This window comes from Euphorbia lathyris, chromosome 3 (assembly GCF_963576675.1).
Source record: "Euphorbia lathyris chromosome 3, ddEupLath1.1, whole genome shotgun sequence".
Classification (NCBI taxonomy): domain Eukaryota; kingdom Viridiplantae; phylum Streptophyta; class Magnoliopsida; order Malpighiales; family Euphorbiaceae; genus Euphorbia; species Euphorbia lathyris.
Window position 1 is genome coordinate 22,509,912 of NC_088912.1, and position 71,641 is coordinate 22,581,552.

Below are 71,641 nucleotides of genomic sequence, written 5' to 3' on the forward strand. Positions count from 1 at the left end.
CTTATTATGTATTTTACACTTTTATTGGACAATTAAAAAACACAAAATCTTAAAGAACACAAAATGCTTCACTTTTTAACCAACTTATATCAATTGGTGTAGAACACGTAAATAATATCTAATTGGCTAATGTTAAATTTGCTCCTACAAGAGCCTTCTTTTTGTATGAAAGTCTTGTTTTAGGGTTTCGGGCTTTGTTTTTTTTATTCTCCATGGAAGATCAATTGAGCGAGGTGATTATTGTAGATGACGGCTTCTAGTTCCCGGATTTGGCAAGTGCTCACCCCAAGGAGAACTGCAATATTTGTTTGGTGGGATTACGTGCACATTCTAGTTTGAGAAACTATCAACTTTTTATTTCATTTGTAGCCTCATAGGATACATAGATCGTAATTTTTACTAGTTAGCTGAGGAAGGAATTATTCGAGGATGGGATGCTTCGTTAATGGCTCTTATTAAATGTTCGACCAATTTTGGGAGTAATTTTTACTAGTTAGCTGAGGAAGGAATTATTCGAGGATGGGATGCTTCGTTAATGGCTCTTATTAAATGTTCGACCAATTTTGGGCGATGAAATGTGGCTGAATGAATAGGTTGGTGGAGCTAGGGGTGCAAACGAGCCTTGGTAAAACTATTCGAGTTCGGCTCGGTGAAAGATCGATAGTTTTAGAGCTTTTAATTAAAGATTAAAAATAAGAAAATGAGGATGGAGCGATTCGAACCTGAGACTAAGGCATAGAAAGAAAGACACACGCACGCCATCTGCCGTCGGGCCACTTATTTAGTTTGTTTATTTTATAATTCCTTTATTTATATTATTAAGTGGCTCTGATACTAAAAAAAAAAATCCAATACTATATTTTTTAAATAAAAATACACTTGCTTTAGTTTGTTCATTATACAATTCTTTTATTTATATATTATTAAGTGTTTTTTATGCTAAAAAAAAATCTAATACTATAATTTTTAAATAAAAATACGTTTGCTTTAGTTTGTTCGTTATACAATTCTTATTTATATATTATTAAGTGCATCTAATGCTAAAAAAAATTCAATACTATATTTTTTAAATAAAAATATATTATATATTTTAATAAAATTTAATATTAATATTTTATTTATATAAGAAAATATATTTTTTAAAACATACGTTAGAACATATATTTTAACTTTTAAAACACGAACTATGAAGTTTAGAACATACGACATATTTTTTAGAACATACGTTATGTTTTTTAGAACATGAGTTATAAATTATATTATAGAACAAATACAAAAATGATCCAGATATCTACTGATTTTTTTAGAACATTATACTTAATTTTTAGAACACAAATTATAAACTTTAGAACATACGCTATGTTATTTAGAATAGGAGTTATAAATTATATTATAGAACAAAGGCAAAAAAGGTCCATATAATATTTTTTAAGTAAAAATATATTATATATTTTAATAAAATTTCATGTTAATATTTTATTTATATAAGAAAATATATTTTTTTAAACATACGTTAGAACGTATATTTTAACTTTTAAAACACGAACTATGAAGTTTAGAACATACGACATATTTTTTAGAATATACGTTATATTTTTTAGAACATGCGTCATGTTTTTTCGAACATTAGTTATAAATTATATTATAGAACAAATGCAAAAATGATCCAGATATCTACTGATTTTTTTAGAACATTATACTTAATTTTTAGAACACAAACTATAAACTTTAGAACATACATTATGTTATTTAGAATATGAGTTATAAATTATATTATAGAACAAATGTAAAAATGGTCCATATATTTACTGATGTTTTTAAAACATTATACTTAATTTTTAGAACACAAATTATAAAGGTTAGAACGTATGTAACAATATTTAGAACATCGTCCTTAACATTTAAAAACATAAATTACAAAAAATATAGAGGAATTAAATAAATAAAAAATTAGAGCATGTTTTTGGATTTTTTGTTCTATTAATAATTCATTATTATGCACATTTCTTTTTTCTATTAATAATTTATTATTATGTACATTTAATCGATATTAATAAGTGCATGTGTCAAATATTAAACAATAGAAGCTACATGGATAATGGTATATTAATCAGCGCGCTCCATAATAAATAAGGGAAACAATTAGTTCAGTGGTAAGTAGCATGGAGTATATGTGAATTGGCCAGGGTTCGAACCCTACCAGCAGCATTCTGTTTTTTTTAATTTTTATACTCAAAACGAACGACGTGGTTTTGAGTGGTTTTCACCTAAGGAATTGTCCTCACCTAAAAAAGGGTTCTCACAAGAGCTCTCTCCTATATATATATATATATATATATATCATTGGTTATTATTAGTTTTCATCACAATTCACAACTTAAATAAGATTTAACCCATACAAAAAAGAAAGAACACAAAAAAAAGCTTAGACATTTGAGTCTTTAGCGAGATAATTAGATTTTGATAAGGAATAAAATATATTACAAAGTTTAATATATATGTCATTGTTTGAAATTTTTCTAAGCTTGTGTTTTCCGATCATAAGTACCATATACTGTTCTGTGGTTCTCACCTAAGGAAGTGTCCTCACCTAAAAAAGGATTCTCATAAGAGCTCTCTCCTCTCTCTCTCTCTCTATCTATATATATATATATATATATATATATATCATTGGTTATTATTAGTTTTCATCACAATTCACAACTTAAATAAGATTTAACTCATACAAAAAAAGAAAGAACACAAAAAAAGCTTAGACATTTGAGTCTTTAGTGAGATAATTAGGTTTTGATGAGGAATAAAATATATTACAAAGTTTAATATATATGTCATTATTTGAAATTTTTCTCCAAGCTTGTGTTTTCCGCTCATAAGTACCATATACTGTTCTGGAATCTCGACAATAACATGATTGTTTTTCTTTATAAATATTTTAAACTCATATGAAGTATGTTATAAGACTTTTCTATTTTTTATGCTACTTATTCTAGGCATGTATGATGAATTTGGTTAAAGCTCGTTAGAAGCTCGATAAAAGCTCGACTCGGTCAAAGCTCAGCCAAATTCGGTCAAAGCTCGGCTCGGTCAAAGCTCGTCAAAGCTCGATTCGAGAGGGCTCATCTCGAGATATTAACGAGCCAATACCGAGCCTACCTAGAGTTCGGCTCGGTTCGGCTCGGTTGCACCCCTAGGTGGAGCGAGCATGTCATCAACTAAGGAAAACATTAGCGAGATTAAGTAAAAAGGAGGAGGGCGGTTGGATTGTAGAATGCAATGAATAGAAAATAACAAAGAAATAGTTAAATAGTAGAAAAAATTCACTATAAAAACAATTCCAGTTGGAGGTTAGGTTCAAGTCTTGAATTGAACCAATTGATCATCGATCATAGGAAATATGAATTTCAAACCTTCAAATAAATTAGTTATGGTTATTAAAAAGCATTAACAATCCATCTCTTCTTATTGATTGGACAATTAAGAAAAGTTCGTCAATTTTTCCTAATTAATCAAACAATTTTAAAGAAGCTTCAAAATTTAATTTGATTAAAATCATTAAAGTATGAAAGAGATGCTAATTCTACTCAATCATCGCTAAAGTAGAATTAGTTCAAGCATATCAATTCTATTCACAACATAGATTAAAAGCTTGCCCACAGTCAACTATGTTATTTGCTACTTGCATTAGATGAATTAAACGATTACATATTTAAAAATCTAATTAAAAAAACGATCACAAGTAAGTAAATTAAATAAGGATTCAATTAAATCATGTATACCAACAAGAGAAAAATAGAAATCAATTACTCGAAATAGATGAAAAATATTAAGTACGCAATGATCTCATAATTGATTGTTCAAGGCTTAAAAACCTTTAGCTAGAAAATAGGAATTAGTTCACCATAGAGGAAGAAGAAAAACGTAGAGATGAAGAAGAAATATTAAGATTTTTTATTCTCTGCTTTTCTCCCCTTGATAAAATGCAAGGGAAAGTACAAAAATAAATTCTGTGGTTCTGGTCATTTTCAAACATAAACTACGTGGTTTAAAAGTTTGTAAATTGGTACCTTGTGATTCATTCTGTTAGCAAAGACAATCCAAACTGGTTAACGGTATTAAAAAAGTCAAAAGTCAAATGTTAAAGAACTATTTTGATATTTATATTTATTTATTTTATAAATTAACCCGTTTATTATCTACTTATCACAAACAAACACCAAAACAAAAACAAAATATCAAATTCACCATCTCATTCTTCTCTCACATCTCTCTTTAATTTATTTTCATTCTCTTTCTAAACACATTCATTTTCCCTCTCTATTTTCTCTCTCTAAAAATACCTGTAAAAATAGAAATTGAGTTTAAAGCTTGCTAGTTATGTTTATGTTTCGAACTTTAGATGACTTTTTAGAAATTGAGGTTAATTTATAAAATACATAAATATAAAGATCAAAATAGCTCTTTACTATTTGAATTTTTGATTTTTTTTAAACACTGTTAGTGAGTTTGTACTGTCTTTGCTAACAGAATGAATCACAAGATACCAGTTTGTAAACTTTTAAACCACGTAATTTATGTTTAAAAATGACCCAAACCACAAGGTTTATTTTTGTACTTTTTCCTAAAATGTATTCTCTTAAATTCTAGACTAAAACTTAGCTAAGGAAAGAAAACTTAAAATAAAACAACTCTAATTTGGATTTTTAAAGGTAAATCCAAAATAATATCTTACTAAATACTTTTTTTTGAAGAAAAACGCATTCATTAAACCAAATCAGAAGAAATAATTTCCTGCCGCCAGAACGGAACAGAAAATGATACAAACTCGCTAGCGTTGGACAGGGCATGCCGTGCAACGGCATGGGCCTCCTGTTTGCTAGACGCGGCGAAAAAGACACAGTGTAATCGTGTCGGTTACTTAAGAGAAACTTACAATCCTGAATAATTGAACCAAAACCTGAGAAATCTAAAGCAACAGAAGCAATACTGTTAACCACTATCAAGGAATCACTTTCAAAGTAGACATTAATACAGTTCAAGTGAAGACACCATAAAATAGCTTCGCGTAGGGCCAATGCCTCACTTTCTCTGATACCTTCAATTAATGGGAGGAGGCGGCTACGACATGCCATGAATGAGCCATCGGAGGAGCGGAGTAAAGCCCCAACCCCACTACGAGACTCGGAACTGAAAAGGGCGGCATCACAATTGCATTTCACTGCACCTAATGGCGGTCGAGTCCACCTTCTTCCATACAACTGTGCAACCGGTGCGATTCTGGCGTTGTTCTGGGCAGTGGCGGAGAGAGGGCGGGTAGGAGCCGCGACAAGGGGCAGCAGCGATGGTGCCGAAGGAGCGGCATAAGGCAGCAGCATCGGCAACGTAAGAACGGCAGGAGGCAGCAGCGTCAACTGTAAAGCTGAGGTAGTAGGTGCGTCGTGACGGGAGTGGGCTATCGTCGGGTTGTCAAGGTGGGTTTGATTGTTACTGCGGATTGGCGCCTTAGCTTGGGATTGGCGCCTTAGCTTGGGATTGACGCCAAGCTGCAAGGTAGGTGATCGAGAGCGGGATCGCCATCTCCGGGAGCTGTATCTTACTTTCCCACACCATTTGATTCCTTTGATTCCAAATTACCCATAGGGTCATTACCACCTTCGTCAGGAAAACATCATCATTAGACGTCAGAACCTGCAAAATAGAACACGTTATATAATCCAGTTGGAAAACATCCGTATTGATCCCGGACAGGTTCCAACACTCCTGGGCATAGAGACATTCCATAAAGAGATGATAATCATGTTCGACATCGGTATGACAGAGTGGGCAATGGGTTGGTATAGTCAGTCCCCATCCAGCCAACCTATGCCGCGTGGCTAAACAGCCCGAAGCCAGCTTCCAAACAAACATCTTAACTTTCGGTGGAATATGCAATTTCCAGATTCTACTCCATCCCCCTTCAGGAACGGCTCCACTGTATCCACCACACTGCACTCTATAGCCTGATTTGCTCGAATACAAGCCATCCTTAGTGAAACTCCACATAAAACCATCCTCCACATCTCTAATGGGCAGAATCATTCTGTTGACCAAACCCGCATCAGCAGTAGTTAGCATGGCCTCGACCTTACCTCTGTCCCAGATCTTCCTCCCCTGGACAAAGAGGTCGGCAACCCTTTCCTCCCTCTGCTGCACCCCAGCATTCCCCTGCACCATAAACGAAGCTACAGTATTCAACCACGGGTCCTTCCACACAGATATGGATTTACCATCCCCAATCCTCCATCTTACACCACACTTCAACACTTCAATAGCTCTCCAAACATTCCCCCAAATAAAACTAGGATTATTGCCCAATTTAGAGGATAGGAAGGGATCTCTAGGAAAATATCTAGCTTTAAACAACTTCCCTACCAAAGAGTTTGGAGTAACCAATAACTTCCAAGCCTGTTTACCTAGCAGCGCAAGGTTGAATTTCTGGAGGCTTCTAAAGCCCATGCCTCCCTCACACTTACTTCTACAAAGGCGATCCCAACTTTGCCAATGGATCGATCTCCTGCCTTCCGGTTTCATACCCCACCAAAAAGAATTCATAATTTTCTCAAGATCCAGGCACAGGGACTTAGGCAGTTTAAAAATACTCATACAAAATGTAGGCAAAGCCTGTGCGACAGATTTAATCAGAATCTCCTTACCTGTAGCTGAAAGGAACCTGAAAGTCCAATTGCTCAACCTTTTCCGCAGCCTATCTTTGAGAAAACTAAAGATTGCCACTTTAGACTTCCCAATAAGCGAAGGCAGCCCCAAATATCGACCAGTATCCAATGGATTAGAGACCTGAAGAGACGTGCAGACATCCCTGCGCATCCCAGGGTCAACATTCGGACTGAAGAATATCCCAGATTTCTGCAAGTTAACGGCCTGACCCGAAGCTAACTCATATTCAGACAAAATTACTCCAATTTTTGTGCATTCATCCATATCTGCCCTGAAAAACAGAAAGCTATCATCTGCAAAAAACAAATGAGTGATGATGGGGGCACCCCTGGCAACTTGACAACCATGGATAGAGCCCTCAATCGCCGCTATATTGATTAGTTTAGATAAGACTTCAGCACACAGTATAAAAAGGTATGGGGATAGAGGGTCACCCTGCCTCAGACCCCTCTTAGGCTTAATTGGACCCACAAACTTTCCATTAAGTGAAACAGAATACTCCACAGAGGATATACACAGCATAATCCACTCAACCCATGTCACAGGGAACCCCAATTTCAGCATAACCAATTTCAGGAAGGTCCAATCGACTCTATCATAGGCCTTGCTAATATCAAGCTTCAGAGCAATCTCTCCCAATCTGCCCCTATTCTTCCTTTTCATAAAGTGTAATGACTCAAAGGCCACCATAATGCTGTCAAGGATAGACCTTCCAGGGACAAAAGCCGACTGATTTTCAGAAATCAGAGCCGGTAACACATTCTTAAGCCTATTGGCCAGAACTTTGGCAATCAATTTATAAAGGACATTGCAAAGGGAGATAGGGGCGAAAATCCTTCATTCCTTCAGGCTTATCAATTTTGGGGATCAAGACGATAATTGTATCATTCAGATGGGCCAGGAATTCCTTCCTTTCCAGATAACCCATACAAGCACGAACAACCTCCACACCAATAACATCCCAGAAGTGCTGGAAGAAACCCGGATTTAACCCATCAAGACCTGGGGATTTGTCCGGATGCATTTGGAACATGGCCACTTTAAACTCTTCGTGAGTGAATTGGGAACACAACTCACTTTGCATGTCAGTTGTGACTAGCGAGGCCAGTACATTAACAGATTCTTAACAAGGGCTTTCAGGGCTAGTAAATAGTTCAGAAAAGTACACACTAGCCAGGGATCCAAGGTCCTGCATACCCTGCACCCATAGGCCATTGTTATCCTTGAGGCGCCTAATAGTATTTCTCTGTTTTCTAGCTTTGACACAAGCATGGAAAAATTTAGTATTCTGGTCACCCTCTTTCAGCCAAAAGCTCTTAGCCCTTTGTTGCCAATGGATAGCTTCTGTTTCAAGAAGCGTGTTCAGCTCCTGCCGAGCCTGAAGGAAACTGTCAACATCGGCAGGTGCATTACTGTCAACAAGACGGTCCAGTCTCCTCTTACACCCCTCAATTTGCTTTCTGAACCGCATGCGATACTTGTTCCCCCATTGTTCCATACTACTAGCACAAGCCGATAGCTTGTCTTCCAAATTGCAACACCTACTACTCAGCCACCCTGTATGAATAAAATCTTTGCAATCCGGATCCTGGAGCCACGCTTGTTCGAATCTAAAGTGTCGCTGACCCCCATCCTTCACCGGATTTGCGAAGTTCGGGAAAATCGGTGCGTGATCCGAATAAGGTGAGACCAACGTCCGCAGCCTGTGATTGGGGAATCTATCTGCCCAGATAGAGTTGACCAACGCCCTGTCCAGTCTCTCTCTAACCCACAATCTCGTACCTCGGCTCCTTTCCCAAGTGAATTGACTACCCTGAGTCGGAATATCAAGGAGCATATTCTCCTCAACAGCTTCCTGAAACTTCCTCATCAGCCCCTGAGGTAAGGAAGCCCGCCCACTTTCTCTGAATCCGAAAGAATACAGTTAAAATCCCCAATGACCAGTAGGGGAAGGATCGAACTAGAGCACAACTGAGCTAATAAGCTTCAAGAGCCACCGTGATTAGCCCGGTTAGCATGACCATAGAAGCCCACCATCCTCCAATCACCTCTCTCAATATCATGCATTTGAACTTCAATGTGGTGATCCGAGAAAGAAACCACTGAAGCCATGTGCTGCTTCCTCCAAATGAGGGCAAGGCCCCCACTTCTACCCTTACAGTCAACAGAGAAAGAGCCTTCGAAACCAAACTTTCTTTTCAACCCATCAATAATAGAACTAGTCACCAGTGTTTCAATCAAAAATATCATATCCGGTTTGCTTGTTTTAACAAGCTCCCCGAAAGACCGAACTGCCCGAGAGTTCCCTAACCCCCGGCAGTTCCAGCTTAGGCAATTCATAATCCTCGGCGGACCTGCTCCCCAGGTCGCGCCGTTTCTGTGTCAAGAGAGGTGGAAGAATCTACAGGAGTCATAGAAACTGTCACCTTCAGATTGTTCAGACTTAACTCGGATCCATTACCTTGTAATTTGCTCACTATTGCTTACACTGAGGTCGAATCCGAGCCCGCACGTCTGCGTTTACGGTCATCTGCCAGTTCTAATCCTTCCTCATCACTGTCCACTGCCATGTTATCTACCACCCCCTCCTGAATATTCTGCAAACTCGCACCCCCACACCCCACTACCTTCTTGCCCTTCTGCTTCTCACTCAATTGACCCGCAGGAATATTATCCTTACCTGCCTCCTCCTCTGGATTTACTTTTCCTATTGACAAGTGTTTAGCTCCCGTGTTCGCATTATGACTCCTATTACCTGGTGTTGGCACTATAGCCTGGCTCCTCGGCTCCCTCAGCCACTTCACATTCAATACCTCCCCAACCCTACGAGTCGGGGCCTTCAACCAGTCTCCCCATTCCCGTGTAATCTCCTCAGGCTTCAGTGTGAAAATTTTCTCACAATATCTGTCAGTGTGTCCCAACAACCCACAGATGTAACAGAAATTACCCAATCTCTCATACTTGAAAGATATGTAAGCCCACTCCTCCTTGCCCTTCCTGATCTTCTTCATCCTCTTCAGAGGTTTTCTCACATCAATAGAAACTCTAAGGCGCATAAACTGCCTTCTCAACGCAGCATTGTTATTAAGATCATACTCCAGATACTTTCCAATGAAATCCCCAATCTGTTTACCTACCCTTTCAGACATAGATCCTATAGGCAGGTCATATATTTGGACCCAAAAGTTTGCAATATTCAATTTGACCAACTCAGGGGAAGGTTCGTCCTTCCAAACAGCAAGTACAAGTAAATGATTGTCAAAGGACCAAGGACCCCCAGTCACAACACGAGACATATCTACTGCATGATAGAATTCAAATACATATCTTACTAAATACTAAAATAAAATATATTACAAATGGTAATAATCTTATATAGAAAGTCTTCCAATCACAACTAAACTATTTAGATTTGCCTCTACGTGCATGAGTTAGGACATATCAGTTTTTCAGTACTAAATTTCCTTGACTTAAGGCACAAATATGTCTTAAGACTTGACAACTTTCTCTAATTTAACTTTAAGTTCCATAGAAGCAACATTTTAATCATCAAATTAAATTGAATCCCCAAAAACACCTATAATACAAAGTAAATATGCATCTAAATGATAAAACTAACACTAAATTATAAGGATTTAAGATAAAAAAAAATATGCATAAATAACGACTCATCAGTTATATATCTAGGGGAGTCTTTGAAATTCTCAATTATTTCTTAAAGATGGTTTTCAATGAAAAATTGAAGATGTTACCTCTAAATGTTTGAAAAGATAATTGGCTTAGAGATATGAATAATTTGAAGCTTCAAATTCCCATCATTGATAATATGGAGGATTTAAAGTTTTGCGAACTTTAACTTGGAGCATCTCACCATATGTCGTACGCTTAGAGAGAGAAGGTCCACATTCTCTCTAAGTCTCCCCCTCTTGCCGCCCACCCTCCCCCTCTCCCTTCTGCTTTCTTCTTTCTTCCTTGTTCTTTTTTCTTTTATCTTCCAGACGTGATTTTTGAAAGGCTTAGAACAAAGGAGCCAGATCTAGTTGGAGGAGGGCTCCCATCTATGGTTTTATTTCAGATTTTCTAGGTTTTTCAGTGTTTTCTTTTTGTTTTAGTTGAAATCCATACCTTTCACTGGATTTTCTCCGTCTGATTCGCACCTGTTAGCTATAACCAAGGTTGTAAAAAACGCTAGGCGCTAGTCGGGCGGACAGAGCTCTCAGGGATTAATCGGGGATTAGTCGGAATCAATCATATTTGCATTTTTGTATTTTTTTTATTTGTTAATCAACAAATTATTATATAAATTCAATTAAAATATGTATCTAAAAATAATAATCTAAATTATTTAATATAGAAAAACATGTATATTTGTAAGATTTATCTTTAAAAATATGCAAACATCAATATTTCAACAACAATATCATTGAAATAACTTAAAATTGAATTATAATAAACCAAAAAAAATAAATTCATAATGGCGGTACCTAGGCGGCGTCGATGTGGTCTAGGCGGAGGCAAGACAGCTAAAAATCACCTAGGAGTTAATAAAACGCCTAGAGGGACTAATTGAAAAAAATCGCGGCGGATTCTCAATTTCGAGCGCCTAGGCGGCCTTCGTTTCGAACAGTGGCTATAACTCTGTCGTTTATGCTTTTTTCGGGTTTAGCAAGAGCAGAAACACATTATTTTATACGTAGATCTACGGATCTACGGGTTGCACCAGTAAAAAGGACTCAGATCCTATTAGCCGGAAGGGACTAAGGCCCTGTTCTTTTTTACTTAATTTCAGCATACGTAAGTTCAGTTCAGTTCAGTTCAGTTCAGCAGCATTAAGTTCAGTTCAGTTCAGTTAAGTTAAGTTCAGTTAAGTTCAGTTAATTTAATTTCAGTAATTATCATTATTTATTATAATTATAATTATTTATATATAATTTATTATTATTTATATATAATTTATAATTTAGTATTATTTATATATAATTCATCATTATTTATAATTATAACTATTTATATATAATTTATTATTATTTATTATAATTTATAATTTAATATTATTTATATTCATCATTATTTGTTATAATTATAAGTATTTATATATAATTTAGTATTATTTATATATAGTTCATCATTATTTATAAATAATGTATTATTATTTATTATAATTGATATATAATTTATAATTTAATATTATTTATATATAATTCATCATTATTTATTATAATTATAATTACTTATATATAATTTATAATTTATTATATATATAATTTATTAGTTTTTATTATAATTATAATGTTTTATATATTTTTTTTGGTAGGAAAGGAAAGAAAAAACAAAACAAAGCCGCTTAACCTGGGATCAGTCTGGGAAAACTGACCCCCACCACTACATCATCCAAGACCAGAGAAGAAATGAACGACGGAGGAGAAGAGAATGTTGAGAGACCCAACATCCTTAAATGCCTTTCAACCGCAAGACGGTCCGCTACTCGATTTTGCTCCCTATAAATATGAGCAAAGCTAAGACAATCAAAGGAGGCTCCAATCCTTCTAATGCATTTGATTAAATTTTGGCTATTCAGGCAAATTGCATTGTTATCTGAAATCATATTGACCGCTTCAAGGTTATTAGACTCCACCAGAAGCTTCTGCACCCCCAGACTTTTTGCTAGCTTAAGGCCAAAAAAAATCCCCCAAAGCTCAGCAGAGAAAGATGAACCAATTCTCAAATTCTGAGAGAAACCAGAGACCCACCTGCCACCATCATCTGAGATGAACCAATAATGTTTTATATATAATATATCATTTATCATTTTATATATATATAATTTATCATTATTTATTATAATTATAATTATTTATATATAAAATATATCATTATATATATAATTTATTATAATTATAATTATTTGGTGCAATTAAGTTAAATTCAGTTCAGTTCAGTTAATTTAATTTCAGTTAAGTTAATTTAATTTAATTTCAGTCAAAAAGAACATGGCCTAAATGATGACGATTGGCTTGCAGTTGCCTTCATGCAGAGATTGATTTGTGAAAAGTATGAAATTTGTTGTTTTATTGTTTTAGTTGTACATTTTATGGTTATTTTGGCTCTTTATATTGCATTAGACATTAACCTGTACTTATTTAAGGTTTTCTTCCTTTTTTTTTCCTGATATATTTATACTCCTTTATCTAATGAAATGATTGAGCATTGTTATAAAATAAATAAAAAATGTTTTGCGAACTTTTTATTCCTACCATGTTGGATTCAGATGTGGAATTATTGAAGAAGTACCGTTTTGTGATTAGTGACGTTCAACAAATATTAAAGTTGGCACCTAGGTTGGGTGGTTGTTCGGATTTGATTATTTGGAATGGTAATACTGTTTAGGGTAAATTACACATATGGCCACTAAACTTTATCTATTTAACATTGTGACCATTGAATTTCAATTTTTAACGGTATAATTACTAATTAACTTCACACTTTTTAACACCGGTGGCCACTCAACACCTCAAAACGAACATTGAAGGTCTCAAAATAAAAAAAAATCGAAGAGTTAATGATATTCTAAGGAACTTTAATTCTTGAAATTTTCGTTTTGAGATCATTTATGTGTTGTTTGGTTAGGAGAGAGAATGAATTTTTAGAGAGAAAGCTCCAAAAAAGGTGATTTTGGAAAATAAAAAATGTAGTTTCATAGTAAATGTCGTTCTGAACAACTTTAATTTTTAAATATTTTCATTTTGAGGTCGTAAACGGTCATTTTGAAGAGTTAGTTAAAGTTAAGTGGCCATCGGTGTTAAAAAGTGTAAAATTTAATGGTCATACAGTTAAGAATTGAAATTTAGTGACTACAATGGGTAAAGTTCAGTGGCCATGGGTGTAATTTACCTTTCAGCGAAAAGCTTATAAGAGCATCTCCAATAGGGGTGCCCAAAAGAGTGCCAAGCTTATGTGGTATTTAGTTTGACAACTTTTAAATGGTGCCTACTATTGGAATGATGATGTGTGCCAAAAAAAGTTGCGAAAAGGTAGCCAATTTTTAGCAACCTTGAAGCAAGGTTGCCAAACATTTCTTAATATAAAAAAGTTGATTTACTTGAATACTATTGGTTCACCTTTTTTGATGAATTTCTCTCTCATTTCACTATTAATTGATAATATTTATAATTAAATAAATTATATATTAAGTAATGATTTATGAGGTCATTGTGGCAACTTTTAAAGTTGCTTTACTATTAGAACATTTTTAAATAAAAATTACCAAGAGTGATGTGGATTACCAAATTAATAAAACATTATATTTTAATATGATATGTCAATTTTTGGTACTCTTTAAAACAATCTCTGTTGGAGATGCTCTAATATGCTATCGAGGTTCTAGCTCCAAGGGATAGATTTAGAAAGCTAATATTCCCTATAAAGCTCACTACTGTATTTCACATGGAGCTGGTTTGAAATTGTTTGTCCATCCAACATAATCTTTTGAGAAAAGGAATGAATGTGTTTGATAATTGTGTTCTCTGTGACATGGATTAGGAAGATAATTGACATGTTTTGTTAGTTGTGGTTTCGTCCGAGGAGGTTTGACAGGAATTAGGGATATTGTTATTAATTATTATGTGAAAAATTAGGTGAATGTTAATTTATCCAGAAATTTAACGCTCTACGAGTTTTGAGGGGTCTAATTTTTTTTATTGTTATTATACAATATCTAATTTAATTATTTAATTATATTTACAATGCTAAAAATCAAGTTAAAAGTATTTTGGTGTTTTATTTTGTAGAAACATTATTATTATATGAAACTATTAATTTTTTTAATGAATATGGTCCAATTTTTTTTTTCCATTTAGCACAAGACCCTAAAAATGTTTAAGACGAGCCTGTTATGAATGTGTTGTGTGATTGAGTGAAATTTAGGAACCAAAAGGAGGTTCGCGAGGTCTTAATCACTGCAAGGTCCGATAATGTGTGGGTTAAGCCCCCTAATTTCCTTAAATGCAACACTGATGCAACCATTTTTTCTTATACTTCTTAGGCCAAAGTTGGAGCTGCTTTGTTTTTTTTTTTGGTTTGAATTGAAAGCTATTAAAAGCAAACAACAGAAAATCAATGCGGATTTACAGAAATCAATCTGTAATCCCCTAAGCTCCTATAATCTAATTATAGTAATTGTTGAATCCCGCTTGGAGGGCATCTGAAGGAAGTTACTCCTTTGCTAGAATCTAGAGCCAATGTGGCAAGCCAGTTTGCACATTTGTTCGCTTCCCTGTAAATGTGGTTGAAATTAACAGTGCACTTACTCTTGAAAGAGAGGATGTTCTGGATAAGAACTCTTTGTGGGTGGAGTTGGTGTTGTTGAAAGCGGCCATTGAGATATTGTATAACTTCTAGACAATCTGATTCCACAATTATAAAGTCATACCCTTGTTCGACTGAGATCTTCAGGCCACTGTATATTCCCCAAAGCTCAGCTATAAAACTGTCTCCTTTCCCTATGTTGTGTGTAAACCCGACTATCCATCTTCCGTTTGAGTCCCTTAGTAGACCCCCTGCTCCAATTGCTTTCGAGCCCGAATTGCACGACCCATCCGTGTTTAATTTCACCCAGGGATTGTTTGGTTTTCGCCAACTAACCCATATTTCTTGATTAGGTGCTCTAGATACATCGACATTATCCACCCCAGCCTTCACACAGTTAATAACATAATTTTTTATGAAATTCACCTTGTCAAGTCAAAGAATGTGAAACCTTACCAACTAGTGGCGAATACAAGATTGTTCGGTTGGAGGTTGATTTTATACTTGGTGTGTAATTTTTTTGCTAAATCAGTGTCTAATAGAAAAAATTCGGATATAGAAAAGACCTAATAGTCAAAAAATTTAGAAATTTAGGTTTAAAAAATGCCTAACAGACCTAAAAAAAATTAGAAATTTGGATTTAATGAGGCCTAACGGGCAAAAAAAAAAAAAAAAAAGAAATTTTGGATTTAGAAAGAACCTAACAGGACCTGGGCCAATTTTGCTAATTCAGCATCCGATCTAAATTTTTTTGGAAACAGGAGTGCCGGAACACAACAACACCTTAAATTTTATGGAAATATGAGGGCCGAAACTATTCGTAACCACGGTGGTTCCGGCGGCCGGAGGGGCCCGGAACCCCGACCCCCTGTCTCCGCCTCTGTTGCCAACACTCAAGCTAACTTATAGGCGAATTTGTTGGGTTATTATCACGTGATCTTTGAGTCGGATGTTAAACTATTTAGTATTTAAAAATAGTACTAAATCTACTTATATTTTTAAAAATTATCATTTATATATATGCATAATAAAATTACATGCAATCCGAAAACACGATAAAAAATCGATATTAATCCGAACAGGTTAACACAATTATAATACACAAGTTTTTAGATTGGATTTGAGTTTACTTTTTTTTTAACACGAATCTAAAAATAACATGACACGAACACGACAGGTCTAATTTTGAGGAGTTGTACAATGTGACAAAATAAATCTTCCATTCATCCGAGTTTAGCTCTTTTTCTCACCAGGTATCCAATTGGTGACTTTATCAAAGGATAGGGATTGATTTGATTTGCTGATTTTAGAAGTATGGGACCCAATTGATTTAAGGTGTATATTTCAAGGGTTCAATTATAACTTATCCGGCTAATTTGGGTCTATTTGCTTACGTGCACAAAGTTTGAGGTTCAAGTTGTACTTTTATCGGTTATAATTTGCAAAGTCAAACAAGTCATCACTTCTACTGTATTGGGGGCAAAACAGAGAGCAGCACACCACACCCACCGTTACTAGTTAAAAAAAATATATCAACGATGATGTCGGCGGAGGAAGCGATAAACACCGTTCTCAGGGTGGCTCAGCGGCTACCACCAACAACGGTGCCTCTCCACGATGCTCTAGGAAAGATACTAGCTGAGGATATTCGTGCACCTGATCCTTTACCTCCTTATCCAGCCTCAGTCAAGGTAACGAAAATGGACTCCCAATAAACCTATTTAAAAGTGTTTGGAGTTTTGCCTAGGTGAATTGTTACTAATGTGTAAAATGCATTGTTCTGCGGTCTTTGTAGGATGGTTATGCTGTAGTTGCTTCAGATGGACCTGGTGAGTATCCGGTGATTACAGAATCAAGAGCTGGAAATGATGGTCTCGGCATCACTGTCACTCCTGGGACTGTTGCGTATGTTACAACTGGAGGTTAATCACTTGTTCTTGTACCGCTTATTTTACTATTCTGTTTGTGAGACTATATTTGTGTTCAATGCAATTTTTACCAGTGTTGAGATGGCTGTTCTGCAGTGGATTTAGTCTAAAGTTATGATATAACAGAAGAATACTTATGTGTTCAGGTCTACTATATTTTATGTGTGGGATAAGACTTGGGAGTTTGGTGGGCAAAACTATCGCTTTTTCTTTATTTTATGAATATTTTTGCCTCTCAATCGCACATTCTATATACATTTACTGTTGTTCAGGGCCCATTCCGGATGGTGCTGATGCAGTTGTTCAGGTTGAAAATACTGAAAAGGTTGATGATTCAGGTGGATCAAAACGTGTACGCATATTGGTGCAAACTAGCAAAGGTGTTGATATTCGTCCTGTGGTAAACTTTCAGATTCCATCTCCCTTTCTTTGTTCTTTTTATAGATTATGACTTAATCAAATTAGAGTTTTTTAGTTTTATGAAACATAATATCCTTGAAATGTTTGTATATGATATTTTAGTTTTTAAAATGATAACTAAAGTTATACTTCCAATTTGAAGAAACTCCAAATTTTTTAGTGTTTGGCATACAGACTTATGGATGGATGCTAATCTAAGGGCAGTAGTTCCTACTTCTCATGTTCTCACAAACAAACAGGTCCCTGTTTAAACTTTAGTTGAAAACAGTGGAGTTTAAACATCTAGCAATGGTTGAAAACAATATAATTTGTGGCTGCCAAATGTATGCTTGTGAAAAGATATAGGAAGGTTTATGTGCCATGTTCTATGTCAGATTTGAGGCCTCGGGAAGAATTCTGGAAAAGTTTTACCAATGGGAATGGAAACTTTATGCCTATTACGTTCTTTCTCTTCCTCAGGAGATCTTTATCTATCTGGTAGATGTATAAAAATTACCTAAAATTATTATGAATGAAATTATTCCAACAACAATGGTAGAGATGGCACTTGGAGTTGGAGCTATTAGAAGGAAAACTTTACAATCATCCAATGAAGGACAATAGAGCATTTTAGTTGTATGAATTAAATTACTCAGGCCTTAGCAGTAAGAAGTTGTCAAATAGGATGGTTCATACTCTAGCATTAGAATGTTCCCAATTGAGTGCTTATGGAGGAGCAATAATAAATAAGGGCGGCCCGGTCGCACTACGCGTCCCCGCTGAGCGAGGGTCTGGGGCAAGCCTTCCCCTGCCAATTTATTTTGGCAAGAGGCCGCTCCTAAGACTCGAACCCGTGACCTCTTGGTCAAACGACAACAACGTTTACCGTTGCGCCAAGGCTCGCCCTCCAGGAGCAATAATAAATACAGTGTCAAAAGTTTTTTTGGGGTGCTAAATTAAGCAAATTAGGTACGTGGCTCTCAAAAGCACTCAAAAAGCAAACAACTAAATTAAGGATAGAATTTTTCTTGTGTTTGCTACAATCTCTCAGATTTTTTCTTGTTTGTGTGTGTTTCAATCAAGGAATTATTCATGTGTTTAACTGGTAAGACAGGGGTATATTCTCGGATCCTGCTAGAGACCTTATGTATTTATTGACCATGTTCTCATGTGAGTAATTGATAGTATATTGAGATGCATTATGATTATCCTACATTCTCATTTGATCCAGTTACTTCACTACACATTAATAAAAATTAACTATATGGTCTATATTTCTGTGTTTGGTTAACTTGTGTTTACTTTGAACTGGTTTTTTTGAAGTTATAAGAAGTCTCTGTTTTACACAGGGTTGTGACATTGAGAAAGATGTTGTGGTGTTAAAATCTGGAGAACGACTTGATATTTCAGAAATTGGTTTACTTGCTACTGTTGGCGTTCTGATGGCGAAGGTATGACTTGAATCTCTTTTTGTGGTTCATGAATTCATGAAATCTCTAAGGTCAACAATTTGCTTCAGGTATACCCTACACCTACAATTGCTTTGCTTTCCACAGGGGATGAACTTGTCGAGCCAACAACAACTTGTCTAGGTCGTGGCCAGGTACTACATTATGGAAATCTTCAATTTCCTCAAGAGCAATATGATTGTTACTGATTACATTAGTAAGTTCTTAGTTTGAATCAGCAAACTCTTTTTTTTATATGGATATATATATATTTTTGGACTATTAGCCTTGCCAATGGCCTGCCCTGGTGGAAAATAGTTACAAATGCAATGGTTTCAAAATTACATCTGATCATCATTCCTAGTTGGAAATTTTCAATAGTAAAACAGAATCAACTCTAACTTTCTCTGACAAAAGATGTATAAAGAGAATGCTTTTTTCTCTCTCCAATGTCCACCTATCTTTTATCAAGCATTCAAGACTTAAATATGCGGTCGCTCAGAATACTGTAGACGACATCAGAATTAGCTTTTATTTTGATGAAAATTCTTTCATTCTGTTTGAAACATCTCTTTGTGGCTCAGGAGAAGCTGGTGTGGTTTGGAGCTCTCTAACATGTTCATCTCATAGATGCCTTGGACTTATTTATGATTTTCAATGTTGTGCTTATCAATTTGTAAAGCTCTCCATCACAAGAGCGGAAACGCATTATTGTAGTTGAATAGTGGACCCTCTAAACTGTGTAACATAATAAATGCATTCATGGGTTTCATATTTTTGCACCATTATTTATTGTTACTTCCCTGAATCATATACGATGTTTACTTCCTTTCTAGGGAGCTATACATATAAATATTACTTAATCTGCAGAAAACCTAGCATATTACATTAACAAAATGTTTTATCTGACAGAGTACTTATTGATTTCAATGGGAAAATCTTCATCTTTTTCTTTAAAGTTCTGTCTGATAAAGCACTTATTAATTTCATCGTGAATATATATATATATATATACTTCTGATTTTCTTTGAGAAGATTTCTGTACGGCTTACACTATCAAAATTTAAGGATTTAGCCAATTCAGATATTATGCAGATTAGAGATTCCAACCGTGCTATGTTACTTGCTGCTGCAATACAGCAGCAGTGCAAGGTTGTTGATCTTGGAATTGCGAGAGATGATGAGGACGAGCTTGAGACGATATTTGATAAAGCCTCTTCTGCTGGAATCCATATTCTTCTAACTTCAGGAGGTGTTTCTATGGGAGACAGGGATTTTGTCAAGCCACTGCTTGAAAGGAGAGGAACACTACATTTCAACAAGGTAAACTGATGTCCATATAAATGTCAAAATTGCTCCTAAACAAATGATGGGGTGCAATTTACTAAGAAAATAGAAAGGAATTATTAGTGCCAAATTCTAGAACAAATTCTATTTAGAGTCAGATGGAAAAATGTTCGATAGAGAAATGCAAGAATTATCATTAAATGGAGGTTGTAGTTATTTTATTTTATTTTATTTTATATAATTCTCTAAATTTTCAATTTTCAACACCAGGAAAAAATTGAAAAGAAAAAGAGGAAATGGTTGTGGAACATACAAACTCTCTATGCAAAAAATCAGTATATCTGCAAATCAATGGTGACCCAGATCATCAATTTTCTTTCACTTTTTAAAGACTGAAATAAAATCTCCATAACTAAAGAATCTGCAAATCAGACCACTTTACTTAGTCAAACAAATAATAACAGAATCTTGTCATCTCCAATTTCATTAATGCTCAAGCTTACCTCTAGCTATGACCAAATTACGGCTCTCTCCCTGTAACATAAACTTCTGGAGATTGCTATTTCTATTAATCAGTCATATCTCTTATTTCTCTTTCGACCCAAAAAAAAAAAAAAACTGGCAACTGAACTTTACCCAAGTTTTTTGTAGCATTTAGCACACCTTATCCCAACACCAGTCCTACAAATCTCATCTACTGGGGTTGATGGTGTAGGCAAGATTGAAGTTGTAGGTGGACAAATTTGGCAAAGTTCTATAGATGTCAAATAAGAAGGTAGTCTTGTTTGGCTACAGAGGCTGGCTGGGAAAGAATGATCCGGAGCTATGGATCATTGATTTTGCTTGGCTTTATATGGTTTTCTTCATCTCCCTGTATCTCTTTACCATCTCAAAATGTGTAGGTTTTCTTAAATTTTAAATTATTGAAGAAATACTATAATATTTTTATAGACAATAATTTTTACTACTCTTCACCATCATTACATTGACCTAGAATAAAAGTTTGTGCTAAGTTTAGATAAAAGTTTTGGGTTAAGTTGCTACAGTTAAGTGGTGAATCCAGTCTTCACTACTGAATACCTCACCAGAGTTTTATTACACAAATTTTATGATCACATGAGGTTTAGTACTCAACTTAAAATTTGTAGCTTGATAACAAGGTAAAGCTATATATATAAGCTTCAACTAATAGACAAATATAATAACTTTTTGTTGATTGCTTCTTCAGGTTCTCATGAAACCAGGGAAACCTTCAACATTTGCAGAAATCAATTTGAAACAGTCGGAGAACAGTGAATCACAAAAAATTCTTGCATTTGGATTGCCTGGAAATCCAGTGGGCTGTCTAGTTGCGTTCCATCTCTTTGTAGTCCCTGCAATCCGCTCTCTTGCCGGATGGGCAAATCCTCGTCTTCTGAGGTTACCGAGACTTCTAAAATGTTGTTCTTTCTTTTGCATACCTGCTTCCCTTGCAATATGAACTGAAACTTAAAAACATATTTGACTTTTTGGCTAGTCTTTTTTTAAACACATATCCTTTATATAGATTGCAGGCTCGTCTTCACCAGCCCATAAAGACAGATCCAGTCCGACCAGAATTTCATCGTGCGATAATTAGATGGAAGGTTAATGATGGATCGGGCAGTCCTGGGTAAGCTGTTTAGGGTACTGACTTTTTAGTCGTGGATCACGATTTAGTTCATGATAGAACCTGCTCCTTTCCTCTACTGTTTGCTTTATGTGTTTTTTCTCTTTCTTCCCCTGCTCACAATAAAGCTCCCCTAATTGCATTAAATATGCTTTTATCTGTCAATGTCAGTTTTGTTGCTGAGAGCACTGGTAATCAGATGAGCAGCCGGCTTTTAAGTATGAAAACTGCAAATGCTCTGTTGGAGTTGCCAGCAAAAGGCAGTGTAATTCCTGCTGGATCCTCTGTCTCAGCAATCTTAATATCTGATTTAAGCAGTGCTGCTATTGTGGAGACTGACATATCCTCGAATTCAGATTCAGTTTCCTTAGAACAAAGCAATAAATCTGGAGAAATAACTAAGCACAATTCTGAGGTCAGGGTAGCTGTTCTGACAGTCAGTGATACTGTTGCAGCAGGGGCTGGGCCTGATCGAAGGTATGGTAATTCAACTTTTTTCCCCATTCTTTCAGTATTCTCCAGGCTGGAGCTTTTTTACCTTTTTTTATTCACTGTATATTTTAGTTAAGCCTTTTGGTGGGAAAAAAGAATTAATATTAGGATTCATCATTCTAAGCAATATATATTATTTTATATTTTAATAGTTAATATTATTAGCTTCTTGTTATTTCAGTGTTTACAATCACTGACTACTTGATTCAAATGTTTATATTTGTCAAAAATATTTTGTAGGTTTGAAGTTTTTATTAGAAGCTTTTAGCTCTAGTGAGCAAAATAATTCAAATACCTTTTGCATTATCAAAACATCCCTTTTTTGAATTTCACTACTTTGAATGTCAACCTTTGGTTTATCAATTTACTGAGAAGATAATCCATGATGAGGTTGGATTGTTTTGATACAAATGCATCCAGATATGTCTGCTTTTTAAGTGTTTTAAAAGGGTCATTTCATGGATGCTAAAGTAATAAAGCAAAGTTGATGTTCCTCCTCATCATAGTCAGATGTGGGAAAGGTGAATGCTTTGCAACAGTATAGCGTCATATTTGTGGTACCTTATTCTTTTCGTATATGAGGTGTCTTGATCTTGGATTAAGTCAATTATAAGAAATTGTACTTTAACCTTATAGTTCTATAAAGGAGTTAGTTAATAACTATTTTGATATTAGGAGCATCAAATCTATTGAAGCGCTTTTGGTGGTTGAACTTGAGTTGAACCCATTAATTTCACTTTTAGCCACAAAAATCCTTTTTACATTTGTTGGGAATTTGTTTCTTGATAAAATATCTGAAGAAAATGAAAATGCTTTAATTTCTGAATAATTGTATATTTATTGTGGTGTCTTCATTTACATTTGAACTTACAGAAGGCTTAAAGATTGGAAACTTGCTATGTTGGTTCAAGATTAATGCCCTTTCTTTGATTGCTCTTAGCCACCTTCTTTTGTTTTACTCCATGATTCCCCTATAATTTAGTCACTATACGAACAAAATTTGGGCTGTGTACCAACCGGCACTTGCTTGGTGTCTTTCTTTCCTCAATTTCCAAATGTAGTTTCATCAAGTCCAACTAGTTCGTTAGTACCGATCATATTAAGAATTCTTTAAAAGGTGTTAGGATCATATAGGAACCAATTCATGTGATTGAAACCAGCCTCTTAATCACTACCCTTCGAATATACACAGTAATTAGTCAAAATCATCATGTTACGGGATATCTTCACTGTGTTCATTTTCATTATTACCTGTAATGACTCAAGTAGGTTCAACTCATGGGGATTCTGCACTTCATTCTACAGTCAAGCTTTAGTATAAGCTTCTTTATGTACAGATTATTGATTTTTTTGCTTTGAAACAATGTCCATCTTAGCTTATTCTCCTTATACATGTAGACTAATGAGATAAGAAGCTTTTTTGCTAGTAAGCATGCTAGATCAAGCTTTGCTAGCTCTAGAACCATGAATCTGTAATGTTAGTAGAAGACTTGTAATAAGAAGTCAAACGAAGTCAATTTTATACTTCGATAAAGGTCACTAAAGTTAAAGAAGTTATATGTATAGTTATATTGCATTTATATGCACAAATTGACTTGGATGGACTTGTATTTGGATTAGACAATTGTGACTGAAGTCTATATCTTTTGGTGTCCAGCAATCATTACCTACAGGCTACAAGCAGTAAATCTAGAAGTTCACTGTTTTTCCACAATCATGATTTGATAGTTGAAACTGCCAGGGAATCACCCCCCCTTCAATTTATGATTGTATACATTAAACAAAAACTCGTAAAAACCAGCTATTTTATTGGCCTAAAATTTCATCCATGGCAACCATTTTCTTGGAACCAAAAACCTTTTTAGGAAGAATAAAACTCAATAACAAGGAAAATGTTATCACATTGTCTTGATCTATGATTTATTAATATTTAGTATATGAGATTTCTGCCTGTAAACATGTTGAATTTTTTTTTTATATAATGTCTATATCTGCAAATCATACTTTTTGTGTTTGATAAAGGAGCTAATTTGTGCATATTGGTGTAATGCATCTGGATACACCTCTTTGAATCATTATTTCTGAAAGGTCACAAATGGATGCAAAAGCAACAAGCAGAGTTGATATTTTTCCTTGTCAAAGTGAAACATGTGAAGTACTAAATACTCTGCAACAATATTAGTTGATACTGATAGCTAAGCTGGTCATGTTATTTGTGTACAATTAGGTAGCATCCAATTTGTTGCATACATATCTATTTTTCTGCTTATACTTCTTTGTGATATGTTTCAATTTTGTTGTGGACATATGTCATTAGCAATCAATTCTCAAGACCTTAAAGACCTCATTGTACTTAATTGATAATGACATCCCTTATTTTTGGGACGCTTCTCTTCCTTACACATTAGGTACACAATAGGGGCAATATATTATTACTGCTCTGACTCGTTCTCTAGGCTTGTATCAAAGAGGCTTTCCTTGTATAGTTATAATCTTGCAATTAAATTTTTGTTATGAAACTTTCTTATCTATTGCAGGGGCTTGGCATCCCTATTTAAGATAATTTATTTTGTTAATGGTCTTGTTTCAATTTTGTTATGGACATATGTCGTCACCCATCAAATTTCAAGACCTTAAAGACCTTGTTGTACTTAATTGTTCATGACATCCCTTATTGTTGGCACTCTTCTCTTCTTGACACATTCAGGTAGACAAAAGGGGCAATATATTGTTACTGCTCTGACTTGTTTTCTAGGGTTGTATCAAAGAGGCTTTTCTTGTAATACTTCTAATCTTGCAATTGAATTTTTGTTAGGAAACTGTGAATTTAAATTTGCTAATTTTATTACCTTTTTTAAGGGGCTTGGGATCCCTATTTAAGCTAATTTATCTTGTTAATAGTCTTGTTATTAATCTAAGCTTCATGACTTAAATAATCTCATGAATTCTAAAATTTGATCCACTGCAACCATTTTCTTAGATCCAAAAACCTTTTCCGAAGAATAAAACTCAATAAGAAGGAAATGTTATCACATTGTCTTGGTCTATTATTTATTATATTTAGGATATGAGCTTGCTACCTGTAAACATGTTGAGATTCTATATAATGTCTACATCTGCAAATCATACTTTTTGTGTTTGATAAAGGAGCTAATTTGTGCATATTGGTGTAATGCATCTCGATACACCTCTTTGAATCGTCATTTCTGAGAGGTCACAAATGGATGCAAAAGCAAAAAGCAGAGTTGATACTTTCCCTTGTCAAAGCATAACATGTGAAACACTAAATACTTTGCAACAATATTGGTTGATACTGATAGCTGAGCTGGTCATGTTATTTGTTTAGAGTTAGGTAGCATCCAATTTGTTGCATACATATCTATTTTCTGCTTGTACTTCTTTGTGATATGTTTCAATTTTGTTATAGATATATGTGGTGGTCACCAATCAATCCTCAAGACTTCAAAAACCTCGTTGTACTTAATTAATAATGACATCCCTTATTGTTGGCACGCTTCTCTTCCTGACACATTCAGGTAGACAATAGGGGCAATATATTGTTACTGCTCCGACTTGTTCTCTAGGCTTGTATCAAAGAGGCTGTCCTTGTAATAGTTCAAATCTTGCAATTAAATTTTTCTTATGAAAGAGGGAATTTAAATTTGTTAATTTTATTATCTAGTTTTAGGGGTTTGGAATCCCTATTTAAGCTAATTTATTTTATTAATAGTCGTGTTATTAATCTAAGCTTCATGAAATAATCTCATGAATTTTAAAATTTGCAGTGGACCTAGAGCAGTTTCAGTTGTTAATTCATCATCAGAAAAGTTAGGAGGAGCACGAGTAGTTTCAACAGCTGTTGTTCCAGATGATGTTAGCAATATTAAAGACGTTCTGCGGAGGTGGAGTGACATTGATAGAATGGATCTCATTCTTACTCTGGGTTAGCTATTTGCACCATGTAAATTTGTTTAATCTAAGTTTCTAACACTACCTATTTTCTCAAAATTTATTTTCATGATGAAGGTGGCACTGGCTGTACTCCAAGAGATGTGACTCCTGAAGCAACCAAGGAGTTGATTGAGAAGGAAACACCTGGTCTCTTGTACGTCATGATGCAAGAGAGTCTTAAGGTAGCAGAAGTGTCGTGTACCATTATCGTTTATGTATGCTATACATTTTTATATGTCATTCTCATGTACCATTATCGTTCATTGAATCGTAGATTTTAAATTGTTGAGTAGAATTTTGGAAATTTCCATCAATTTATATCACTGTCGCATAAAAAGGTTTCCTCATTCATTTTGCGCTGATGTTTGTGTACAACAGAATTGAAAATGATGTTCCTGGATGCTAGAAACTTCAGTATTCCTATTTGTCGATAATCCTTTGTGCATGCTATTACTGTCATTGTCTAATTCTTTGTACTAGGACACAGAACGCTATTTTCTTAGTAGGAGGCAGAAAAGCGTGAATGTCTTTTCTTTTTTGTTTGAGGGGGGAACTCTCTGTTCTTGGACTGGTAGAGTTCAGTGTTCTAGAGATAGTATGAACTTAATTGTGCATTGATATTTATTTTTTTGGAATCTGATTGCATAGAACTTTGTAGTTTATGAACCTACTATACTCTTTTGTCCCCTCTTCTTCATTATCTAACACTTGGGTCTTTAATTCATCACACTTGGTTATGTCTAGGTATGTGTGGTGCAGTTTTAGTGGAGATCATGCTGTTTGGTCAATTACAGGATTGACATTTCAGTTTGTACTAAACTCAAGTATTATAGTATTGAAAGTTGGAATTGGAAAACCTAAATCATATCTTGCCAAATTTGAAGGATTTGTTATGGTAAAATTTTCCCATATTTACAAATTGACATTATAAAACTGATCTGGTAATGCAAGTTTTTGGAAGGCATAATAAGATATGCTATTTTCAGCTTTGGTTAGAAAAATCTATATACTGATATCCGCTTTGGAAAGAAAATCACCCCTTTCTCTTCCTGAGTTTTCTGAACGTCATTTGTTGCTCACTTCATATTCTAATCTGTTTGCCAGTATGCAATATTACTTAAGAGGGAAAAAAAGGGGAGGCAGTTTGAATTTGAATAAACCTTTTCCCTGGTGCAATGTACATATTAAGTTAAATAGTTCATTCTTATGTGATGTGCCGAATATGTTTTAAAGAACTTCAGTCAGATTCTTCTTTCTAATTTAGGCTTTAATATTTTTAGCTTAGAGTCGTATATTTGAAAACATTGATAATGATATAACTGAAGCCTGCTAAATTATGAAACCTTTTACTAACAAGAATTTGGTATTTGTTCTCTAAAACAGGTGACACCATTTGCTATGCTCTCACGCTCTGCAGCAGGAATAAGAGGTTCAACATTGGTAAGCAATGCCACTTTGCCACTTTTTATCAAGTCCAAATGGCAGCATGAAAGAAATCTAACATGCTGATATGCAAATATAAGATAATACACCTAAAAACTAGGGTTCGCCATATCAAAATCTAAAAATTTCTGAGTTAGCTGGCAAACTGAGAGCATAATAAAATTTAACTTGGAATAGTTTGGGTTTGCTCAAGTTAATTGATATCACTTCCATACCGAGGATATAGAATATTGTTACTGTTAGTTATCCAGAGGATTGCTCTACTTTGTTATGGGTCGCGTGCAATGACGGTCGCTCAACTTTGCTTATTGTTTCACTCCGGTCACTAAACTGCAAAGTATCCTAATCTAAAATCATTTCTATAGTAATCCAAAGTCACTTAAGTGTTACTGAATCTTCTCAGTTGACGTGGTGTTATTTTCCTTGCTGTATATTCAGATCATCAATATGCCTGGGAATCCTAATGCGGTTGCGGAATGCATGGAGGCTTTATTGCCGGCCCTTAAACACGCCTTGAAGCAAATAAAAGGCGATAAGCGAGAGAAGCATCCTCGTCATGTTCCTCATGCACAAGCAGAACCTGTGGATACATGGGAAAACAGCTACAAGTTGGCCTCTGGCAGTGTCCCAGAACCTACTTGTTCTTGTTCTCATTAAAGTATCCATGGTCTTCAAGCTATCATAAGAACTCTTTATTATGTAATGATAAACCCCTCGCCGCTTTGACTTTTATAAAACTATTGTCCTTTTGACCTGAGATTTGTAACACCATTTGCTAGAGATGCCATGTAGATTACGAGTCGGTACTCTTTCTTTTGACAAGAGGATTAGGGATGCACGAGTTTTTTTTTTCACTAACATTTTTCATGGCATCTCCAGCTATTAGGTTTGCCGATTTGAAGCCGAAAGGCTAATAGTTGTGACAAAAGTCAAATGTTGAGGGGTTTGTTGTTACAAAATATAGATTTATGACGTTTTTCTTTCATTTTTCATAGTTGGAGGACCATGAGTGTAATCTATCCGTATTAACTTGTAATTTCTGTATTATATGAGTGTACTTGATGTTTCTTTGTTTATCTTGGAGTATTTGTACCTTTGGCTTCTTCTTTTAGTGGCAATTTTGTTTCTCAATCAAATTCTGAGAAGATAAAAATATAACTATATGGTGGAATAAATAATGGGTATCAAATAAAACCCTTGTGGTTTTACTAATTTTCAGATAAAGGACTATGGTTTACTTTTTATCAAAACGAGGATTGAGGTTTTGCACTTGGATTAATGCTATTAAAACCATCTTTAATGACCTAAAAACGAAAATTTTCAAGAATTAAAGTTGTTCAATGTTATATTTTTTATGGAATTATATTTTCGATTTTCGAAAATCATATTTTTGAGATTTTCTCTCTCTAAACATTAACTTTCTCTCTCTTTACCAAACTTTATCTAAATAATCTTAAAATAAAAAAGTTGAAGAATTAAAGTTGCTTAGAATATTATTAGTTCTCAAAATATGTCATTTTTAAAGTCGTCAATGATGATTTTAATAGTATCAATCGGAAAAGTCTTTATTTTGCTAAAGTTGAAAACTTCAATACTCGTTTTGACAAAACGTAAACCACCTTTATCTAAAAATTAATAAAACCACATGAGTTTTATTTGAAATTTACCCATAAATAATTTGGAAGGATGAATTTAGTCAAATTTATAGTTTTATCAAATTGTTTTATTTTCAAAAGATTTTTTTTTCCATTTTGTTTGTTTTTAAGGAAAAGATTTTTTAAAGAAGAGAATTGATAAAAAGTAGAATACATTTAAATTGATTTTTTCTTTTTCCAAAATTCAATGAATGTTTGATGTATCCAAATTCTAATCAGTGATAGCATATTCTTACTTTGATATATAGCGGTATTGTGATTATCCTTTCAACAAATAGCAAAATTTTTGAACTTCTACTCTCTTTTTTTCTATAAAGTTTTTAATTTTTAATTTTATCATATTGAACTTCTAATTATTTATTTCTAATAATTGATTCATTAATAATTGTTTTTATTGCAAATGTGTTCTATATTCAGTTAAAAAAATATAATACATATTTTTCGAAATGTCGATTTTTAATTATTTTTATATGGCGAAGTATAAAAAAAATCTGTAAGGTTATTGTATGGACTAATTTTCAATCGTTTGTGGGTAAATTTTACATTTTATAAAAGAAATCGAAGTTAAAAGTTTAAAATATTATTCACATTTTTTTTTATGAAAACATTTGATTTGATTTTATTATTTATTTATGGAATGTCTAACCTTGTGCATAAAACAATCAAAGTTGAAATAAAGTTGAGATGTCACAATGTACGTCTGAATTAAGTTTTTATATCATTTAGAGTAAAAATAAATACCTTGGGTCCCACAAGTAGTATAATGAAAATCAAGCCTTGATCATATATCAATCCTCAAATTAAACCTAGAATAAATAGGAGATATTTACAGCTAGGATTGTCGCGCAATTAAAATAATTACAACCAATACTTTATAAAATATTGTTTCAAAAAAAAAATACTTTATAAAATTAATCAAGATCATCAGTCCTTTTCAGCCATTGATCCAGTTATATCTGACAGTGGGCCAAATTCTACAGGTACTAGTACGATGGAGCGTGTAGTATCCAATAATTCCCGTATTATAAGAGAAAATAATTGATTTCCGTTAATTCAAAGTTTAGCTTCACGTCCGCCTCGTCGCTGTCTTTTTCTTCTTCTTCTTCTTCTTCACTGCTTGCTAGGGTTACGGTGCTGCCTTTGTACTGTTCCCGATCTGTCCTTATATTTCCTTCATCAACTAAAATTATATATTCAGGTACATATACTTGCTCTTATTTTATATTTTTCTGATTCCGCTTGATTTGAATATTTGATCTTCAGATCGATTTACGATTTATTTAGTATTTGTTAATATCTGTTCTCTAAATATTGTATTTGATCTGATATCCATTAATTTTTTTTTTTTCTGAAATTCTATTTGTTACTGATTGGATTCCATATTTTTGATCAGTGGCAGATAGTGAATGTTAGAATTCATTTGTTAGCTTTCACTGTGATATAGTATATTCTCCAGAGTTTAATGTATTAAGTAGATTTGGTAGAGTTTTGCTTAATACTGTTATTTTGATTTGGGCCATGTGGTTTGTTAACTGATTCACATGCCGTAGTAACTGATTGATTGCACGACTCTGTGCAGGTTTTAGTTGGATTTATATTCAATAAATTATATATTGAATTGATTTCTGTTTTTCTCTTCCACGTACTACCAAGTGAGGCAATTTTAGTAGAATGGTCTATTCTGAATATTAGTAGTAGTATGAAGAAGTGAATTTATGTCTTTAATATGAACTAGAGAGAATTTTTTTTTTTTTTTTGTTGATTTGACAAAATCAAAATTAAGTTAGCCATGGGAAGGGTTATAGAATTTTATCTATTGTAAGGTTCAGTGTAGAGTTGTCTTTTCTATGGGCTCAGTAAGATGCGCAGAGTTATTAATTTGAATATTTCATATCTGTTACTTGCAGGTACAGTATGGCAATGGAGGTTACACAGGTGCTGCTGAATGCACAATCAATAGATGGAAATGTGCGCAAGCATGCAGAGGAAAACTTGAAACAGTTTCAGGAGCAAAATCTTCCTGGTTTTTTGTTATCACTGTCTGCGGAGTTGGCTAATGATGATAAGCCTGTTGATAGCCGTAAATTATCAGGTTTGATATTGAAGAATGCATTGGATGCCAAGGAACAACATAGGAAGTTTGAGCTTGTTCAGAGATGGTTGTCTCTGGATGCTGCTCTGAAGAGCCAGATAAAATCATTTTTACTGAAGACTTTAACTTCTCCAGCATCTGAAGCTTGGTCAACTGCATCGCAAGTAATTGCCAAGATTGCTGGCATTGAGCTACCTCAGAAACAATGGCCCGAGTTGGTTGGATCACTTTTATCTAGTATTCATCAGGTGCCAGCTCATGTGAAGCAAGCTACCTTGGAGACACTTGGATATCTGTGTGAGGAAGTTTCTCCTGATGTTGTGGATCAAGATCATGTAAATAAGATTTTGACTGCCGTTGTGCAGGGCATGAATGCATCTGAAGCGAGCATTGAGGTCAGGCTTGCTGCTACCCGGGCACTTTACAATGCTCTAGGCTTTGCTCAAGCAAATTTTAGTAATGATATGGAGCGTGATTATATTATGAGAGTTGTATGCGAGGCAACATTGTCTCCGGAAGTGAAGATGAGGCAAGCAGCTTTTGAATGTCTGGTCTCCATTTCATCAATGTACTATGAAAAATTGGCTCCTTACATTCAAGACATTTTTACTATAACTGCAAAGACTGTAAAAGAAGATGAAGAAGCTGTGGCTCTTCAGGCAGTTGAGTTCTGGAGTTCAATTTGTGATGAAGAGATAGATATCCTGGAAGAATATGGGGGTGATTTTACTGGGGACTCTGACATCCCTTGCTTCTATTTTATTAAGCAGGCACTTCCTGCCCTTGTTCCAATGTTGTTGGAGACGCTCCTTAAGCAAGAGGAGGAACAGGATCAAGATGAAGGGGCTTGGAATATTGCAATGGCTGGGGGAACATGCCTAGGCTTGGTTGCACGGACTGTCGGAGATGATATTGTGCCACTTGTTATGCCTTTCATTGAAGAGAATATAACAAAACCAGATTGGAGACAAAGGGAAGCAGCAACATATGCTTTTGGGTCAATCTTAGAAGGTCCTTCCCCCGAGAAGTTGGCACCTATTGTTAATGTTGCTTTGAATTTCATGCTTACTGCTTTGACAAAGGATCCCAATAACCATGTTAAAGACACTACTGCTTGGACTTTGGGACGGATCTTTGAGTTCCTTCATGGTTCAACTATGGATACACCCATAATTACTCAAGCAAATTGCCAACAGATAGTTACGGTTTTACTTCAGAGCATGAAAGATGCTCCGAATGTGGCTGAGAAAGCATGTGGTGCCCTCTATTTCCTTACCCAAGGTTATGAAGATGCAGGCCCGACATCTCCTCTTACACCTTACTTCCAGGAAATTGTGCAGGCTCTTCTAACTGTTACCCATAGAGAAGATGCAGGTGAATCCCGGTTGAGGACTGCTGCATATGAAACACTGAATGAAGTAGTGAGGTGCTCAACTGATGAAACGGCACCGATGGTGTTGCAGCTGGTACCAGTAATTATGACAGAGCTTCACAACACTCTTGAAGGACAGAAGCTTGCATCAGATGAGAAAGAGAAACAGAGTGAATTGCAAGGCCTTCTTTGTGGGTGTTTACAAGTCATCATTCAAAAGTTGGGTTCGTTGGAGCCCACAAAAATAGTATTCATGCAGTATGCAGATCAGATAATGGGGCTTTTCCTGAGAGTTTTTGCTTGTAGAAGTGCAACCGTGCATGAGGAAGCTATGCTATCAATTGGAGCACTTGCTTATGCAGCTGGTCCTGATTTTGCAAAATACATGCCAGAGTTCTATAAATATTTGGAAATGGGTTTACAGAATTTCGAGGAGTATCAAGTTTGTGCTGTTACAGTTGGTGTTGTGGGGGATATTTGCAGGGCTTTGGAGGACAAAATTTTACCTTATTGTGATGGAATTATGACGCAACTTCTCAAGGATTTGTCTAGTAACCAGTTGCATCGATCTGTAAAGCCTCCGATATTCTCATGTTTTGGCGACATAGTCTTGGCAATAGGAGAGAATTTTGAGAAGTACCTGATGTATGCAATGCCCATGCTCCAAAGTGCTGCAGAATTGTCTGCTCACACACCTATTGCTGATGATGAAATGATTGAATATACGAATTCACTGAGAAATGGTATTTTGGAGGCTTATTCAGGAATTCTTCAAGGGTTTAAGAACTCTCCTAAAATGCAACTCTTAATTCCTTATGCACCTCACATCCTTCAGTTTTTGGATAGCATATACATGGAAAAAGACATGTGAGTTCTGCTACATTTTGTTTTGTCATTATTTTACAGGTTTTTTACTTGTTAAAAATCTGGTCTTATCATTTGTGCTACTGTTATGCCAATAAAAAAAATATGTTTGCTGTTACTGGATGCTGAATTGGTTCTTGATAATTGTTACTCATGTCTTTGCAGGGATGATGCAGTAATGAAAACTGCAATAGGTGTGCTCGGAGATTTAGCAGATACTTTGGGAAGTAATGCTGGTTCTTTAATTCAGCAATCACTTTCTGTCAGAGACTTTTTAAATGAATGTTTGTCATCTGAAGATCATATGATTAAGGAATCTGCTGAATGGGCCAAAATGGCCATCAGCCGTGCCATTTCTGTTTGAGGTTGTTGTTGCTCCACAATTTTTTTCCTTTGCAAGTCCCTGCATGCATTTGGGTGTATCTAGTCAGGGTTCGGGTTGCATTTGTGTCGGGTTGTCTGCCTTTACCAGATGACAGAAGTTTTCAGTCTTTCAGGTCGTTACTAACTCTTGCATCAGCATCATGTATCTGTCAGAGGCATTGGGTGGTGATTGCGTCGCTAACATGGGTGAAGGTGTCAATTAGAAGCTTTTGAAGAAAGAAAGTGTCGGCCATAGAAAATACAGAATTGGTCAAAATGAGGGAGGGAAGGGTAACAGGGCTTTGCTGAATAGATTGAGGTCAAGCAGCATTACATCAGTGGCTGATTGTTGATAATTTAGGATTGAGACCTCTTTTACCAGACTACCCGCACATTTCATGGTTGTCCCTTGAGTATACATCTAGGTTGTCAGAGTGAAGAATCGCAGCGAGTCAAATTGAAGTTTTGTGAGACTTGAGGACTACCCAATTGCCACATTTATGAAGATACACAGTTCATTAATGATTTTTCCACCCCTCATTCATCTTATCTCATGTCTCTCTCGTCAGTTATCATTGTCTCATGTATATTAACCATTGCACTCTTTTGGCATATGCTCTGTTGGGGGTCTTCAACATATTATTGAGGCTTATATCATCCAGCTTTGCATCATTCATTTTTCCTTAAATTGTTTTTATAGATCGAAAGTCGGGTTTGCATTCATTAAATCACATATGTTGCTTTTTTTTTTCACTTTCCATATACAAGTGTATTTTTTTTTTCCAGAATGTGTAATGTCTTGGTTCACATGTAGAATGCATATTTTAAAATGTCACGAACTGGGTGGCATTGATGTCAATGGAAAGAAACATTTGAGTCTCGCATGGAGTAGACATTGTTGCAGTTGTATTTTATTTTCATGCACTGGTTGTCGACATTGCTGAAGTTTCATCTGGTCCCGGTATTATTCATCAACATCATCTGAAGTGTGTAGGTTTAGTGTGTAAAGATTTGTATTATCCGTGTTTTTACAGTAGCAATAGCATTCCATACTTACCTCATGACTCTCAAGAATAAACTCCGATCAGCACGAGGGAAATAGCTTCATCGCGTAGATTGCTTGCTGCCGAGTTACAGGAGAGTGCTTTAAATATGCCTGACTTCTCGTGTTAAGCTTTTGCAGTTAATAATTGTAAATATTCTGTTGGAGTTGTAAATTTTTCGTATATGGCTTGTCTTTATGGCAGGAGGCAGTGGTTGTACACTGCTCCATTATGCAACTTTGCCTGCTTAGTGTCACGGGGCCATGATGTTTACTCTGGAGGTAAGCCACCAAAGATTATAACTCAATTTTTCTGCATTTGTTTTAAGCCGTAGTTAGATTGATAAATGCATCTTTTTTCTCATCAATTTCCCTTTTCAATTTATCTTCTCTAGATAATAAAGTCTGTTCAGCATTTTGAACTCCATTTGTTTCAGTTGTGGTTGGAAATTTTCCCTCAATTTCCCTCTTCAGTTTATCTTCTCTTCTCTTTTATAATAAAGCCTCTTCAGTCTGAACCGCTTCATTTGTTAGCTAAATTCACAGATGCATCCTTTTTCTCCAGCTTAAAATCCTCTCTTCTAATTCTTTTATTCTCCTTTCATAGATATCTGCATCAGTCACAGTTTTTAACTTGTCACATTCTATCTTGCAATTTTTCCATTTTAGCTGAATAATTCCATGTTGGTCGATTTCATTCTCTTTCAACTTATTAAGCAATACATCTCACTCTTCTCTTTCAACTCCTCTACCCTTAAATTCTCCGGGAACTCTAATTCTTCTTGTAATTTATTTTTCTCAGTTTCTTTCTTCAATTTGTTTTCTCTAGATAGTAATGCCACTTTAGCATTTTGAATAGCTGACTTTAAAGAAGTTACCAGCTCCGACACCGTCAGGTCGTTCACATCTTTTTGAGATCCTTCAACCATTTTTATTTGGAGGATCTCAAAAAGATGTGGATGACCTGATCGTGTCTGAGCTGGTAACTTCTTTGAAGTCAGTTCGTTCAAAATGTTGAACAGGCATTATTATCCAGAGAAGATAAACTGAAAGGGGAAATTGAAGGGAAAAGGAAATTACAAGAAGAATTCGAGATTCATGTGTCGGAGAAGTTAAGGATAGAGGATTTTAAGCAATTAGCTTATCTCTTAAGAGACGCAGTGCTTAATAAGTTGAAAAGAACGAAATCGACCAACATGAAATTATTGCTCTGTGGATATTTATGAATGTGACAAGTTGAGAACTGAGACTGATGTAGATATCTATGAAAAAAGATTCAAGGAACTAGAAGGGGGGATTTTGAGCTTGGAAAAAAAGGATGCATCTGTGAATTTAGCTATTGATGAAACAGGTCAAAATGCTGAAGATCTTTTATTATCTAGAGAAGATAAATTGAAGAGGGGAAAAAAGATGCATCTAATTACGGCTGAAACAAAATGCTGAAGAGGCTTTATTATCTAGAAAGATAAATTGAATGGAATGCATCTATTAATCTAACTATGGCCGAAACAAAAGCAGATATTGCGAATTATAATTCTTAGATGGTTTCTCTCTAGAGGGAAAAAGTAAACGCCACACGGTTGGTCCCATAACACTTAGCATTCAAGGTCACGACTAACCATAAGCTTGTATATTACTCCTTTTGCTCTATATTATTTGTTACATTTAAACAAGTAATATATATTAAGAAAATAATTAATATATATTAAGGAAATAACTAATTTTCCTTATTTAGTACTTTCTCCATGTCCTTATACAAGTCACTTTGGCAAATTTTTTTCTTTCTAAAATGTCATTCTAATGTTTTAAGAAGTTCTAGTTTAGTTTTCGGTTGCTATATGTGTTTTTGAACATTCTAAGGTTTATTCTCAACCATGATATGGGTGTGAATTTTTTTCAGTTAATCAAATGTAAATTAACATACGGGTTCGAGTTTTAGGAGCGGTTTTTGCCAAAATATTGGGAGGGGAAGGCTTGTCCCTAGTACACCCTTGTGGTGGGACTCCTCTCCGGACCCTCGTTTAAGTGGGGATGTGCAATGCACCGGGCTGTCCTTTTAACCAATGTAAATTAATTATTTTGATTTTATATTAATTGTATTTCTTAATTTGAGTGAAATATTCGCTTAGTGTTATAAGACCAACTTGTTGACACTGGGTGGCGTCTACTTTTTCATATGTATTTGTATCTGTTTCAAATGTAGTTAGATTTATAAATGCATATTTTCCTCCTAATTTCTCTCTTCAAATTATCTTCTCTAGATAATAAAGCCTCTTTGACATTTTGAACCGCTGGATTTGTTTCAATCATGGTTAGATTTACCCCCTCAATTTCCCTCTTCATTTTATCGTATGTTCTCTCGATAATAAAGTCTTTTTAGCTTTTTGAATTGCTTCATTTGTTCCAGCAATAGCTAAATTCATTGATGCATCCTTTTTTCCAGCTCAAAATCCATCCTTCTAATTCTTTAAACCTCCTTTCATCAGTCTGAGTTTTTAACTTGCCACATTCTAGCTCCTAATTTTTCTATTTTAGCTGAATAATTTCATGTTGATCGATTTCATTCTCTTTCAATTTATTAAACACTACATCTCACTCTTTTCTGAAGAGATAAGCTAATTTCTTAAACTCCTTCTCTATCCTTAACTTCTTTGACACTTAAATCTCGAACTCTTCTTGTAATTTCTTTTTCTCCTCAATTTCTCTCTTCAATTTGTTTTCTCTAGAGAATAATGCCTCTTCAACATTTTGTAAAGTAGTTACCAGCTCCAACATCGTCAGACCGTTCACATCTTTTTTAGATCCTTCAGCCATTTTTCTCTGCATGATCTCAAAAAGATGTAGATGGCATGACCGTGTCGAAGCTGGTAAGTTTTTTGAAGTCAGCCGTTCAAAATGCTGGTAATATGTCGATGTGAGGCAATGCGAATTCATCTTTGGGGCAAGCCTTGTTGAGATCTCTATAGTCGACGCACATTCTCACTTTACCGTCCTGTTTGTGATTGGCACTACATTTGCGACCCAAGGGGGATAGTCGATTACTTCGATGAAACCTGCTTCCAACCGTTTCTTCACTGCCTCTCTGATCTTATCTGCCCATCCCAGCCTCATGCGTCGGAGTTTCTGTTTCACGAGCTTAGCATCGGGGTATGTTGGAATACGGTGGGTTACGATTGATTGATCGATTCCTGGCATGTCTTCGTATGTCCAAGCAAACACTATTTCGTATTTTTTTTTATTATTCTCTCAAATTCTTTTCTCTCTTCAATAATTAATTCTTGAGCAATTTGTATAAGTTCATGATTTTCATCCGTGCCAAGATTTAAAGTTGACATTTCTATTGCATTGATTTCAAATGTAGGCATGTTATATGAATGAGAATGCATGGAATAATCAGAATCAACATCAAGCAAGTAAGCAAAATCAGAATTCATTTCATTGATAGTTTTGGCGAGTACATCATCGGATTCAAACAAAGCAGTAACATAGTTGTCATCATCGGGGTTCTCGGGGTTTTCATGGGCCTTGGAGGTGTTTGGTTCATCCACCGCCCCCACGGTTGTCTATGCAGTGATAACTTGCTCCTCAGCATTCAGGTCAAGCATCATGATCCCCTCTATGAAGCAGCTTGCCTTTCCTTTGCCCCAGTCAGTAACATCGTTGAAGATCTTAAATCCGGGCAGATTCTTTCCCTCGGTGCCTCGGCCCGACTCTACCATTACGGCAATTTCCGGCTCGTCATCAAACTCATCCCAAATATGGATTGGACCTTTCTGATTGATACCTTCCTCTTCCGAGGAACTTCCCCAGATATCCACAACAATCAGATCCATCACGTGAGGGACGTTCGGATTTACGTAGGAAGGGTCTGACGATCCATACCGAGCCCATCCTATAAGCTCATCATAATCCTTCAAGAACACCCCGCTCAACCTCTTTGCCACAAGTGGAATAGCACCCTTTCGGATGCACAAGAAATTATAAGAAGAGTTTGAGATTTAGGTGTCGGAGAAGTTAAGGATAGAGAAGGAATTTAGGAATTAGCTTATCTCTTAAGTGAAGAGTAAGATGTAGTGCTTAATAAGTTGAAGAGAATGAAATTGTCAAACATGAAATTATTGCGCTGAAAAGGAAAAACTCTGAGCTAGAATTGAGACCGATGTTGATGTGATATTGGTTATGAAAAAGAGATAATAACCAAATCAACAAGTTTTCCCGATCTATCTTAAGGAATTAATAGAATCAAATAACAAACATAAATTGGTGATAACAAACCAATCCCAAAGAATTAAAGACAATGAAAGGAGATCTGACCTTACACCTTCGAATAATTAAATTGGAACCTGAGTGTTTGGCGATTCACAAGTACCTTACCAAAATACTTGTTCACGATCAAGATAATATTGCAAGAATGATGACCCGGTCTCTCAAGCTCACAATAAAGAATTCAATCCCGGATTGAAAATAATTCCCAAAGGAAAAGAAGAACTTTTGTTCATAAAAATATTGATTTCTGATTGATAAAAGTAATGAAGAATACAAGCCTTTATATAGGCTACAAAATAAACCTAAACCTAAACTAAAAAGGAAGTTGAATCCTAGTGCACCAAGGTAAAAGAAATCCTAATTAGACAAGGAAAAACATTAAATTCGTTTTTGTCCTTTAGAGCCCAATTTCAGCCCACTAATTAACATTATTTGGGCCTTTTAATTAGCTAGAAATAAGCCCAATCAAACCTATAAGGTTATAGCATTAATTTTAATGAGTCCCAATGGGTTTTGCACATGCCAAACACATGCAAGTCCAAAGCTTCTCTTAAAATATGATCAACCTTTTTACATATCACTATTATGGGCTTGGGCTTGGATACAACACAAAAACACACCATCTTTAATGACTTCGCTAGAATTCATTCCTTGTTTAAAGAAGCTCAAGATGAGTCCATTAAGCATTTGTTGGTCTTTCTTTGCACGATTCTTCGTCATAGGTCCAATTGACAGCTCCAATGGATCCCTCATGCTTCTACTAGGCTCCTTAACTCCAAGCTCCTTTGTTCCATGCTCTTGTGCTTTTGATATCACATCATTCCCTCTCTCTTGAAAAGGATTTGTCCTCAAATCTTCATCTCCTACATCAAACAAAGATAAATCAGCCACATTAAAAGTTGCATGCACACTATACTCACCTGGCAAGTCGAGCTTGTAGGCATTATCCCCAATTCGTGCGACTACTTGAAATGGACCATCGCCTCTAGGATGTAGCTTTGATTTTCTCTGAGCGGGGAACCTTTCCTTGCGCATATGCAACCACACCCAATCACCGGGTTCAAATAGAACACATTGTCGACCCTTGTTAGCTTGCTTTGCATAATGCTCATTCTTCTTCTCCAGTTGTTGTTTCACTTGTTCATGTAACTTAAGCACCATTTCTGCCTTTTTCTTTCCATCTAAACTTTTCCTTTCATCAACAGGCAAAGGGATCAAGTCTAATGGTGTCAAAGGATTAAAACCATAAACAATTTCAAATGGTGAGAAGTTAGTAGATGAATGTATAGCCCTATTATAAGCGAACTCAATAAATGGTAGGCATTCTTCCCATGACTTAAGATTCTTTTGAATAACTGCCCTAAGAAGTTGTCCTAAAGTTCTATTTACTACTTCGGTTTGACCATCAGTTTGAGGGTGACAAGAAGTAGAAAACAACAGTTTAGTCCCCAATTTATTCCACAAAGTCTTCCAAAAATAGCTTAAAAACTTAGGATCTCTATCACTAACTATACTCTTTGGCATCCCATGCAGACGAACAACCTCTCTAAAGAACAAGTTAGCAATATTAATAGCATCATCAGTTTTATGGCATGGTATGAAATGTGCCATCTTAGAAAAGCGATCTACAACCACAAATATGGAATCATTACCTCTCTTAGACCTAGGTAAAGCCATCACAAAATCCATGGATATAGCAGTCCAAGGTTCATTCGGCACAGGTAATGGAGTGTATAAACCATGAGGCATAACTCTAGACTTAGCTTTCTTACAATTAATACAACTAGCACATATTCTTTCCACATCACGTTTCATATGAGGCCAAAAGAAATGTTCAGAAATCATGTCCAAAGTCTTAGCAACCCCAAAATGCCCCATCAAGCCTCCACCGTGGGCTTCCCTCACAAGAAATTCTCTATGTGAACATTTAGGCATGCATAATCGATTATCTCTAAATAAGTAGCCCTCATGTCTATAAAATTTTCCAAAAGCAGTAAGTTCACAAGCTTTATAAATAGATGCAAAGTCTAGATCATCAACATATAATTCTTTGATATACTCAAATCCTAAACACTTAGCATGCATCACATTCAATAAGCTAACTCTCCTACTTAATGCATCAGCAACTACGTTTTCCTTCCCTTGCTTATACTTAATCACATAAGGAAACGTCTCTATAAATTCCACCCACTTGGCATGTCTTCGGTTCAATTTTTGTTGACCCTTAAGATGTTTCAAGGATTCATGATCGGTGTGGATCACAAACTCTTTAGGCCATAAATAATGTTGCCACATTTGCAAAGCCCTAACTAATGCATAGAGTTCTTTATCATAAGTGGGATAGTTTAAGGTTGCACCACTAAGTTTTTCACTAAAGAAGGCTATAGGTCGACCCTCTTGCATTAAAACAGCACCAATCCCTACTCCCGACGCATCACACTCAATTTCAAACGATTTATCAAAGTTTGGAAGTGCTAAAACGGGGGCAGAAGTTAGTCTTGCCTTAAGCATCTCAAAAGCATCCTCTTGTGCTTTGCCCCACTTAAAGCCAACATTCTTTTTTATTACCTCGGTTAGTGGTGCGGCAATGGTACTGAAGTTCTTCACAAACCTCCTATAGAAACTCGCCAAGCCATGAAAGCTCCTCACCTCGGTAACTGAATTTGGCGTTGGCCACTCTTGAATGGCTTTCACCTTTTCAATATCAACAGAAACTCCTTGTGCTGAAACAATAAAACCCAAAAACACAACTTTCTCCATGCAAAATGAGCACTTAGAAAGGTTAGCGTATAATTTCTGTTCTCTCAAAACATCTAATACAACCTTAACATGTTCTATGTGTTCTGCCTCAGATTTAGAATAGATAAGAATGTCATCAAAATAAACAACAACAAATTTACCTATAAACTCTCTCAAAACATGATTCATTAATCTCATGAAAGTACTAGGTGCATTTGTTAAACCGAAAGGCATAACTAACCACTCATATAAACCATGCTTAGTCTTAAAAGCCGTTTTCCATTCATCTCCTAATGACATGCGAATCTGATGGTACCCACTCTTAAGATCTATTTTAGTGAAAATAACAGCCCCATTTAATTCATCCAACATATCATCTAACCTAGGGATAGGATGACGATACTTTACCGTGATTTTATTGACGGCTCTACAATCGATGCACATCCGCCAAGTTCCATCTTTCTTTGGTACTAGGATGACTGGTACAGCACACGGACTCATAGATTCACGAATCAACCCTTTTGCCATTAGTTCCTCGACTTGCCTTTGTAGTTCTTTTGTCTCCTCAGGGTTACTTCTATAGGCTGGTCGATTTGGAATTTGTGCTCCGGGAACAAAGTCAATTTGATGCTCAATTCCTCGAATCGGGGGTAACTTATTAGGCATCTCTTCGGGGAATAAATCCTTGAATTCCTGCAAAAGAGGGGAAATACTAGAAGGAAGGTTAGACTGACTTACAGAAGATAAACAAAAACTCTTACAATAAAATAATAATAAATTTTTGTTTTCAAAATCAGCTTGCTTTACATCCCTCAATTTAGCATATAAAGATAGATTTTGGCTTTTGTTAATGCTCCTCTCTTTTTCTCTCCTCTCACCCTCATTTCTCGACCTCACTAATGCCTTTTCACTCACCTCTTCTCTCTTCACACCCTCACTGATTTTATCACTCTTATTTTCTCTCGCCTTAACCTTTTCCCTTCTCACAGATTGTTCTTGTAACATTCTTTGCATGTAGAGCTGATCTTCAAACACTTCAGCAGGTGATAAAGGTGGCAAAATATACTTCTTCCCATCCTTAGCAATAGTAAATTTATTTGTTCGACCATGATGTAGTGCTGATCGATCGAATTGCCAAGGCCTCCCCAATAACACATGACATGCTTGCATAGGTACTACATCACATAATACCTCATCAGAAAAAGAACCAATAGAAAAGTTCAGAAGCACCTGTTTAGTAACTTTGAGTTCGTTACTATCATTCAACCATTGTAACCGATAAGGATTGGGATGTGGAATTGTTGATATCCCTAATCGGCTTGCTAACACATTGCTTACCACGTTGCAACAACTTCCTCCATCAATAATTAGTAAGCATGTTTTTCCAAGTATGTTGCAATGAGCATGAAAGATGTGCTCTCGTTGCTCAATGTCACCACTCACTCCCATCTTCAATGTTCTACGAGTGACTAAGTTAACTCCATGTCCTCCTTTACTATCCACCTCTTCTATATCACTACAATCTTCTAAGGTGGGCATATCATCTGATTCATGTTCGGACTCACTTTCGGATATTAACTCACCATGCTTCATAACCATCGCCTTTTGATTCGAACACTCTCTTGCATAGTGCCCTCTCCCTTGGCACTTAAAACACACAATTTCACGAGTTCTTGTGGGTTTTTCAGTAGTTTTGTATTTTGGAGTAGTTCCACCAATTTGCAATTTCCCAAATGCTTTTGAATCAACCTGAGGCGTTTGGTCACTTTTAGAGCTAAATTCAGATTTAGTTTTGAAATTACCTCTTGGATCTGACTTCCATGGAGTGGAAGTAGTGCCTTTGAACTTTGATCTCCCTTTCTCAACCTCTTGAAGTTGTCTCTCAATTTTTATCGCTTTATGGAGCATCTCGTCCATGTGGAAATAAGTTTGTAGCTCAAGAGGGTTGCGAATCTCCCTCTTCATTCCCATGAGAAATCTAACCATGGTAGCTTCCTCATCTTCTTGTATATCAGCTCGGATTAGTGCCATCTCCAATTGTTTGTGATAATCTTCAACAGATTGGTTACCTTGAGACATGGATTGGAGTTCTTTCAACAACTCCTTATAATAGTGAGCCGGCACAAATCTCTTTTTCATGACCTTCTTCAATTCACCCCATGTTCTTATGGGTTCATCACCATCTCTTTTTCTTGTGCGCTTTAATTGGTCCCACCAAACAGCCGCATATTCAGTTAGTTCGGATACTACAAGTTTCACCTTATTCTCCTCGGAATACTCATGTATGTCAAAGATTGTTTCAACCTTTCGTACCCAATCAAGATACGCCTCTGGGTCACTAGCTCCTCGAAAAGTAGGCATTTTAAGTTTGATAGCATTAAGATTACTATCTTTTCGATCGTTACCCCTTTTTCGGTATCCAAACTGCTCCTCCTCTTCAGACTCGGATAGTTCATCATCAAAATTCAATCTCCCGCGTCCTCCTTTCTTTTGGCTTGATTTCTTTTGGTTTGAAACCAAATCAGCCACAATAGCCCCTAACCTCTTCATCTCACCTACAATAGCTTGTTGCCATTCTTTAGAATCAACATCGTTAACGTTGTCCTTTTTAGGTTCGTTAGACATGACAAAATATATAAAGAATGAAAGAAAAGTGAAATCTAGTCTAAAGCAAGAAAAGAAGAAAAAGAAAGTAAAGAAGTACCTCACAACCGGTTCAATCACTCTTTTATATTATCTTGATAGATCACAAGGATTATCTCGGGTAATATAAATGCCAATGAAGCAAAAGAATGACAAAATAAAGTAGAGCAGAAACTAGAAGCAAAGAAGACTAATATTGTAACGATAACCAAAGTTTAGCACACTAAGAATAGAATAAAAGACGATTTTCGAAGAAGAGACAAATGTTTGAAAGAAATTTTAAGAATGTGTGTTTAGCATGCAAATTCTAGAAAACTTGTAACTTTAGTACAAACAATGAGCCGATTTTTTTATTTTTTCCTTTTTTTTTCCTCTTTTTTTTTCCTTTTTTTTCCTTTTTTTTTCTTTTTTTTTTCTTTTTTTTTAAACTAGATTGGAATTGATTAAAAAATTAAACTTGCACTAATGATTTAGCATGCAAAAAAAAATTGAAGAAATTCACACACATAAATGGGTTTGGCTAGTAAGAATAGAATCCAAAAATAATCAGTTCGCTACAACTAAGAACCTAAATAACTAGATGCAAAGATATGAGGAACTCGATCAATAATTAAAGACTCTAGATTGGGGTAATTTTTTTTTTTTTTTTAATTTCGACAAATAAAACAAAAACAACAAATTCCTTAAGAGCCAAAGCTCTGATACCAATTGATGTGATATTGGTTATGAAAAAGAGATAATAACCAAATCAACAAGTTTTCCCGATCTATCTTAAGGAATTAATAGAATCAAATAACAAACATAAATTGGTGATAACAAACCAATCCCAAAGAATTAAAGACAATGAAAGGAGATCTGACCTTACACCTTCGAATAATTAAATTGGAACCTGAGTGTTTGGCGATTCACAAGTACCTTACCAAAATACTTGTTCACGATCAAGATAATATTGCAAGAATGATGATCCGGTCTCTCAAGCTCACAATAAAGAATTCAATCCCGGATTGAAAATAATTCCCAAAGGAAAAGAAGAACTTTTGTTCATAAAAATATTGATTTCTGATTGATAAAAGTAATGAAGAATACAAGCCTTTATATAGGCTACAAAATAAACCTAAACCTAAACTAAAAAGGAAGTTGAATCCTAGTGCACCAAGGTAAAAGAAATCCTAATTAGACAAGGAAAAACATTAAATTCGTTTTTGTCCTTTAGAGCCCAATTTCAGCCCACTAATTAACATTATTTGGGCCTTTTAATTAGCTAGAAATAAGCCCAATCAAACCTATAAGGTTATAGCATTAATTTTAATGAGTCCCAATGGGTTTTGCACATGCCAAACACATGCAAGTCCAAAGCTTCTCTTAAAATATGATCAACCTTTTTACATATCACTATTATGGGCTTGGGCTTGGATACAACACAAAAACACACCATCTTTAATGACTTCGCTAGAATTCATTCCTTGTTTAAAGAAGCTCAAGATGAGTCCATTAAGCATTTGTTGGTCTTTCTTTGCACGATTCTTCGTCATAGGTCCAATTGACAGCTCCAATGGATCCCTCATGCTTCTACTAGGCTCCTTAACTCCAAGCTCCTTTGTTCCATGCTCTTGTGCTTTTGATATCACATCAGATGTGGATATCTATGAAAAGAGATTCAAGGAATTAGAAGGGGGGATTTTGTGCTTGGAGAAAAAAATGCATCTCTGAATATAGCTACTGCTGAAATAAATGATGCTGAAACAAATGAAGCAGGTCAAAATGCTGAAGATCCTTTATTATCTAGAGAAGATAAATTGAAGAGGGTCAAATACCTACATTATTTGATATGTAAGGGCCAAATAATATTTTAAACCTAAAAATTATCTCTATAATTCTATATAGAAACAACAATACAACCTGCTAAAATGAATTTGAAAGTCAAGATTAACATCATACATTACCTCTTTTTTTTTTCAATCACAGTCTCTCAACAATATAATAACACAATAGAAGAACTTTTAAAATTTATTTCACAATGTAGAAAATTTGGTATGGATTAAATAATTCATTCATGACAGGTATAGAATAGAGTGAGTTAGGGTTAATGAACTCATCTGGTCAATTTTTACGCGATTTTAACTCTTAATTCATAAAATTGCCCTTTTATTTAGTAAGGTTTAGGTGTAAAAAAATTGGGTTAATATACATATTTGCCTCTGTAGGTTAATATACATATTTGCCCCTGTATTTGTCCGTTTTAGCAGATTTGCCCTTATATTAAATAAACACATAAATATATCCTCATATTTTTTAAATGACAACAAAAACGCCCTAATCTAACAGAATGATGAGATGGCACTAACAGTGCAACACCTCAGCCTCCATGTCATCTCCACCTCAATTAAACAATGCCACAACAGATCTTTTAGTGACGAAATTTTACTGACGAAATTTTAGACAACGAAATTTTACATGCTGACTTTTTCAAATTTGTCGCCAAAAAACCTACTGACAGATTTATTGACAAAAATGATCCCTCATTAAATTTTTAGTTTTACTTTTTTTTATTAAGGTTTAGATGAAAAAAAGAAAAAATCCCACGCATGAAGCATTACCGAGACAAGCGTCGCCAAATAAATATTATACACTAATATTCTTTAACAAATTAGTAACAAATACAAATATTATACACATAACTGTTTGACATGAAAAAAATAGGAGCGGAGGGTGAAAATTTAATAGATGCTACTTCTTTTAATAAAATTAAAAGAGGATCGCATAAACTCCAAGTATATAATAATTACATGGCTACATATCATAAAGTTGCAAATAATTAACATACAATGTACATAACAAAAAATTTAATCTCCCAAAAATATCACATTCTGAAACTAAGCAACTGCAAAATGAAATATACATGAATCATGTTTAGATTGTATAGGCAAATTCACTTTCTTTTTCAGCTCAAATGTATATATGCCAATTCATGAATCAACAATGTGCTTAACTAGAGCAGAGACTGTATTTTTTTAGACTGGAATTACATCCAGGGACATGGACATTGATATTACTGATGTGTTGCTGAATTCACGCCTGGCTCTCTGAGTTGGTTGAAAAAAAATATTGTTAATATGAAGTCCTTCTGGTACACCTTCTTTCTTTCTTGAACATCACCTTTTCTTTTGCCCTCTTGAAGTCCACATATGTTACCTGAAAATACGCAATTTCAATTGTCCAAGGCAAGAACTTGAGTTATCTATATTTAAAACTTCCATATTAACACCAGAGTAACCAGCAAAAGATCTGTTACTAGCCAAGATCAATACTCGAGAGATAAAATAAAAAAGCAATAAACTATTTTACCCAACTATATTTAACAAGCTTTATGTTAGACTTAGAGCACATTTAGAGATGGAAATTAGGAAGATAAAAAAACCAACTTAAATACTGGATGTGTAAAACATAATTGATATTTCTAAAGAACAAAGCTAAATTTTTCATAAACTTAAGGTGAAAATCAAAAGGATTATAGTGATTCAACTTTTCATAAACTTGCCATGCATTATTTGGAATCAGCGTTGAGGTTGCTGCATTCAGATCAACAACATATATTCGATAAGAAACCACATTTTCTAAAATTACAAACAGATCTCGAGCCCTTTTTGTAACACGACCATGCCATGATGTGCTCTCACCCCGCTCTTGCAAAACCTGCAAAATAAAGCCTTAAATATTAAGTATATACCCTGCTGTCAATCAAAAGTATGCTGAGTGGTAGATGTTTACATTCTTCAACCTTAGACAGGTAAAGGAACAAAGAGAGAAGTACATGATCAAGATAATATATACAAGTAGATCACGTCAAGAACATTATTCTAATTATTTGTATAGATTTTTAAAAATTCAATTAGAATGCAAATATTATGGACCTGAAGAAAAACGCCATATCAAGTTAACATAGTCAACTTCCAGATATAAAAGTATGGAGTACACTTATCATAACATTTCGGTTAGGAAGTTTGCATTTGGTTCCAAATAGATTAAATTATTTGTTAAATCTTTCTTTCCTTTAGTTAGAACTTAGAAAGAATTGGTTTGAAGAATTACAATCCTTATATTATATTGAATTCTGTTTAGATATGTTACCTGCATGACAACAGTAGTTGAACCTAACCCAAAAGAAATATCTTCCAGTACCTGAGCTGAGCCTAACCCAAAAACATATTTCTTCATGGAACTAAGCCTTTCAACAGACAGTTATAAAAGATAAAATGATAGCTTCAGTATTGAATTATCAGGGTCTAAGAGCATCTCCATGCCTTCCCTATCCCCAATTCTCTATATTTCTATCCCCAATCCTTAACTCTCCCCAATTCATCATTTCAAAGAACAAAATTTCAGTAAACATATTCCACCCCAAGGCCGATATTAAATAACAAGAAAACAACTCCAAATTCAGCAATTTCTTTTGTCCCATGTACATGACGAATAATAGAGAGACCATAAGGACCAATCAAGATGCCAGCAGCCAGGTATCCAAGGACAGGGCTGCCTAGAATTGCAAATTAAAGAAAACGGTTGAAGAAGACGAAGAAGAACTACCGAAGGAAGAGATAAGTATATGCAGCAAATACCTCACCACTGGCAGAAACCAGTCAGATTTCACAGTTCAGGCAATCTCCGATCGGGCTAATTTATTGAGATAGTCAGGATTGGAGGAAGCTTCAAGTCTCCTTCACTTTGCCAGTTCGTTTTCCTCGTTTCCTAGAGAAGAAAGCATCGTCTTCATGGTCGCCGTTGTTCTCCTCTTCATTTGCCAGCCGTCTTCGTTCTTCATCTAGGAAAGTGAAAAGTCATTTTGCTTTCAACAGATTCAAGCGATAAATTAGGGTTTGGATAAATTAGGGTTTGGGTAATAGTAATGTTTAAATAATTTAATAATCATTTCCACATCATCCATATTTTATTAGTTTTATCAGTAGTGTATGATTAGACTAACAGTGTCATTGCCAAATAAGCATGCCGTTTAAATTAGGGTATTTTTGCTGTAATCTGAAAAATATAAGGATATATTTATGCGTTTATTTGATATAAGGGCATATGTGCTAAAACGGACAAATATAAGGGCAAATTTGTGTATTAACCCAAAATTTTTTATAAAAAAACTGTATTGTGGGCAAAATGCTTCGTGAGCTCCTATTTTTTACTAAATTAACCAGTTATAAATATCTAATTCAATTAAAAAGTTCAAAATTATATTTTCAAAAATTCAAAATAAAAAGTTTATAGTTATTTTATAATCACATTTCACATAAAAAATTACTTTCAAATTATAAAAAAAAAAATATAACTTTCAAATATATAAAAAATTAATAACATGGATGGAGGGGTGTATGGTATGCAGAGGTTCCTCACAAAGTACGTTATTTTGTCTGGCAATTAGCGAGGGGTTGTCTCCCTACTCGGGTTAAGCTTCAACGTCGGGGGATCCCAATCCTTAGCAATTGTGTGGTATGCAATGGGTCGTGGAAGGATGAGTGGCATGTTTTTATTGAATGTGGTCACTCAAGGCAAGTGTCGCAGCTAGCGGGACTATTGGAGCAGATTTCCACGACTGCGGAGTCGGCAATTGACCTCTCTGACTTGTTTTGCAGGTTGATGAGCTCGCTACCTCCGGATATGGGTGCTAGATTCATGATGCGACTTTGGAGCCTTTGGAAAGCCCGAAACAGGCAGCTATGGAACCATGAGGTAACAGAACCAGACCAAATCGAGAGGATTGCGGCTTTCACCTTGAGCGACTGGGCACAAGCTCAAACTATCAAGCACTCGGATGGCAAAAGAGGAAGAACAGGGGGAGAGGAGAGGCGGAACTGCAACATATGGCATACACCTGATTTCGGTCGAATTTCGTGATGTACCGACGCAGCAAAATTCAGCAACACAGAAGCGGCAGGGTGCGGAGCTGTAGTACGTGATTCGGGTGGTAATTTCCTGATGGGGAGGGTAGAGAAGTTAACCTGTTGTCCTACGGTTCAGGAATGCGAGGCCACCGCGCTTCTTACTGCGATGCAATGGTTAGTAAGCAAAAATCTCGAAGAAGTTATCTTTGAATCGGATGCCAAGCAGGTTGTTGAAGCTATCAATGGCAACAAGGCGGACGATTCAAAGTTAGGGGATATAATTGCTCAATGTCGGGAAATTTTAGCAGCAAATGACTATTACTCAGTCAAATGGATCAGGCAGTAAGCAAACAGATTGGCTCATACGATTGCTCAGTCTTCCCGTTTTATCACTTGCTCTATATTCTTTCATTCTTTACCGAGTTTCGTTTCTATTGATTTGTTGAACTTTTGTCATTTACGACACATTGATTAATTCATTCATTATTTGGTTCAAAAAAAGAAAAAAATAATAATAACAATTTTACAGGGTAAATTTCATCAATGGTGTACAACATTGGCTTCATTTCACACTTTGGTGTACAACCTTCAATTTGTCTCACTAATATGTAGGAACTTATAGATAACCTCCTACTATGGTGTATAGCAGGTCAAAATGACTGGCTATACAAGTCAAATTGCCATTTCACCCATTTTCAACTCATTCTTTAAGAAAAGTGGGACCCACTAAATATGTAATTACCATATTATCCCTAAATAAGACCCACTAAATAAACATTACTTTTTCACCCATTTTCTCCTTCACCAAAATTACCTTTCCTTTTTTTCATTGTTTATTTTCATGTCTCTACATTTTCCTTCTCTCTCTACTTTCTCTCTCAACTGTAATTTTTTTTTCCTCTCTCACACTTTCCTTTTCATCTCCATCCCTCTTTTTGCTTCTGTAAAAAAATTGAAAAACAAAACCTGATGAAAAACTAATGGTGAGCAAAAAACAAAAAAAAACCCGATTTCACAAAAGAGAAAATCGCAGAACTCAAATCCAAGGCCAATTCGTATAATCTACTGTAATCTACTTTCAAATCACTCTTAATCTTTCCACAATTTCTGATGGAACCAAAGGCAGCCGAGAAAAAACATGCGGAGGAGAAGAAGGCTGAGAAAGCACCAGCGGAGAAAAAGCAGAGAGCGGAGAAGAAGTTGCCGACGGCAAGCGGAGGCGCTGATAAGAAGAAGCAGACGAAGAAAATCGCACAAATTCTTTAATCGATTTTTCCAACTTGATATTCCTAATCGATTTGCAAATGGAAATAATTGATAATTAAATTTTTATACAAAGCATAAACAAATAATCAAATCTTTCGATAATGGATTAAATTTTTATATAGAGCCATCATAACACAAAGGATAAAATTTGATAATGGATTTACAAGGAGTATAAATGACTTACTATTTTCTTTCGATTTATTAGGATCTAGAAAATGAACAATCAAATCTTCCAGACTTACCAAGTTGCAGTTCAGAAAAAGAAAGAAACGAAGCTGCAAACAAAAATGGATAGTATGTCAACAAATTAATCAAGTTTCATAAATTGGGTTTGCCTAAAAAAAAAGAAAAAAATTAGAGAGAGAAATGGAAATGGAAATGGAAATAGAAATAGAAAGGGGAAGGAGGAAGGAGGAAGATGAGGTTATATAAGTAATTTTATATAAGATAGTTAAATTTTGACTTTTTGATTGGTCAAACAGCTGATGTGGCGTGTTGACTTCGCGTTGACTGGTAATTTTTACCTGCTATACACTAAAGTGGGAGGTCATCTATAAGGGGGCGTTTGGTTCACAATGGGTAAGGGAAAAGGAATCAAGAAAGGGAACTAGAGGAAAGGAAAGGAATGAGCATTCATACCCCTATGTGTTTGGATATGTTTAGGAAAGGGAATGCAATTCCACTCCATTCCCTTTGTGGACGTTTGGTTCAAATAGGGAATCAAAACTATTTTTTTTTAATTTCATATATAATCAAAAAAAAAAATTCGACTCTTTTACTATAGTTTCCATAAAACGTGAAATAACTTCATATATAATCCCAAACAATCCAAAACGTCACTCACTTGCTTTCCTTATTAATAATAATATAAAGTTCATAAAAGTTAAAATTAATCAAAGAAAATGCATAAATATTATATTTAAAAAGAAAATAATTATTTTAAAATAATTAAAAATAAATATTAAAACTGAATAATATGATAAAAGAAAAAAATTTGGTCAAAATTATTTTTCAGGGCAAAAAGGTAAAAATAAATAATTATAAGGATAAAAAATGAAATTAATCTAGTGATAAAAAAATATAAGGATTAAACAAAAATAAAAAAGTAAAATTTAGTTAAAAAATATTTTTTGAGTAAAAAAATTAAAAATATATAACAAAAATGAAATTAATCCAAAGATAAAGAAATAAAAAAAATAAAAAAATATAGAGACCAAAATAAAAATAAAAAATAAAATAGGGAGTAAATTAGAATTTTATAAGGAGCGTAGGTTAGAAAGAGATGGGAAAGGGAATAGAAAACCTTAGGGGGAAGTGGGGAATGTGTTAGAGGAGTTAGAGGTAAACCCAAAACTAAAAAAGGGCAAAGGGAATCATTTAATTAGCAAAACAAACACCAACAAAGGGAATGAAGCCTCCTCTTTCCCTTACCCTTTCTTGAAACCCCCAAACCAAACGCCCCCTAAGTTCGTACATATTAGTGAGACAAATTAAAGATTGTACATCAAAGTGTGAAATTGGGTAAAAGTTGTACACCATTAATAAAATTTACCCCAATTTTAAACCAAAATTTTATGTTCAAAACTTTTTTTATAATCAAATACTTAATCTAACTAAAATAAATCAGAAATTTAATGTATCTTTTCAAAACGAAATTTAATGAGTAAAAAAAAATAAAAGCTTAATGAACTAAAAAAATATGAAAAATCGGTATATGCTGATGTCACTCCACCCTACACCATATTATTATTTTATTTTTTTTGAAATAACACCATATTATTATTATTATTCAACAAATCACACTTCAGATTTAATTGATGCTTTTACGTCAAATTACTTGACAAAGAAAGTTGTTGTGAAATTTTTAGCTTATTTATTTATTTATCATAGCAAGAATATGATTACATTTTCTTTGTAATCAAGTATATATTATTATTATTATTATTGGTAAAAGAAATCAAATAAAGTAATTAAGAATGCATTTTCTTCCCAAAAAAAGAATGCATTTTGAATGATATACTAAAATTACTATTTAAGCATATAAAGATGAAACTACAACGCATAAATTAATCCCAAAGAAACTGAAAATGCAAACACACCTGCAACGTCGTCGTTTTCTCCTCTCCCTCCTTTTCACAATTTCACTCTTCCATCTCCGGCCAACTCCGGCCGCCGCTTCTCCATCCCGGACTTTACAAATCAGTGACGCAGATTTCATCCGTCAAAACTGCAACACAACATTGTACGCCGACATCTGCTACTCTTCTCTTTCCCGTTACGCCCGTGACATACGACAAAGTCCGGAGAGGCTTGTTCGCGTATCCATCTCCGTTTGCCATTCCTTAGCTAAGCCTTTGTCGGCGTACATCTCCGACCTCTTTCATCGCGGCGGATCTGACGATCCTCGATTAGCCGAAGCTCTCGATCAATGCGTCGAAACCTTCGATATGGCCATAGGTGAAATGGAGGATTCATTGGAGCAGATGAGGAATATGCAATTGCCGAGCGATATTGTGAATGTGCAGACGTGGATGAGCTCGGCGTTAACCAACGCGGAAACTTGTACTGAAGGTCTTGAAGAAGTTTCCGATGGGCCGGAGAAATTGGATGTGATTAACCGGTCGACGGAGGTGATGGATTTCACTAGCATTGTATTGGCTTTTGTAGCAGAGATATCTCCTACTCCTCCGAGTAAAGAAACGGGTTTGACTTTTGATTGACTAGAGTAATGTATGAAGAAATTTTACAATAATCATGAATAATATACAATTTATCAAAATATAGATATGAACTATTTTTTTTGGTTTAATACATCATGAGGCCTGAGCTTATTTCAAAAGATATAAAGTTCGTATACATTTCAATTTATTTAAACTGTAAAAAAATTTAAAATTTAAAAAATAAAGATCTAATTCGTGATTTTAAATCACTAAAACAAATTAACTTTCTAATTTTTATATTTTTATAAATTTAGAAATTTAATTATAATACTTTAAAGGCGTAATACATCACCAGCTCTCTGAAGTTGGTGATATGAAATAAGCAAGTTTAGGGAGTTGGTAAGACACTTACAAAATTTAGAAAGCCAATCTACTATTTTGGACAACTTCAGAAGCTGGTGGTGTATTATGCCTTTAAAGTATTATAATTAAATTTTTAAATTTATAAAAATATATTTAAAAAGTGTAAAAATTAGAAAGTAAATTGTTTTAGTGATTTAAAATCACGAAAATTTAAAATTTTTTTTAGACAATTTCAGGAAACTGGTTATGTAATTGGCCTACTTTAAATAAACTTTCAAAAAGTTGAATTCAACGTTTTTTTTTAAAATAAATGTAGATTAGTTGGAAATAATATTCCGAAGTATTACATTTTTTTTTTTGGGGTAAAGTATTACAAAATTTATTGATACATTGACACAATTCGTTGGACTAATTAAAAAGTGATATTACCAATCGTTGGTTGGCGCAGTGGTAGTATGGGGCTGCGTTTGGTAGGGCGGTCTCAAGATCGATCCCCCACAACCTCGATTGGGAGGGATTTAAATATCGTAATCCTTGGACCCGCCCCGAATCCGGATTAGTCGGCCAATGTGGTTCGGAGTACCAGATGGTTTACCAAAAAAAATTAAAAAGTGATATCAGTGTATTATGAAAATTAAGAGTATTAATTTTTTTTTGGGTATTAAAAGACTACAACTTTATTTAAGAATTAAATAATTCTTACACAAAACAGTCTCAAACCATAGAAACAATAAAAGAAATAAATAAATGAGTATTGAACATGATTTGACGAGTAATACAATGCGCCATCCTATTAGCTAATCTAGAAACGAATGATATTTTAAAGTCTGGTCTTTGTTGCTAGGGTTGTTCAAAAAAATAACCAATCCAATGGTTTTAACCCAATCCAACCTAAAAATAGCTAGTTTACTAATTTATTTGTTCTATTGGATTGGTTATAACCAAACCAATATATTATTTCATATGGATTGGTTAATTTAACCAGTTATTAACCGGTTAATAATCAATCCAAACTAAGCCTTAAAAAAATGGTGAGATTTTGATGGATAGAGAAATGATTCAATAAATAGTTTGTGAAAAACGGAAAAATAAAAAAAAACGGAAAAACGTAAAAAGCAAAAAAAAAATGGAGAAAATGTAAATAATAAATGTAAATAAGAGCACTTAGTTACGAAAGATTTATGTAATCTACAATGTCCGTCAACTATTTCGGTTTAAAACTTTAATCGTTACGTCCATAAAACTCATAGTTTTTCAAGAATTTGTTGCTTTCATCAAGTTTGACACAACAATTATATTATTTTACATTCAAATTAAAATTGAACTTTCCATTTGAATTAGCTAATTATTGTTCAATTTTGAAATACCTTTAAAATTTAGTATAAGAAAAAGAAAAGAAAAATACTAGGCAAATGTTAAAGTCGTCTAAATTTGAAAAAGAAGAAGATATATTAGTTATAATTAAACTGAAATCAACCTCATTTTTGTATTGTGGTCATCTATAGAAAATAAAATACTAGTGCAATTATGTCAAACATGTACAAGTAGTCCGCTCAAAAAAATATGTACAAGTAGTTCGTTCAAAAGAAACATGTACGAGTAGCAATTATATTACACTAGAGTTTAGAACACCGTATTTTTTCCGTTTTTTCCATTTTCATGTTTCCCATTTTTTCGCTTGCCAGTTTTCAGCCTAATTCATTTTTTCATGTTTTTTTTTGTTCTCCATGTTTTTTCCGTTTGTCACATTTTTTTCCGTTTTCACGTTCTCTATTTCTTTTCTCTTTTTTATGTTTTCCTGCTTTCTGCTCTTTTTTCTCTTAATGATATTATTGAAAAAATTGGATATGACATATATTTCAATAAAATTGATTGGATTATTTAATCTTGCTAAAAAAATAAGTTTGGATGAAATTGATCCTTGGATTGGGGGTTAATAACCAATCCAAACCAAAATCAATCCAATCCAACTCTATGGAGTATCTATGGATTGGATTGGTTATTTACAACCAATCCATGGATTCTTTCCTTTATTGGATTGGATTAGTTTTTTGATCCAATAACCATTGGGTTGATCCATGAACACCTCTATTTGTTGCAGTATTTCATTATAATCTTCGACAATACTATGCGAGACGAAAACAAGTTATCCACAATCCATTTCGCATCCATTTCGACCACGACATTAGAGAGATTAAAAGATTGTAACCATACTATGTCGCAAAGTCAAATCCTCAATCACCTTAAGGTTAAGAATACCTGCTAATAACTTACTCCGTACGGCTAATATAGACTTGTCGGGTTTACAGATAGCAGCTCATAATCCACTACATTCTTCCTCATTAAATCGAGCACCATCAATATTACACTTTAAAAATCCAATCGGTGGCTTATCCCAGCGAACTAAACCACGAGCAGCAGACGAAGATGATGAACTGGTGTACGTACCCCGCCTGTGTTGCGCATTCATCCATCCCTCAATGAATCGAATCGACCAAAAAACAGTAGCAACTGGTGAATAAGCAGTATTGGACCAAAAGCTTTTACCTTTGGGGAGAAGCTAGATGTCTCATAGCTGTTTCCAACCAATATCCGAAGAGCGATTGCAATGCAAGGTTTCAAGAACCTGGTAACCTGATTTCGACGAGTAAATGGCATCCTTCATGAAGTGTCATATCAGTCTATCTTCATTCGTACACATTAAAACCGGGATATTATAAATACGCTAAGCTTCATTGGACAGAATAAGGGCCCGAATTTTGCCCCTATCCCAAACCCGTGTGTCAGGAATAAATAACTCATTCACCTTAATAATATCAAGACTGAAACCAAAAATAGAATTTGGCACAAACTCATCCTCCTTTGAATCCAAGGGTCCAACCCCATATGAATACTATAGCCATTTCTAACTCGCTAATAAAGGCCTTTAGAAAGAATATGTTTTGGATTATTAGTATCGCCGGAACTAACACTACAACAAAAACTGCATATATTTTTTATAAAAAAAAATTGTATATACATTTTTTTTCCTTTTCAAAAACAAAAACTCCATATGGAAACAATTTTTTTTATTGTAGGTTCTAACCGCCCTACTATTGTATTGGAATCTTCCATTCAACCTGTAGGGGCAGTAAAACCGCTTGTACTCTGAATTTATTTATTTTTATTATTTTATTTTTTATATTTTGTGTTTAAATTCTAAATAATAATTATTAGCTAATTATTCAAATTTAAATCCACAACTTCAAATCATTCCAAAAACAATATATACTATAAAAAAAATTAAATTCTAATATATTTCTAATTCAATACATGATTCAAAATGAATCCAAAAGAATAAATTACGAGCATTTGTTAAAGCAGAGAAACCATGATCCTAAACTGATGCTGCTAATTGTTCTCTCCTCCACTCATCACACCATTCATAGGGAGAACTTGCCCTATGCTATACAAATTGTACCAAAAATGGCAACATTTCCCACTGGAATCTGTTCTTTGTTACTTAATTTCAGTATCAATCAGTTCAGTAACTTATCATTATTTATTATAATTATAATTTTTTTATACTTTTTTTTATTTTTTTATTATTATAAGCTTTTTATTTTAATTATTGCTATTTTTAAATGATTATATTATAATTTCAGTTTCAGTAGAATTCAATTCAGTTCAGTAGTATTCAGTTCAGTTCAGTTCAGTTTTTTTCAGTAAAAAAAGAACATAGCATATAAAGGAAGGGAAAAAATTATTATTATTCAATAGCAGAAAAGGCATTTATTGAATATAGTCTTGAGTTAAACACAATATATAGTGAGAGCTAATCTCTGTAACATATAAAGGGAAAACTGAATACAGTAAAAGAATCATGACGAGGTGTCACTAATTGATGATGTCTCAATTAGCCGTTTAACTATTAAGTAAGCATTCAATACCCCTCCCCTCAAGTTAGAGCATGGTATAAGGAAGTCATGCCCAACTTGCTTAAGGCATGTTTTATTTGAGTTGTTGTAAGCCCTTCGATTATAAGATATGCTAATTGATTGCATGTAGAAATAAAAGGTATAATAATAAACCCCTTTGTCACTTGTTCTCTCATGATATGGCGATCGAAGTCTAATCTTCTCATGAAAGACTAGGTTTGTTGTGATGCAAATTGCGGCTTGACTATCACAATACATAGTAATAGGAAGTTGAGTTAGGATTTTAGTTTAACCATTTCAACTCACACATTGTGGTAGCTATTGTTTTGTACTCAGCTTCAACTCATGACTTGCTTATTGTAGCTTGTTTCTTGGATTTCGAAGAATCAAACTTTTCCCAATAGAACACAATAACTCTTCTCCCAATAGAACACAATAATTACTGACAATTTGTGAGCCAATTTGCACCTTCCCCGATCAAAATCGCAGTAACTAGTAAGAGCAAAATCAAATGGTAGCAGAATAGAACAAGCCAACTTTGCTAATCTTTTTCAAATATTTCATTACATGAACAACAACAACATCCCAATGCAACTTGGTTGGTTCTTTCGTGAGATTTAAATGTTAAATTCTAAAAATTAATCACGTAAAAATTAAATCTCAACTTATGAACATGGTTGAGAGAATCCAAATTCGTCAGGTAAAAATTTATAACCTAATAAATTGGATGAAATTCATTGAACCAATTCATTGAAAGATGATACATCTATAAAATATTTGACCAACTTTGAAACAAGCAATCAGATTAATTATTAACAAAAAGTAACACATACTGAATTTTGAGAGATATTAATATTATAAATCACACAAGTAGCATAATGTACTGAAATCTTTTTTTTTTTTTTTTTGAAGACAACACACAACTAATATTAAGAAGGAATCAACGAATCAATCAAGAAGGAAGGGGGAACAGACTCCCAACTTCCCGGTCCAGACAAAGAACTCATCACCCGTGCAAGAACATGAGCAGACAAGTTCGCTGAACGCCTCACAAATCTAACAGAACAAGACTCTAAAGCTTGTAAAAGAGACTTACAATCATCAATGATAAAACCAAAATAAGAACAAGCATTAATAGAGCTAGACAAAGCCTGTTTAACACCTAAACAATCATCCTCAATTACAACAGACCTCCAACCACGGCGCTGAACCCACTACAACGCCTCCCTACACGCCATTGCTTCCGCCTGAAGAGCATCCAAAGGACAATCCAACCAACCATTCGCACCAGCAATAAAACTCCCCTCCGCATTCCGCGCCAACATACCAAAACTGACCTGCTGTGTCGCAACAAACAATGCTGCATCGACATTGATCTTTATCAGACCAGCAGCAGGCGGAACCCAAATTAAGGAGGCGGCAGACACATCAGACACAAAATCATCCCTAATCCGAGCTTGTCGCCATCGGGATAGGAAGGTCGTCGCCCCACTAAACACCATTCCAGACTGAATACAACGCTAGTTCCAGACAAAATCATTCCTCGCATTCCATATGGACCAACAAACCATTGCCGCCTGCTCTCTAACTTTACAATCCGAAACAGTAGCAACATGATTCCAGAACATAGCAATATCCGAGCAAAGAGCACTAATATCACCAAGTAAAGAAAAATGCCACACTTCCCGAGCCTTCACACAATCAACCAATGCATGAAATGGTGTTTCCACCTCTCTTCCACATCTTGGACACAAAACAGATACCTGCACAAACCTAGATCGCAACACTTGCATAGTGGGAAGACAATGAGAAACGGCACGCCAAATAAAATTCTGGACCTTCGGCGGAACCCTTAAGCGCCAAATTGACGACCAGAAACCAATTGAAACCCCGAGAAAAGCCCGTTCTTTTCAAACAACCAAAACCATCCGTCAGGCTTCGGATTTAGTGAGATAGGAATTTTCCGGATTAACCGTTGGTCCCTTTCACAAAACAAGTCACTCAAAACATCATCATCCCATCGATTAGAATCAATACATCTCAACTGAACCACCTTAGCGGATTCCAACCCAATCGGGCATGGGCTTTCAATACAAGGATTAACATCTTGTAACCAAGGCACTTTCCAGATAAAAGTATCAGTCCTACTCCCAACCGCCCTACGCAAACCAGACTCAAGCACTGATCTGGCAGCCACCACACTTCGCCAAATAAAACTGGGATTATTCCCAACCTGTGCATCCAAAAAATCAGAGTTTGGAAAATACCTGGCTTTAAGAACCCGAGCTACTAAGGAGTAAGGATTTGTCATAATTCTCCAACCTTGTTTAGCAAGAAGGGCCAAATTAAATTCATGAAGCCTCCTAAAACCCATCCCTCCAAACTTCTTAGGAACACATATTCTATCCCAAGACTTCCATCTGATACCCTTCGATTGTTGCCCCTCAACACCCCACCAAAAAGAATTCATCATTTTTTCTAAATCAGCACAAAGCATTTGTGGGATCAGAAACAGACTCATAACATAAGAAGGTAAAGACTGTAGCACCGATTTAATCAAAACCTCCTTACCTGCCTTTGATAAATGCCTAGCCTTCCAACTCCTCACCCTTTTCTGTATAGCATCAGACAGATAATTAAAAACCTGAATTTTACTTCTCCCAATCAGCGAAGGAAGGCCAAGGTATTTCCCAGGCAAAACAAATGGAGTCACCCCAAGCAAAGCACACAAGCTATCCCTCACCTCACGAGAACAGTTTCTGCTAAACGTCATAGAAGATTTCTCAAAATTAATTTTCTGACCGGATGCAAGCTCATAGAAACGCAAGCACTCTTTTACAGTACACATTTCAGCCTGGGAAGCTTTGAAGAACAGATAACTGTCATCGGCAAAAAATAAATGAGAAATCGGAGGCGCTGACCTGGCAATACAACACCCATGGATCCTCCCTTGACCCTCCATATTAGAAAGCATAGCCGACAGACCCTCCGCACAAAGTAGGAACAAATATGGAGAAATCGGGTCACCTTACCGAAGCCCTCTTTGAGGAAAAATTGGACCAATTTTGTGTTTTCCATTAATAATGTGATAGCTAGCCTTAGACACACACTGGATCACAAGAGAAATTGTTTTCTCCCCGAAACCTAACTTCCGCATCATCCCTTCCAAAAAAACTCCATTCGACCCTATCATATGCCTTAGCCATATCAAGCTTCAGCGCCACATACCCATTTCTACCCTGCGTCTTTCTATTCAAGTAATGATTAACCTCAAATGCTAACATAACATTATCAGTAATTAACCGCCCCGGAACAAAAGCGCTTTGGTTTTGAGAAATAATAAGGGGAATGACCTGCTTGAGACGATTAGCAGTGACTTTGGAAACAATCTTGTAAATGACATTACAAAGAGCAATGGGACGGAGGTCCGTCACCCTCTCCGGCTTAGATACTTTGGGAATGAGAACAAGAGTTGTGTCATGTATGTTTTCAGGAAGTTGCCCCGAATTTAACCACCCTAGACAAGCCTCAGTAACAGCCGTACCAACAATACCCCAAAACTTCTGATAAAACCCTGGATTAAAACCATCCGGTTCAGGGCTCTTATCAGGATGCATACTAAAAACAGCAGCTCTAACCTCATCTGCCACAAACAAACTATCCATATCATCCGCCAACCTTAAAACCAACATACTGTAATACACAGTCAGCCGACGACCCAGACGAACTGAAAATCGCTTGATAATAGCCACGCAGATGATCAGCAAGACCCGAGTTCCAATCAAACCAAACACCAGACTCATCCTTCAAACGATGAATTAAATTCTTTTTGCGCCTACTAGAAGCAGAAGCATGAAAAAACCGCGAGTTCAAATCACCCGCCTTAAGCCATATCTGACGCGAGCGTTGGCGCCAGAACGCCTCCCTTTGCATTAACAAAGTTTCAAGACGCTCTCTAGCCACAAGCAGCCTACTCTGTGAACTAGAACTCTGAGCCATCTTCAACCTTCGAATCTCCTCATGACAACTACATAACTCCCTCCAAAAACGGCGCCTCAGCTGTTCACCCCACTCAAACAGAGCTAAACCACACTTCCTTTGAGTCTCAACAACATCAGTTCCTGCTGTGAGATCCCAAGCAGCAACCACCCTATCCCGCACATCCTCCTCAAGCAACCATGCATTTTCAAATCTAAAACTTCTATGATTGAAACCACACTGCTCACGAATCGTAAGAGCCACAGCCACATGATCAGAAGCACTAGCATCCTCATGTACAGCCACAGCCGCAGGAAACAGAGCAAGCCAATTAGAAGATGCAAACACCCAATCAATCTTCTCTTCCATGCTCCTAGCCGTACCTCTACCTCTTTCCCACGTGAATCGATGACCTCTAGTCTTAGCCTCAAACAGCTCACACTCATTAATGGTATTAACAAAACCACTTAGAAGAGCCTGAGGATGAGGATTACCTCCAATTTTATCAGCAGCTGTCATCATATCATTAAAGTCCCCAATAATGATCCAAGGGAGAGAGCTAGCATTCCTCAAAAATTGTAAAAGATCCTTCGACTCCCGACGGCGATGACGCTCAGGAAAGCCATAAAAACCGGTTAATCGATACTCCGGCAAACCTTGAAGAGACACAGAAACATCAATGAAATTTGAAGAATAACGTAACAGCTTAGCAGCACCCCTCTCCCGCCAGAAGAGGGCCAGACCACCCCCACAATTGACAGGAGGCACACAAAACAGCCCATCAAACGACATTTTCCTTCTAACCCTATCCAATTTAGATTGGTTGCACTTCACTTCCATCAGAAACACAAAATCCGGGCGAAATCTAGACACCAGGTCTAGAAGCATACGAACTGTCCGGGGGTTACCCATGCCCCAGCAGTTCCAACTGAGAAGACTCATAGCCCCCCGCGGGTCTGAACCTCAGAACCCGCATGCTTTGTGTGAAACAGTAAATCAGAATTCTCCATTGATGTATTACCCGACTCTATCCCCTGCGTCACATCATGAACTTCCATCCTCCTGCGTTTAATCTTAGTGATAACAACAGGGGATTCCACAGAATTCATATTCCCTATGCCTTGTAAATTCTCCTTATCAGTACACGGCATCCCCTTGACACCACTATCAATGGCCTCAGACGTTTGTGAATTCCCGATCAACTGCTGAACTTGAAGGACCTTATCAGGGGGGGAAGTCAACAAGAAGCGGGACTGTGGAGGGTTCTGCGACCTCCGAGTAGAAGCCCTCAACCAACTCCCATATATCCTAACAGCACCAACCGGATCTGAAACCTCAAGCAGTTTATCACAGAACCTTTCAGGGTGTCCAATACAGCCACAAAAGAAACAGAAGATAGGGAGCCTTTCATAACGAAAAAGTATCCAAGAGAAAGGCCCGCCTGTTTTACCAATTTGCATCTTCCTCTTAAGAGGCTTCGTAATATCAATTCTAACCCTTACCCTCATATAGGACCTTAACTCACCAGTGAAATTATTAGGATCCGCTTCCACAAATGATCCTAGGAAATTACCAACACTGACAGAAACCCTCTCAGACATAAAACCCGGGGGAAGGTCAAATACCTGAACCCAAAAATCAGCAAATTGCAATGGTACTAGCCTAGGATCCTGATCAGGTGGAATACATTCCATAAGAAGCAAATGTTGATCAAAGGTCCACGGACCCCCTCTATAAACTCTATCACGTTCTAATGGATGGAAAAAATCAAAACGAAACAAATTAGGAGCAATATCCACAACACACAAGCCCCTAACAGGTCTCCATAACTCAGCAAAAGTATTCTTCATAAAAGGAGCCCTAAAAGGTCTATCAGTGTAAAGTTTGCCAATAAAACTCCACTTAGGAGGACCAGCAACCACATCCAGCATATCATCCGGAACCTCAATCCTACCCTGGTTCTCCTCCTCAATAGTAACCGCATGAACAAAATCCACATCTAAATCCATCTCACAACACACAGCAACAACCACCACACAACCAAGCAATAAAGCAAAACCAAAAAAGTAGAGAAGAAAGTACAGTACCGCAATCAACAGAATCCAACAGAGAAGAGAGCAGCGGCAGAAACTTCCTTCACAGGGAAAGACCAGCAACCGAACAGAAGCAATCCGCAATCCCGACACACCGATTCTGCAACCGAAGCACTAATTCCTCAATCGAATCCCCAAAACCGCAAGCTCCCAGAGAAGGAGCGGCAAAACACAGAAAGTAGCACCGATCAGTAAAGACAACGATCACAAAAAAGAACCGAAGCACCGAATCCTCCAACCAAGCACAGATTCCGCAACAGAACAAAGAAGGAGCAGCAATCACAAAAAGAAGCACCGATCGTCAAAGATAACAAACATAGAAGAAGCAAAAAACAACCTCGTCAAAAGCGAGAATCTCCCTCGTCAAAAGCGAGACCTTCTAAACAAGCAGAAAACCTCAAGCTGAAACATATCTGATCTGAATAATAAAAGATCAATGGAGAGAGAACGAACGGCGATCAAAAAAGAAGAATCGAGCGTCGTCAAAGGAATGCCGGAAAAAGGAGAGCGCTGGAGACATGATTCGCAGAGAAGCTTTCTCTCACATCGCCGACCTCGATGCTATGTAAAATTATCCTTTAGTTTTGAGAGAAACGGGTTTAGTTGAGCCAAAAACTAAATTTATTTTGGAAGGATGTTAGTGTACTGAAATCTATTATATATATAAAGTGTGGAAACAAAGAAACAAGTGGCAGGATGAGAGAGAATGAGCTAATGTGTCAGTCGAATAGAATTTTAAATTTAAAAATCATTAATATAAATCATATATCTATTAATATAAACTAAATTTGACTAAATCATGTGCATTTGAGTGATACTATAGTGTTTATTTTTTATATATAAATAAATAAAGAGCTGGAAGTCTTAATATACTAGGTACTTATACTGACAGTTTTTTGATCCCTATCATACAATTGAAGCAGTGAAATTAATTATGCATCCTAATCAATCTACACTACAATAGCTATAATAGATTCAAAATTAAACTCTTCAAAAATATAAAAATAAATAATAATATCTCTTGGTAACTCTTTAATTTCTCTTGGTAACTAAATAAATAATAATATCTACTGTATCTATTATAAAAGATAATAGACAAAAAGTATCATTAGGCCCCTGATCTTTTATTTTTTGGTTCATTAAGCCATTGATCTTTTATTTTGATACATTAAGCCCCTGATCATTTATTTTTTTTCTCATTAAGCCCTTGATGACCAAATTAGTAAGTTGTGAACATCTAATTCTGTTAAAAATGCGTTATTAACTTCATCTGTATTTGAAATTATTAAAAAAAAATTACAGTTTGAATTAAGGTTTTTAAAGTTTTCCTTTAACCACATTACACATCTAAAATTGTTTTCAAACAATGAAAAAATACAAATTTCGAATGCAGGTGGAATGAATAACAGTCTATTAACCGAATTTTATGTTCAAAATTACTTTTTTTGGTTATGAATGGCTTAATGAGACAAAAAAAATAGATGATCAGGGGCTCAATATATCCAAATAAAAGATCAATGATTTGATGCATTTTGTTATTTATTATTTTAATATTATTTTAATAAACTACCTTTTATAAAATTAAAAAAAGAAAAGAGAAATGTAGTAGAATAGATGGACTAAGGTACCTACATGCATTTTGTTATTTATTATTTTAATAAACTACCTTTTATAAAAAATTAAAAAAGAAAAGAGAATTATAGTAGAATAGATGGACTAAGGTATCTACACTGACAGTTTTTTACACTTAAAGCATTGGAACTAATTATGCAGTCTAATCAATCTACACTACACTAGCTATGTATATTTCAAATTAAACTTTTTAAAAAAATTAAAATAAATAACAATATCTACCGTATCTATTGTATGTAGATATTAGTGCAACCAAACACTTATACCCCATATATAATAAATAATATTCCTTAGTGATATGTACAACAATAGATTCTAAACTAATTACGAATTTCGGTCCTTAATAGAACCAAACACTTTTGTACCTATAAATAATACTATTTGACATCAACTAATTAAAGGTTTCATCTTTCGTAAGTGATGTTATAATGAGACAATATTTTATTTGTTTTTTCTATTTTTATTTCTTAGTGTCTTTCCTAATCTGACATTTTTTTTTGCAGGTTGATTTTTGGTTCAAAGCTCAGTTTAGGTACGCGGCTTTCTTATTTAGCTTAGCTTTGTGTCTGGTTTTTTTCCTTTTCTGTTTTTTCTCTTTTCGTATCTACTCTTTCTATATTCATATTTGCTTTTTATGTAGGTAATCATGTCACCGAGATATGATTTTATATCTGATATTAATACAACTAAAGAAAATTGGAGGATGAGAATTAGAATTATGACATTATGGAGAGGATCATATGATATTGATATGGTTTTGTGCGACGAAAATGTTATTTTTATTTATTTACATTATATAATTTAAATTATTCTTTTATTTGATATTTAGCTGACTTTTTTTTAAAACCGTTTTTATTTCTAGGATTTTACTATCGAAGCTCAAATCAGAGGAAATTTGATTGAAAAGTTCGGAACGGACTTGAAAAAAGGCAAAGCTTATGCTTTTCAATTTTTTGATGTTTTCGAAAATAAGGGTGCTTTCAGGACGACGACACATAAATACAAATTAAAGTTTATTCTAAAAACTTGTGTTCAAGAAACAGATTGTTCGGAGATTAAGACTGAAATCATTCGGTTCACAAAATTAGATGTCATTAGATCCAAAATCTTAGATCCAAATTTTTTAGTGGGTAAGCTTTCACACAAACACTAAATTAAAAGTAAGTCGTACAATTTTAATATATTTATGTTAATTGTTCTTTTTTACTCTATTCACAGATGTAATGGTACAAGCAGTGGCGGAGCCAGAGCTTAAAGTCCAGAGGGGCTTCATTGCATGAATTTTTTTTTCTTAATAACAACTTAAGACTTTGATTCTTAGTAGTCAAATCAAAATTTTCAAATTTTTGATAATATAAGGGTAAATTTGATCATAATTGGAAACATTAAGGTACAAAACAACTGAGATTCAATATAAAATAAGGATAAGGTGCAAAAATACTCTAATGTTTACACCTAAGAACAATTTTACCCCAATGTCTAAAATGGTGCAATTTTACCCTTAATGTTGCCAGCCAAGAGCAATTTTATCCCTAACGTTGACAAGTTTGGTCAATTAGAGAAATTATTCATCAAATTGTCTTCTCGGTCATGAATTTTGTAACAAAAAAAATACAATTAAAAATAATAAAGGAGAATGAGGTTTAAGGGAAAAAATTAAAATGAGATAAAAAGTGAAGAGAGGGAGATTCAAACATAAGACCAATTGGATGTAGAGATTCCTTTAATTATCACTAACCAACTATGCAAACTTAGTTTTATGTCATATAATCACATTCTACATTATAAGTACTAATTTTAACTATTTTGGGGGCTGCTCGGGACTGAACTACTGTTCCTCAAAGGTGTTCCGAAGGGTCGGAGGGTCGGCAGACCCTCCCCTACCCCCCTTTGGCTCCGCCCCTGGGCACAAGTGATTGATAAAGGACCATTATTCAACAAAGATGGTAAATCTCGCGTAACAATTTCTTTAGAAGATCAAGAGTAAGTTTTTTAACTAAATTTGTTATCACATCTATATATAATTGTCATGGAAAGTAATTATATTTAATGATTGTATTTACTTATGTAATGGTAATATTTACTTATGTAATGGTAATATTTGTTTATATATATACCCACAGGAAAAACATGATTAAATGTACACTTTGAGATCAATTTGCTATGGATTTTGAAAAACACATTAAATCGAGTGATTGGCCAATAATTATCATGATCCAATATGCAAAAAAAATTGGAGAATTTCAAGGTAAATATGTCTATTATTTATTTATATATATAGAATTGTATTTTACAATTGGAATCACAACCCCTGCAATGCAAAAATTGTATTTTAGGACTCGCCACACTGTCCAATTCGTATAGTTCAAGGATCTTCTATAATCATCCACGGATTGATACCTACAAAGAAAGGTACGATTTAAAAAATAGATGTAAACATTAATTTTATCTACTTAAAAAGCATCTATTTTTTTTGTTAGATTAATACTCATTTAAATTAAATGAATGAACAGTTTGAAGTTGATTTTCAATGATAAGAAGTCGTTAAGCCATTTTTCCAATATCAGTCAATCAAGCACATTCATTGATTTGCAAAACTGTACACCAAAATACTTGGAAGAATTAAAAGAAGCTACATAAGTATTTCCTTTTATTGTATTATAAAAAAAAGCACAAACCAAAACAAGTGCAAAGTAACAATTTTTTTTAGGCTTAAAGCACTTTTTCGCCCCTGGCCTATCCAAAATTTGTGCATTTGGCCCCTGACCTATTATTTGGTCATATTTGGCCCCTGACCTATCAAATTAGATAAAATTCAACCCATATTGAATGGAAAATTAACTTTGCTGGAAAATTAACAACAGTCACCAATACAAAAACGACACATGATTTATAAATAAAATTAATTTTCAATTGGAGATGTCAACAGTAACTATTTTACATAGTAAAAAAATCCTAAAAACTTTTTCTAGTGTTCCAATAGAGTGAAATTAATTTTATTTATGTGTCATGTGTCATTTTTGTATTGGTTACTGCCGTTAATTTTCCAACAGAGTTAATTTTTCATTCAATATGGGTTGGATTTTATCTAATTTGATAGGTTAGGGGCAAAATATGACCAAATAATAGGTCACGGGCCAAATGCATAAATTTTAGATAGGCCAGGGGCTAAAAAGTGCTTTAAGTCTTTTTTTTATTATTTATCTTATTATTATTCATTTACATTATTTCTTTTTTAAATTATTATTGCTTTTTTAAAAATTGACTTTTGTATAGTGATTGCAAACGTGGTGGCTATTCAAACAAATAACAATTGGTACTATTTCTCATGTAATAATTGTCCAAAAAAGGTTTTTGAGGAGGACAATAAATATATTTGTCACAAATGTGACAATAAGAGCACTGTCGCCATGATAAGGTAATATTAATAACTACATTGTTATTAATTGTGATACTTGATGTAAAAATTATATTACAGAATTTGAAAACTTATTAGGTATAAGATTCAAATGCGTGTAAGTGATGAAACATCAAATGCTTCGTTTACTCTTTTCGATCGTCAAGCTTTGGAATTAATTGGTAAAACTGCTACTTGTCTGAAAGAAAAGCACAATAAGGTTAGATAATTATATAATTGTAAATTAATTTTCACAAAATTAAGAACTCTATAAGCTAATGAGGTCTCCAACTTTATTTATTTATTTTTATTTGTTATTTTGTTGAAAAAAAATATAGGAGGGTAACTTGGAAGAATACCCAATTGAGCTTAAAGAATTTATCGGAAAAAAATTCATCTTCAAGATTCGAATAAGTAACTTCAACTTGCAATATGAGTCAGCCCCTTATAGCATTACGAAGATCACTGATGATGCCGATTTGATTGCAAAATATACAAAAAAAAATGGAGAAGAAAACCAAGTATGAATTGAAAAATGACAATTTCTTTTAGTTTTTAACATTTTGCAATGACCTGTGCAATAATATTTTTTAATACGAATTTTCATATTGGAATCACTTGGTGGTATTGATGACCTTCAAGAGTAAGATAATTTTACCACCCCTACAAGTTCAAAGGGAAAGCGAGTAAAAAGGTGCAGATTCAGATGAAAGTAGTTTTGCATGACGGAAGTTCAACATCCAAGTGCTTCCCCAAAAAAATTAAAATTGAGAAATAAGATTGATGCATTATTATTTTATTGTTAGCTTTTATTTCTATTAGATTTTTTAACGGATTTTTATTGTAGTTTTTAATTTGGGAGTTTTTAATTTGGATATGTTATTATTTGGTATTTATAATTGGGTATTTTTTTTAATTATATAATGTTGTGTTTCATCATAATCTGTTGGTCCATTGAAATTAGTTTTTCACTTCGGATTTTATTATTCCAATTAATTTCAAAGCTAGACAATACTATTTGGGCGGACTGTTTGATCCCACTTTATTAAAAAAAATGGCTTTGGAATTAATTGGTATACTTGATGTAAAAATTAATTCCAGAAGAAGATAAATACTGATTAATTCCCTATTATTATACTGACAATACTATTTAAGCGGACTGTTTGATCCCACTTTATTAAAAAAATGGCTTTGGAATTAATTGGTGTGGAAGGCATTAGAAGATCCCAATGGACTTCCTTTCCAATTTATAATACCCATAATTAAGTGAATGCACAAAACAACATAAATTGTTCATTGACTAATTTTATTAACTATTAATTACATATCTGCTGCACAAATCAACTTTTAATTACATATCTGCTGCATAACACTCCAATATGAGACCTTTTAGATGTTTTGGAGGGCTTGTGATTTTTATGGGAACCCATTATAATGGTGACCCTAAAATAAATTTAATAAAAATATGAATCAAACTCTAGAAAAATAAAGTTAATAATATGAGAAAACCTCAACCTCAATAATCATAAACCAACAATTTAAGTAAATATATGAGAGATCAAACAAGTTGACTTAAAGATCATTGTCGCAAGTAAGTTTGTCAACTTTAGGGGTAAAATTACTCTTACTTGCCAATGTTAGGACTAAAATTGCACCAGTTTAGACGTTAGGGGTAAAATTGCTCCTGAATATAAACGTTGGGGGTATTTTTGCACCTTATCCTTAAAAATTATTATAGTTTCATCAATAGAATGGAATATAAAAAAAATAATGTAATACGTATATTGTAACGGACAAATGTGA

At 34.9% G+C, this 71,641-nt stretch overlaps 4 protein-coding genes across 5 annotated transcripts; 3 read left to right on the forward strand and 1 right to left on the reverse strand.

Annotated features, from left to right (window-relative positions):
* Positions 1 to 16,454: 16,454 nt before the first annotated feature.
* Positions 16,455 to 28,687, forward strand: LOC136222470 (molybdopterin biosynthesis protein CNX1). The gene is made up of 13 exons (XM_066010248.1): positions 16,455 to 16,706; positions 16,811 to 16,937; positions 17,216 to 17,343; positions 18,692 to 18,793; positions 18,862 to 18,945; positions 19,886 to 20,113; positions 21,306 to 21,496; positions 21,624 to 21,728; positions 21,897 to 22,202; positions 26,003 to 26,160; positions 26,244 to 26,350; positions 27,552 to 27,608; positions 28,050 to 28,687. Exons 1-13 carry the CDS (start codon positions 16,554 to 16,556, stop codon positions 28,266 to 28,268), a joined length of 1,965 nt encoding a protein of 654 aa, XP_065866320.1. The 5' UTR covers positions 16,455 to 16,553; the 3' UTR covers positions 28,269 to 28,687.
* Positions 28,688 to 30,310: 1,623 nt separating this feature from the next.
* On the forward strand, positions 30,311 to 37,318 carry LOC136223185 (importin subunit beta-1-like). 2 transcript variants are annotated; one of them, XM_066011065.1, is made up of 4 exons: positions 30,311 to 30,464; positions 31,174 to 33,597; positions 33,760 to 33,959; positions 34,992 to 37,318. In XM_066011065.1, the coding sequence occupies exons 2-3, from the start codon at positions 31,181 to 31,183 to the stop codon at positions 33,956 to 33,958; spliced, it is 2,616 nt and encodes an 871-aa protein (XP_065867137.1). In that variant the 5' UTR covers positions 30,311 to 30,464; positions 31,174 to 31,180; the 3' UTR covers position 33,959; positions 34,992 to 37,318. The 2 variants fall into 2 exon arrangements, with proteins under 2 accessions (XP_065867137.1, XP_065867136.1); XM_066011064.1 differs by having other exon boundaries at positions 33,760 to 35,009.
* Positions 37,319 to 38,562: 1,244 nt separating this feature from the next.
* LOC136222569 (uncharacterized) lies at positions 38,563 to 44,365 on the reverse strand. The gene is made up of 7 exons (XM_066010327.1): positions 43,124 to 44,365; positions 42,436 to 42,697; positions 41,372 to 41,988; positions 40,467 to 41,239; positions 40,186 to 40,313; positions 40,040 to 40,128; positions 38,563 to 38,958 (listed from the first exon to the last, which is right to left on the reverse strand). The coding sequence occupies exons 1-7, from the start codon at positions 44,363 to 44,365 to the stop codon at positions 38,563 to 38,565; spliced, it is 3,507 nt and encodes a 1,168-aa protein (XP_065866399.1).
* A 9,350-nt stretch (positions 44,366 to 53,715) lies between these two features.
* Positions 53,716 to 54,615, forward strand: LOC136222570 (pectinesterase inhibitor 10-like). The gene has a single exon (XM_066010328.1). The coding sequence runs from the start codon at positions 53,886 to 53,888 to the stop codon at positions 54,516 to 54,518; it is 633 nt and encodes a 210-aa protein (XP_065866400.1). The 5' UTR covers positions 53,716 to 53,885; the 3' UTR covers positions 54,519 to 54,615.
* The last annotated feature ends 17,026 nt before the right edge of the window (positions 54,616 to 71,641 follow it).

Coding starts and splice junctions, on each gene's coding strand:
- LOC136222470 (XM_066010248.1), top strand. CDS start 16,554: ATGATGTCGGCGGAGGAAGCGATAAACACCGTTCTCAGGGTGGCTCAG. Junction 18,794..18,861: donor TTGGCGTTCTGATGGCGAAG/GTATGACTTGAA, acceptor AATTTGCTTCAG/GTATACCCTACACCTACAAT. Junction 21,497..21,623: donor GCAAATCCTCGTCTTCTGAG/GTTACCGAGACT, acceptor TCCTTTATATAG/ATTGCAGGCTCGTCTTCACC.
- LOC136223185 (XM_066011065.1), top strand. CDS start 31,181: ATGGCAATGGAGGTTACACAGGTGCTGCTGAATGCACAATCAATAGAT. Junction 33,598..33,759: donor ATATACATGGAAAAAGACAT/GTGAGTTCTGCT, acceptor ATGTCTTTGCAG/GGATGATGCAGTAATGAAAA.
- LOC136222569 (XM_066010327.1), bottom strand. CDS start 44,365: ATGCCTACTTTTCGAGGAGCTAGTGACCCAGAGGCGTATCTTGATTGG. Junction 41,989..42,435: donor TTGGCGGATGTGCATCGATT/GTAGAGCCGTCA, acceptor TTATTGTTTCAG/CACAAGGAGTTTCTGTTGAT. Junction 40,129..40,185: donor CTACAAGCTCGACTTGCCAG/GTGAGTATAGTG, acceptor TGTTTGATGTAG/GAGATGAAGATTTGAGGACA.
- LOC136222570 (XM_066010328.1), top strand. CDS start 53,886: ATGCAAACACACCTGCAACGTCGTCGTTTTCTCCTCTCCCTCCTTTTC.